Genomic DNA, 72,089 nt, shown 5'->3' with positions numbered 1-72,089 from the left:
GTCGACTTGTCGTCACTTTCGACTCTAGAGGACATGTTTCTGCCTCGATTCTTGGGCATTATGCATGCGCATTCTAGGCCATACTCGTGAGTTCAGGTCGTTGGAGTCCGTCAATTGCCTTGGCGAGATAAAATAAAGTCGGAATAACTGCCAAGGTTAGGGTTTCACCCCTAGCTCAGCAATTTCTTCCTTGTTTTAAGAAAATTTAGAGGAAAGTTTTCATCAAATTAAGGGTTTCAGCCCTGATTTGGTATAATTCTCCCCCGTTTGTTGATAGAAAATCGCACAAAATAATTGGCAAAATTTGTAATTTAGGCAGGAATTCACGGATTTCACTCCTAATCCCGTCCAAATTACGAAATTTGGCTCGGAGTTCGGATGTAATGATAGAATAGAAGGAAACAACATAAAATAAGCACATAAACTTGGTCTCTTGGTTCCTAACTATAGTCTAGGTCTCTAAGACAGCGATCCGGACTAGATCGTGTCTAACCTAATTCCCTATAGTTATGGCTCTGATACCAATCTGTCACACCCCAACCGATGGCGGAATCATCGGGGTGCGGCACTGAGCGAAACAGATTGTTCAGAAGTTTCCACAACAACTATCATACAATTCAGTTATATAACACGTCCCATACCGTGTCCCAAACAATAACAAGTTATCATAGAAATCAACTAAACAATATGGGAACTGTTCCGACAACTCAGATTCTTAATTATTACAGACCGAATTTAAATATTGTTTTAAGACTTCTAAACAGCTAACGGTAGACCTTACTGACTACAGGTGCCAGTACAAGATCTACAGATAATTATGGCCCTGGAACAGGTATGTGGACACTGTCCTAAGGTCACAGGCTCCTAGAAGCTTATTATTGCCTCGCTTCCCTAGCACGCTAGTAGCTTAAACACCTGTCACATACGTTAAAATAAAGTCAATACATATAATGTAAAGGTGAGTACACAAGTTTGATATAGCATATAAGGTTCGAAAAGTTTACGCATAACCAAGCACGTACACAAGGGCAAACGATGCATGTAAATTATCAACATGGGACCATCGATACCAACGACTTCGGGTTGACTGTCCGAGACAGTTCGCAATACATGATTACCACTGTAATCCATGCAGGTAATTGTCCTTAGCAACCCCCGTGTGAACGGGTGCTGAGTCCAAACTATAGTACTACGTTGCTAAAGCAGGCAGATAGCACTCCACGTGTAAACATAATAAACAGCAATCATTTAGACAAGTAATACATGCAAGTAGGTTAGCGTTCAAATAGTTTGTGTTGTTTGTGAATTTGATAGATTACGTATGTAACACCCAAAAGTGCTGAAAGCAAAAAGGGATCGAGTATACTCACAGTGGTTGGTTGTGGATTGAGAGGAGCACTGAGAATAGGTTAGCCTGAATAGTTCGATAACACAGCGATGAGTAACGCGGAAAAAGTGAACAGTGGAAACTGGATCGGATAGACCAATCGATCGGACAGCTGTTCGATCGAGTGGGCTGTTCGATTGGTTTGAAAGTCCGTTCGAACATCCATTCGATCGGCCGGCTGGCTCGATCGGCTGGTTCCTTCAAGTGGATTGTTTCTTCCTTTGATGAGAAGGATGTGTTTGTGTATGATGGTTTGTACTACCTTTCAAGTTGGCCGATCGAACAGCTGTTCGATCGGTTAGCCCAACCGATCGGCTAGCACTTCATTGTTTTCAAATATGTCACTCGATCGGTTGGCATGCTCGATCGGGTGACATTCCAATGTTTCGAAAAGTCTAAGTGTTTTGAAATGTAGTATCTCATGATTCGAGTAGTAATGATTACAATCGAGTGGCGTAGTCGATCGAACAGCACCTCGTCAATACCACACTTTTATGAGTTGGTGGGTCTAAGTGCTAGTCGATCGGTTAGCCTAGTCGATCGGCTGGCATAGTCGTTCGGTTGGGCTGTTCGATCGAACAGCCTAGCCGTTCGGCCAGCTTCTCGATTCGGTTAACCTATCACTTAACACTTGGTTATTCCCGTTAATTGTTGATGTTTTAGAGATATTTTGACTACGAGTTGAACCACAAAGCTGAAGTCCCTACTTAGTCTACTGACTCGAGCAGGAATCACCCAAGCTCGGCCAGAGGCGGTTTGGAACTTAAGTTTAACGTTTAACCCGAGATCGGTAAATCTCTTGGTAAAACCCGAATCTTGAACCATGTGTTCGTTTAGAATGGTTTGTAAATCGGTTCAAGTCTCGTTTTCACCTTTTTGAGTGTAAAAGAGTCGAAAGATGGATGAAAACCCATCTTCCAATCCTTTTCCACCGTGAAATGTTAAGATCTTTGGTAGATTTTAGGTTATTTATGTGGAAATCGGTTAGATCTAAGTTATTCATGGTGGAATGATGCCAAAACTTAGTGTTCTTGAAGAACACACGATGACATCACCCAAGAACACCTAGATCTTGGTGATTTCATGGATGAAATCCAAGTTTTGAAAGATAGAAAGATGGAGAATCGATTAATGAACAAAAACGTACAAGGATTAGAGCGAAATACTTACCGGTTTGAGAGAAATCTGAGATTTAGTGAGAAGAAGAGGCTGGTCGGTCAGAGCTTTTCCAAAAGTGGAAAGTTTGACAAGGACAGCCCTATTTATAGGCTTCCAAAAGAGGAAAGGGTCAGCTGATCGAACAGCATCCCTGATCGAGCAGCTGTCCGATCGAACAGCCTGTTCGATCGGCTAACCTGTTCGATCAGGTTGCCCTGTTCGATCGGCTAGCCTGTTCGATCAGGTTGCCCTGTTCGATCGGCTTGCCTGGTTTTGAGTGTTTCGCGACGATTTTTGATATTTCGGCTTCGATGAACGATGATTTGAGAATGATAGAATTCCTAATCAAATTACTTTTAGTCCCAACTACTATATCTAACATACAAGCATTCTTACAACCTATTTTCAAAGTCGGTTTCGATTGAGTTTGATTCACCTTTGAGTCTTGATTGATTTGATTGATTCACCACACACTTTAACACAAAAGTAAACATGCACAAGTAACACATAAGGCACACACACACGTATAAAAAGTACTAAAATCCCCACACTTGAGTTTGATGATTGATTCGATTCACCTTGGTTATTGATTGATTAGCTTTATTGCGTTGTTACTTCCTATCATTCACAGTCGGTCGTTGATTCACAGTTCGAGTATCGGCCGATTAGTTTGATTATACAACACTTACTCCAAATAATATGAAAATCAAAATGAAACTAAAATGAAATTAATCTTTATTAATCTTTAATTCCAATAACAGTCAACCCTTGACTTTGACTTTGACTTTTGGAAAACACGGGGTGTTACAGATTTTCCTCTGCGCATTCGTGCCGCGCAGAAAGAAGCTCTCAAGGAGAGAAACCTTGAAGAAGAGTATCTCCGTGGGATGGAGAAGTTATTGGTACCAAACAAGGAAGGAACGTTGTGTTTTGAGAAAAGGATTTGGGTTCCTCTGTTTGGTGATCTAAGGAAGGTTATTTTCGATGAAGCTCACAAGTTGCGGTACTCTATCCACCCTGGAGCGGATAAGATGTACCAGGATCTTAACGATTATTATTGGTGGCCTAGGATGAAAGGCGATGTTGCTGTTTATGTGAGCAAATGTTTAACTTGCGCTAAGGTTAAAGCGGAATACCAGAAGCCTTCAGGACTTCTGCAGCAACCCGAGATTCCCAAGTGGAAGTGGGAACAAATCTCCATGGATTTTATTACGAAATTGCCAGGAACGCCAAGAGGCCATGACACTATCTGGGTGATAGTGGATCGATTAACGAAGTCAGCACACTTCCTGCCTATCCGAGAAAAGGATAATACGAGCAAATTGGCTGAAATTTACATGAGAGAAATTGTTACACGCCATGGAGTACCCCTCTCAATTATCTCCGATAGAGACGAAAGGTTCGTGTCAAGGATATGGCAATCCTTCCAAGAAGCTTTTGGCTCGAAGTTGAATATGAGCACCGCGTTTCACCCGCAGACCGACGGTCAAAGCGAGCGGACGATTCAGACGTTGGAGGACATGCTAAGAGTGTGTGATATGGATTTGGGCGGTAGCTGGGATAAGCATTTGCCTCTGGTTGAGTTTTCATACAACAACAGCTACCACACCAGTATTGGTGCCGCGCCATTCGAAGCTTTATATGGGCGCAAGTGCAGATCACCGCTTTGTTGGTCTGACGCCGGTGATAGACAGTTGGTTGGCCCTGATGTAGTCCAGGAAACCACTGATAAGATTGCACAGATACGAGATCGCATCTGTGCGGCTCGTGACCGGCAGAAAGCCTACGCGGATCGAAGCAGGAAACCTCTAGAGTTTGAGGTTGGTGATATGGTTTTGTTGAAAGTATCACCCTGGAAGGGTGTGGCACGCTTTGAGAAACGTGGAAAGTTGAATCCGAGGTATATTGGTCCGTTCAGGATTTTGGAAAGAATTGGGACCGTAGCATACAAGCTGGACTTACCTGCTGAACTCCATTTAGTTCACGATACATTTCATGTATCCAATCTGAAGAGAAGTCCAACGCAAGATACCGTTGCCATTCCTACCGACGAAATTCATGATTGACGATACGCTCCACTTCGTTGAAGAACCCGTTGAGGTCACGGATTGGAAAGTGAACAAGACCCGCCGGAGCAGTGTCAAGCTCGTCAAAGTTCGTTGGAATGCCCGCCATGGTCCTGAATACACCTGGGAGCGTGAGGACCGAATGAAAGAGAAATACCCCCATCTATTTCCCAAGAACCCTGCTTCTACAAGCAGAACTTAAATTTCAGGACGAAATTTTTCTAACGGGGGGAGAATGTGACAACCCTCACTAAACCAGGTATCCGTACGATTTAATTAATAATTAATTACTGCTTAATTACTGTGCTTAACTGAAATTGCTGATGAACTGCTACTTGATTTCTAATACTTGTATATTCCTGCATCATACTTTGATTTCCGTCACTACATTATTTACATACTGAACTCTAGTGACAAACATGATGCACAAAAGCACAGTAGCATTTGAACGGATAACCTATTGAACATGCTGATAAAGCCAGGATCAGGCAGACACTGCCTCTAAGGCCTGTATGAGCCAGAAATATTTTACTACACCCATAGTGAGTGTAGGGATACAAGGGTTGTAGAACTGCGTCTCTAGGAATAAGATATAATGACTGGATGTGCCTAAAACGTACTCTAAGCACAAAACACAGCACTTTAATTAACATATCAGCTTCTGGCTAACTAGTAAAGTGCCAAACATGAGGAAAATATTCCTGACACTTCGGAGAATAAGTTGTGTCACTAAAAATGTTATTTACGACACTTAAAAGCTTTGTTAAGCACTTTAACGGATTACTATCCAACCGAACGACCGGACTTTACCCGGGACATAAAAATATTAACATTAACAATATTGGTCTTTTTCTGAGCCAGTTAGGGTCCCTGAATACCCTAACACCCGCATTATAGCACAACACACCACTAACTGAGATAGTCCCTAAATCTAACTTGGTTTAACCTAACTAATACTTAACTAACTAGTTGAAATCGAACTAGTACCCCCCCCATTGGAAATCGGCCCAAACCAAGAGGACAAGACTTGATTTCTTTTGAATATTAAAATCTTAGTTGTCTAATATCTAGACAACACATTAACCATTAGATTAAAACTTCCTAATTATCTATAAGTAGTAGACTTGGCACAAGAGTTCATCACATTCCATTTTTCAACTTCAAACACTCCTCTCTCTCTCTCTCAAAGGCTTCGGCCAAACCCCCTTGGGTCACCACAACCATTTTAGAGTTTGATCTTGCAAGCTTCAATCATCTACAAGTGTTAAGGGTCGCATATAAGGAGTCTTGGTGCACTCGGAGTTCGAAGGACCACTCTCTCTTGCTTTTATCCACCCCTTTTTCGCATAGAATCTTCCCTAGCCTCGAGCTAGAGGTATAATGCTTAAAACACTCTCTCGAACTATTCTAAGGTGGTTAAAATGTGTTGTAACGGTTAAAAGTCGGAAACTTACAATTTGAAGCACAAAAGTCTACTAAAAATGCAAGTATTGTTGGTTAAAAGATCATAAGTTGTGTAAATGATGTGGTAATTGAAATTTGTGGTTATCTAGGCCCGATCTATGTTGTGGTAGCTCGGATCACCATTTAACCCGGTTTGGTTAAGATCATGGATCTTGACATAAGCTTGTTTTGAATGGTACAAGGGTTAAAAGGTGAAACTCTACTACACGAGAAACATGAACTTGTGTAAAAGTGTTTTTACTTGTAAAATAGTGTTTAAAACGGGCGGATCTACGTATGTACAAATGGTATTTTCATAGAACCAAGCGTCAAGAAAACCATGTTTTCTAAAAGACGGATATCACACTAACAAGTATGATTTTTATAAACCACAAGTGTATAAAACACTTGTGAAATGAAAAGTTTCGACAAAATAACAATCTTTGTGAAAGATGACGGGAAGTTGTAAAGATGGGTTTACTCTAAAAACGAGGTTTTTACGAGATTAAGCTACTTTATATAAAAATCCACAAAATATAATGGGATTTACACTATAGTTTCGGAAAAACTACAAGTTCATGCGATTTATGCGATTTACATACTTATCGATTAGTTGATGTGTCGGAAATTGTTGATTGAATAAAGAAGTTGGTGAAACGATTTTGTAAAAGAAAATGATACGCTTGAAAGCGTGGCCACCTCCAGTTACATGGGAAACTCTGGCGAAATTTTTCTAAAACCTAACACTTAGAATTATTTACAAGTGTTAGAATTATTTTTGACATGTTTTCAAAATATATTTCGCCACGACTTTATTTACAAATATTCGGAGGTGGGATTTTCACAAAACTAAACGTGATAAATATATATTTAGTAAATATATTTTCACAGCACTGTTTATGATTATTTTGTGAAAATACACAAATATTATTTTTAGAGTAAAAATAATATTTACGAACGTTGACGAATCCAAAATATTATGAACGCTTCCACGATAAACATATAAGTTACAACGGTAATTATTATTACCACACGGTCGCTAAAACGTAACTTACGCATTATGCGGAAATAATTGTGAATGTATATTTATCAACGTATTATTTTTGGGGAATATTATGTGAAGTGAAAATATAATATTTTTGAGGAAAATACTTATATTTTGGAATTGGAAATAAATATATTAAGTGAGACTTAATGGTGTAATTCGAACGCCCATGTATTAAATCCCCCATCCTTGGGAAGGAGATTAACTACCAAGTATATACGAAAAGTAAATACGGAATAGTTGTCTAACTATTTCCCAAAAACTTAAACTATAAAGCTAAGGCACGGCCGTCCGTCTAATAGAATTAGCACATGTAGGTCGTTGCACAGCTGCCCGATTTGGAGTACTTGGTAGAGACGCACCGACTGTGAGTTCATGTCCCCCTTTTCTCTTAACTGTTTTCAGTTTTCTAAACTGCGGGGGTGAAATACATGTTACTATGATTACGAATATTTCCTACATGGTATGGTCAGCTACGGAAGGAACTGTTAGGTTATGTGATTGGGTAGGCGAAATCTTAAGAACATTAGTCCTCGTAGTACGATCGAGGGATAGAAGTGATAGGCCTATTTGAGCATAACAAACCCCACCCATGCGCCCTAAGGTTGGACCATGTGGTGACTTTGTCTTAACACCACCCATGCGCCCGCAGGTTGGACCATGTGGTGACCTTGTCGTAACACCACCCATGCGCCCGCAGGTTGGACCATGTGGTGACCTTGTCGTAACACCACCCATGCGCCCGCAGGTTGGACCATGTGGTGACCTTGTCGTAACACCACCCATGCGCCCGCAGGTTGGACCATGTGGTGACCTTGTCCTATCCCCCCCCCATGCGCCCGCAGGTTGGACCATGTGGTTACACATTAACTGATATGTTTCCTTATTTGCTTTCATACCAGAGTTTACAAAATATTCACACTTACAATGGTTATAAAGGTTTATTCGCGCGCGCATACTAAACACATGAACTCGCTCAACATTATTGTTGATTTCTCAACTTACATGTATTTAAGGGAATTAAAGGATCTGGCACGGTATGGCACGTTTTCCCGCTGCACTAGTTTCCGAGGTCATCCGGGGTTTAGGGAATGTGACTCTTTCCTGGACAAGTCACAGTCCTTAAACTGTGTTTATGTTTTGTTTGTTTGTTGAACAAGATTATGGTTGTTAGGGTGTATTCCCGGTAGGCTCAATCGGTTGGACTGTTCGAGTGGATCGTTTCTTCCTTTGAGTAGGATGTGTTTATGTATGATGGCTTGTTCTTTTGAAGTTTTCATTGTAGTATTTGAGAACATTGAAGTGTTCTTACCTTTCAGTGTCACACCCCCAAAATCCACACGCGGAGTACCACCGCTTGGAGGCGTGACATGACCAGGATCAAGCCACTAATCATATAGAACAACGTAAATAGTAAAAGTAAATGTAATTTAACCAAACCAATCCATATGAAAGGTGTTCAAAACATAAGTATAAATTCAACGTTTAGCGGAAGCATATGAGTAAAAGCCCAACATAAGTAAAGTATGAAATGTCAAAAGTTTAATCAAAGCATTCACGATCCTTGTCCACAACGACCGCGCTTCCCAGTGCAAGCTCCATGTATACCTAACGACCTGCAAGGCATGTAACAGAGAGTCAACAACTAGTTGAGCGAGTTCACAGTAAGTAAGTTCGTAATAGTACGTCCGTTGTATCACCATGCGTTAGTAACTAAGTCATGTGTATGTTCGTATAGTGGGGGCTTCCCATGTGTGTGTGTGTGTGTACTAGACTAGTGGTAACCATAAGTGTTCTTCTTTACCCGAGAACAGTAGTACGTATGAGGATTACGTAGGTTTTACGTAAGTGTCCTTCTTAACCCTAGGACAGTGGTACGCGGGGGTTTACATAGGTTTTACGTAAGTGTCCCTCGAACCCTGAGGACAGTAGTAAGCACAAGTGTTACGTAGGTTTTACGTAAGGGTCCTTCACAACCGAGGACGATGGTAGATAGTCTAGTAACAGTGTAAATCTAATTAATTCACCAATCCTTTTCCTTCAATCCCATTCCCTACCCACCGGGAATCCCATGCCTTGGTAAGAGTGTGAACTCACCTTGGTTTGCTCGGTATGCTAACTATGTGCTCGAAAGTAATCAATCAATCAATCAAGGCCTAAGGTAATGCATTTACACACAGTCAGTTCATGTTGGTCAAATTTCACATGCAAACTATGTCACAAAGTGCTTGGCAGTTAACCTCATGTACCGCATAAGCAGTTAATCAATTTCATGCCATTCATGTACCACATCGTTGTCTATTGTAGTTTATTCCAATATAATCATCCAATAACACACTTAACAGAGTTAGCATCTAACAGAACTAATAAGCTAACTGAATAAATAGAGTTAACAGAGTTAATTGATTAACAGAATTAATCAACTTAACTTAACAGAGTTGACATGCTTAACTGAATTAACGGAAACTCGGATCATGTATCATTACTAAATTTCGGACTATATGTATCATTACTGAATTAACAACAAATACTCGGACCATATTTCACTTGTGAAGTTCGGACCATACATCGACTATGAAGCTCGGACAAGGCATCAAGCCTAAAACTCGGAAAAGCATCAAGCATAAAACTCGGACAACATAACTCTTTATAAAATCGGACCAAGTGTCTTATTCATAAAAGTCGGACCATATGTTCAATCCAAAAACTCAGACTATGCATAAACATAAAACTCAGACCATACAATAGCATAAAACTCGGACCCAAGTAGTCCTTCACAAATTCGGACCAACATTACCCCCCTTAAACTCGGACCAAACATCCCCCTGATAAATTCGGACCAAGCATCAAGTGTAACATCTAATCAAAATTCGGACCTTATGAGCAATTACAAAACTCAGACCTTTCATCACTTGTAAAGTTCGGACCTATCATCCTCACAAAGTTCGGACCTTTCAACCTTAACAAGAATTCGGATCAACAATCAATCATGCGAATATTCAAGTCTAATTCACAGTTTTCAATGGAACAGTTACATTTGCAGACTACGATCAAAACCCTAATCCCAGGAACATTGCCATTGTTGTAATCAAATCAACAATCAAACAATTCTAACATATCATGCATCTCATTGTCAAGCATTTGATTAAGCAACTATTCACAAACCATTTCACAATAATCAGGAAGATCAATAAACACAGAGCCATTATATGTAGAACTAGGGTTTTGCATGAATCACATAATCAAGGATTAACAACAAAAAAAATCATTAAACGTTTACCTTAGATTGATTCTAGATGAAGAGAGATCAAAAGTGATGAAGATCTTGTGCCACCAAGAATGATGAAGAAGATGATTGTAGGAGAGGATTGTAGAGGGATATTGAAGGTACGTATGATGATTGTGAGATGATTGTGAGGGAGGTTAGGGTTAAGAGTTATTAAGATTCACTAACTACTCTACTCACCCCTAAGTATCATCTTTTACAAAAAACACACCCATCACAATATAATTTACAGTTTCATCACCAAGTTCATGTATTTGTCAGATCATTCGTAAAATAACACATAACCATGCAATAACACAATACACTTTATCAAATCACAATGTATACAGTTACAAAGCAAACCAATTGTGTAAGTAAGCAACTAAACAAACAGTGAACGTGCAATAAATGCGAAAGTGGAATCTCGGAAATTTGAGTTGTCACATTCAGGTCGATCGATCGAACGGGCCGTTCGATCGGCCGGCTTAACCGATCGGTTAGACACTTCGGTAGTAACGTAAGTCCTCAGCAGGATGTCACTTGATCGGACAGCATGTTCGATCGGGTGGCACTCTAATACGTCGAATGAATTGAAAATCGATTAAGTGTTGAAGCATAGTATCTCATGATCCGAAGAGTAATTCAACCCAAACCGTAGTTCGATCGAACAGCAGTTCGTTCCATGTGCTAGCCGATCGGCTGGCCTGGTCGATCGGCTGGCCTGGTCGATCGGCTAACATGTCCGATCGGTTGGGCTGTTCGTTCGAACAGCCTGTTCGATCGGTCAGCATTCTGACCTGGTCGGCCTGTTCGTCTAACACTTGGCTGTTCTGTTTGTTTGACATTATATTGAGGTATTTTGACAACGAGCTGAACCATGGAACCTTCGTTCTTACTTGTTTCCCCCGCTCGGACAGGAATCACCTACGTCCGGCCGGTGAACTGTTCGGAATGGTAGTTTGATGTTTAACCCGAAGTCGGTGAACCTCGTAGGTAGAATCCCGAATCTCGAACCGCTCAGCCACTAGAGTGATTAGCGAGTGGATTCAAGCTCCGTTTCTACCAGTTTGAAGGCATTGAGTGTAAAAGAGTTGAAAGAAAGTTGGAAAATCCATCTTTCACTCCTTTCCACCGAGAATATGTTAAGATCTGTGATAGATCTGTGTTTGTTTATGTGGAAATCGGTTAGATCCAAGCTATTCGTGGTGGATTGAGGTCAAAACATGAAGTTCTTCAAGAACACCATGATGACATCATCCTAGAATGCTTGAATCTTGATGATTTCACGGTTAAAAGTTAAGATTTGAAAAATAGAAAGGTGTAGGAGTGTGTATTGATCAAGAAAGTACAAGATTTAGGATGAAAACTTACCGAAATCGGAAGAAATCTGAGAAAAGAAGGGGAGCACGAGCTGGTCGGTCAAAGGGTTTCCAAAAGTGGAAAGAATGACAATGACAGGGCTATTTATAGGCTTCCCAAAGAGGAAAGGGCTGGCCGATCGGCCAGGCACCCTGATCGGACAGCCTGTTCGATCGGACAGTCCGTCCGATCGGCTGGGCTGTTCGATCGGCTAGGGCCTGATCGATCAACAGCCTGTCTCGGACGTTCTGTGCGACGATTTTTGATATTTCGATTTCGATTGAAGATGATACGAATACGATAGAGTTTCTATTCAAATTACTTTTAGTCCCAATCACTATATCTAACATACAATTATCTACGTCTCGCATAATCTCTTCTCCACCAATTATCATAACTTGATTTCGATTGAGTTCGATTTGAGTTTCGAGTTTCGATTCGATTAATCACCACACATAACATAAAGTAACATGCACAAGTAACACATAAGGCACACACGCGTATAATAACAACCATGGTTCGCGTAATTCGAGATTCGAGTTCGATGATGATTAGATTAGCTTGATTATTGATTAGTTGACTTTATCGCATTGTTACTTCCTACTATTCAATGTCGTAGACCGGTTCGCGTCAATAAACGTTCGATTTACTTCGATTCCTTTGATTAACAACACTTACTCCAGATAAATAAAACATAAAATAGACTAATTACAGTCAAAAAAGTCAAACTTGACTTGGACTTTGACTTTGACTTTGACATTCGAAAACACGGGGTGTTACACCTCAGTACGGGTATGATGGGCGTTTATTAGCGCTTGCAGCCGGCCTTCCATCTGCTGTAACGCAAGGGCCACAGCTGGTGGGAGCTGGTCATACAGAACGTGCTTGGCGTACTCAGGGGGTTATATCGTTTAGCCATTCAATACCCATCGTATAGGCCTATACGATGTGTATTAACCCCCTGTTTTTTTTTGAAAATTCACGGGGGTAATACGCATCGTGAAGGCCTATACGATGCGTATTACCTCCTGAATTTTCAAATGACCCCCTGCTTTTTTGAGAAATCATGGGGTAATACGCATCGTTTAGACCTATACGATGCGTATTAATCTGCAATACGACAAAGTTTAGGCCTATACGATCGTATTGGCCATAATACCAAACTTTGTTTTTATCATGTTTTCCTTGGTTTGACGCGTATACGTTTCGTATTTTGACGAATTTTACGTATTTTGTCATTTTATGAAGTATACATTCAATATGCGTCATTTCGGTGACGTTCGATTGCATGTGATTATCGTATTCTATGATTACATACAATTTTCTTTGGAATCCACTTGTATTGTAAAGTGCCGTGTTATATGTATACGCGTCTTAGAATATCATTACTTGCGTATTTTGATGTATTTTAGCGTATTTTGACGTATTTAGCGTATTTTGATGTATTTTAGCGTATTTTGACGTATTTTAGCGTATTTTAACGTATTTTAGCGTATTTTAACGTATTTTAGCGTATTTGTTCCAGTCTCTGCATGGGATTCGTTTTTTTATCGAACTTTGTGGCCCTAATATTTTGGCGAGCGTTGTGTATGTCCTTTGGAACACATTTGTTTTCAGGGTTCTGTTCGGTTACGACTTTCCAGATTATATGGGGATGTATGTCTTGATCTGTAATTTCTTGCACCAGTCTAGACTCATTAGGAGTAAGTCTCCTGGCATACACGTAACCCTCTAGATGTTCAGCAGGGTCGTGGTTATGCTTCTCGTTAAAATTTTTGTGTAGATAATCTATCTGCCAAGCTCGACGACTTTGGTCGAGATCACCTATCACCATAAAAGGGCATGCACATTTTTTGCTGTCGGTTTTCCTAACCACGGCCTTACTCTTATGCTCGCCACTACGACAACATTGGAGCCATGTCCAGTGATCCTTGGACCGTCTAGTAACAATAATGTATCCGTTGGCTAAACCCCTTCTTTTTACCCAACCTTCGAACTCATTGCGGGATATAAAATCCTAAGTGAAAAATATATATAACATTTTTAATAATTTTTTAACAAAAAAATATAACATTTATAATACATTTTAAAAAATATATAACATTTATAATAACTTTTAACAGAAAAATATAACATTTATAATACATTTTTTTAAAATATATAACATTTATAGTAATAATTTTAACAAAATATATATCATTCGTACCTGATTAGTTTTGTACGAAACTTCAGGGTAAGCAAGTTGCTCGTCACCCAATCACTCTTGCGCGTAAGAAGGCTCACCAACGTCTTGTTGTACGCCTGAGGCATCACTAACGAAAAAGTTATTGCTATATTCTTCTTGTCCGTATGAGGCACCGTAACCGGCTTCATAATCCGGACACCCATAACCATGATCATCGCTAGGCACAATAACCTGATAAAAACCAACAGTTAAATGATAACGACACATCTAAAAGCCTTCTTAATAATAAGTAAATATATTTTTACCTCGTTCAGATTTGACAACAACAGTTGGCGGGGCTCAACGAACTAAAAAAACCAACGAGTAAAATTTAATGGTAAATTTATTGCCGAATAGAAAAAAGTAAATAAATAGTTACCTCTTTGAGGTCTGGCAACAACGATTCATTATGATGGGAACGAAAGCCGGACACGACCTCCTCCACATGATCATCATTCCCTCTCCCATCGTAAGAATCAGGGACAACAGGCCTCTCCTAATACAAACGTTGTGCTAAGTATTTCATAAATAAAAAAAAAACGAAACAAGTTAAAAAATGTTATACCACACTGCTTTCCGGAATAAACGTGCTCGTGTTTGTGTCGTACGACTCGCCGAAAATGTAATTAAGGTTGAACAAATACATGGTGGAATCGAATATAAAGAAAAAACGAAGAGAATGTGAATCGTCTTCATTTTCCTCGTTTATAAAGGCCAAGCAGAATGCAAATTCACAGATCAACACGGGTCGTATAGGCCTATACGACCTGTATAGGGCTGATGCAATGTTACTTTCAATCACTTTATGTCACTGTTGACCGACAGAAAGTAACCTCGTACTTGATACAGATCATATAGGCCTATACGATCCATATAGGGTTTGCATGTGAACCCTATCTGTCAGAGTTGATAGACAACCTTTTACCAGTACGCATCGTACAGGCCTATACGATCCATATTAGGGTAAATTCAATTTCCAAGGTGGTTAAAGGCTCACATTGTCTTTACTTGGTGTGGATTGTGTTTGAATATGGATAAGATAAAGTAACAAAACCATTAAAGATGGGCTGGGCCTATTTTCTAAAGTCCACACGGAACAAAACCCAGCGGTGCCTCATCTATAGTTTCTCCTCCAGAATCAATCCGATTAAAGAAAGGGTTTTTTGTTCTCCAAGTTTCTCCAGAATCCATCTTGCTCGGTAACATTTTTTCCCCTAATTCATTTTATTCTGATTCTTCATAATCTAGATGTGAATTGTGTGAACAGTAGCTGTAATTCGATTGATATTAAGAAATCGATCACCTTTTATGGTTAACGAAGCATAATTTTGTGTTGCTCTGATCGCAGATTCTGTTCTTCAGAAATTCGCCTGCTTGTTTCTTCAATCAGACGAGTAAACATGGTATCTTTCTTCTTTATCTATCATATATGTTGGTTCTGATTCTGATTAGTATTATTATCATTATTGTTGTTGTGTTATGTAATTCCAAACATTGGAATTGGGGGGGGGGGGGGGGGATATTTTCGATTTTGATGGTAATTCGATATGACTTGTTTAATACTTGGTTGGTGGTATTGACATTCTGATTAGTCGCATACTTGTCTGCCATACAATATGAAATAGCTCCGCTTTGATTTTGAAGGCTTCTAACTCGTACAAGTACTAAAGATAGATAGATAGAATAAAATAACTATTTTCTTATGGGACGAGCGAGGTTTGTATTAAAAAGTACAATAGTTCCCTCTCCTTGCTTCTCCACCCAGGTTCAAGTAGCTTTATAAGCATCTCAGTTTTTAATGTTACAAACAAGTGTGGATCTTTTTTTGATTTAATACAAGTTTTCGGTTTGGACGCCAATAGGTGTTATGTGTGTGTATACAGGATCGTTCAATACATAAATGAATTTTAAGTAGAGAACTGCAACAAAACCATAAACATCCGGATCTATTGCTATAACTATGATGATAAGGCGGTTATGTAACTGCAGGCAACACTACATACGAGTGCTTATGCGGTCTTGTACTTTGTGTGTGTGTCATTGCTTGGGTTTTACTTTTACAAATGTAGATAAGTGTTTTCTTGCTAATAAGTTGTGTAGTATCATTTTCTTATTTCTTATCATCTTGTTGGATTAAATTAGTGTTTTCTTTGTGATTGCAGTATTTTGATGGTTATGGCTATCATGGAACATCCTTTGAGCAAACATATCGATGCTACCCTGCATCTTTTATTGATAAGGTTGGGAACTTTATTTTTGCTATTTATCTCTTATTCATTTGCAAAGATGATCTGTACCACTGTAGGGTGGGAAGCGCTATTTAGAAAGTTTGATCCCATCCTCCAAAATGTTAGGAGTTCAAATGGTCGATTGGTAAAAGTGAGATCCCGATTATTTACGAAAGTAATGGTTTAAATCAGATAGCTGGACAGTTGTTTAGGAATGAAGAGAATATGCATATCTCTTTTCATTATACAAAATTTGCTTATTTTCCTGATTCTGTTTGCAATAATATGGTTATATTTTATATTTTTTCTTTAAGCCATGTATGGCTTAATATATTATTATTCTAATTCTAAGTTTTGTTTTGTTTTGTTTCCTTTGTCGCAGCCCCAGTTAGAGAATGGTGATAAAAGTGAGTAGCATCCTACTATTATTTTTGTGTTTGCTCTATTTATTAAGTTAGTTACTGACAGATGTTTTTTTCTACAGTTATAATGCCACCTTCAGCCCTTGATCGCCTTGGTTAGTTTATAATTCTTTCTAAAAGCATACTTTAATATAATTATAACCTTTATATATATGATATGATGGTGACAACTAAACTTGTTTACAATAAATAGCTTCTCTTCAAATTGATTACCCAATGTTGTTTGAGCTACGGAATTCTGCTACCGAGCGAGTTTCACATTGTGGGGTTTTGGAGTTCATTGCAGAAGAAGGCATGATTTATATGCCTTATTGGGTACGCGTGCTTGCTTTTCTTTTCTGTTCTTTTTTTTTTTTTTTGTTAAAAGCTTGATCATTATTACTAAACAAATTCATCTAAATTTCCATATAGATGATGGAAAATTTGCTTTTGCAAGAAGGTGACATTGTGCGAGTGAAAAATGTGACACTCCCAAAGGGTACTTATGTTAAGTTACAGCCACACACAAAGGACTTTTTGGATATCTCCAACCCAAAAGCAATGTGAGTTTGGTCCATTCAATTGAGATAATAATATAAAATAAGTTGTGTAATTAATTATATAATAATGTGGGCATGGCATGCAGCCTAGAGACAACGTTGAGGAACTTCTCTTGCTTGACTACTGGAGATAGCATAATGGTGGCATATAACAAGAAGAAATATTACATAGATATAATTGAATCCAAACCTTCACACGCAATAAGTATAATTGAAACTGACTGTGAGGTGGACTTTGCTCCTCCTCTAGATTATAAGGAGCCTGAGAGAGTTGTCCCTTCAAGCAAGGCACCAGCGCAAGGTACGTTTGTTGTTACTCTATTGTATTATATCATGCCATACCAATATAGGATGACATTTGTTATGATAGGTGAGGAGGCTGCCCCAGTCGAGGAGCCAAAGTTCAACCCATTCACGGGATCAGGGAGAAGATTGGATGGTAAGCCTTTGAAGTACGAGCCACCACCTAAAGAAAAGAAACCTGCTGCTGCTGCTGCTGCTGGTGAGTCATCATCATCTACTTCACAAACAACATCTCGTCAATTACAAGGAAAGCTTGTGTTCGGTTCTGGTTCAAACCCCCAAAAGCAAAAGGTACAACTCCTCCTCTACAGCTTATATAAGTTTGATTTTGTTGTTTGAGTTTGTGAATTTAAAACAGGCCATATGCCATGGGCAAAGATTACTGAAATTTTACAAGGACTTGACATAATTAAAACTATGACCATCAACTTGGATGTGTTTGTTCATGACAAGTATGATTCTGTGAGATCTGCTTGGATGATCCGTCATACATTTCATTCTTCAGCTTAGAAAACTCCCATCTCTCCTGTCAAATGTTAGGTAAAGCAGTTTGGCTCATTTTTCTCGATATCGTACGGAAACACCATGTTTCTTTTTCAGTGTGTGAGATTTCCACCATGTTTCGTTTTCCTTTAGCTTTTGGGCTCATACATGGCATATCTCTATCCGACTTGAGTTGGAGCCTCATAAACGATCCAAGGAATAGAATGACTGCCCATTATCAAGATATACACAAAGAAAGATTAGTGTAATGAATATTTAACTTACCAACCCATGTATGTGTACATGACGTCCTTAGGCCTTGGGAGTATCATCAATAAAAGACAATTTATTTAAAACATCCATCCAACAGTAATAATACGTTAGGGTGCAAAAGGTGAGCTAGAGCGATATTTACTAGACAACAAATGATGTGTTAGTTATAGCATCTAAAAATGTCTACCCATTTGACAATACTCATAGTTCAAGGTAGGCGCATTAATTAAGAACGTTCGAAAGATTAAGAGTTACACATCACATGCCTCCTATGAAACATGGTATTGTACAATGGGTCAAAAATCATAATGGGATAGCCATACAACACAAGCAAATTTAGCAAGTGAGACTGCTCTTGACCCCAACCAAACCAAACCATATTAACATGTTTTTTATAGGTGCCCCTTTGGGCCGCATAACCGAGTCCAAACAGAAACCTTTTGATGTTTAGTTTTTACTATAAACATGGCCTAAGTTGATACATATTTTGCAGGAAGCTGCAGCTGGAAAAGAGAAGAAACAAGAGGAGGCCCCGAAGAAAGAAGAGAGCAAGTTCCAAGCCTTCACAGGGAAGAAATACTCGCTCAAGGGTTGAACTTTCTACTTGTTTTTATGTCTTTTGTACCTTTACTTTTCTAAAACTTTAAGAGTTGGCTGCTTTCTTATTTATTATGCAACTATTTAGTCTTTTTATATGTAAACTTGTGTTTATACATGTCTTATTATTATACTTTTGACGTTTTCTAGGAGTTCAACCATGAGTTGACCTCATGTGCACGCTTAAGTTTTTTATTGTAAAACTATCAAAATCTATTTATATTTATTTAATAAACATTATTTGTTGATATGATTTGTACATGTATGATCGTATGAAGTAGAAAAAATTATGCTAAGTTGTACGGCATCGCTATTTTTTAAGTTGCTTTCATCCAACGGTTTTATGTATTGTTTATACTTTATATGTCTCTTTAAATTTCTTAACCATGAATCGATCACTTGCAGTTATTGATTGCAAATAGGATAATCATGATTTCAAACCACCCTTGATTTCGAACATTCCATCGATCTTGCTCGATGGCATTGACCACTCTTGAACCATGTAGTTACAAGATATATCACTTTGCATTTCTCTTATCTCTTATCTTAACAGAAGGTATTGCAATGAGTTATTTAAGGTACATCTTAGCAATCAATGAGGCTGGTGATGGCTACATTATAATCCTAATACAATTTAAGGCTTTTGAAGGGTATAGTTCAAAATGACGCCCATCACCATGCGCGTACAAGATCAAACCAGAGCTTCCTGTATGGAGAAGTGAGTGTTTGTGGGTGATTTTGATGGAGAAGATGATGTAGAAGTGACTGGTGATAATGGTTTGAGGAGAAATACTTACGTAATAGCCTTGAATCGTGAGCAAAAGTGACTGAGAGTGACTTAAGTGCGTGTGGTCGGATGGAGATGTCAAATCAGTGAAAGGAGGTGTACGGGTACTATTTATAGGGTGAGAGGGGAGTTAAGTCGGTGCGCGAGTTGGCAGTGGTCGGATGGCCATCCGGTCGGATGTTCATCCGAGCGGATGTCCATTCGATCAGTTGTCCATTCGATCAGCCGAGTTGTGCGATTTAGTTTTTCAACTTTCTTTTCGTGTGTTAAGCGTTGCGTTGCATTTAATCGAGTTGCGAGTGTGCGTTGAGCGTATAAGCGTTGCGTTGAGATAACCACATAACATTAAACAAGTAATCACATAATTAACACACATAATAACTAAGATACATAAAAGTAAATCCGCGTTTCGAGTTTGCGTTGAGATTGCGTTGAGTTTGCGTTGCGATAGCGTTTAGTCTAAACAAGTAATCTAATATGCGATAAAATGCGTTTAAGTAGTAAGCGTTGTAAAGAGCGTTAAATGCGATAACTGCGTTTGGAATAGGCGTTGTAATAAGCGTTTGAAAACATAGTTTAAAATAGTTAACCCATAGCTATAATTGAGATCTCGGGAGTACAAGCGATACAAATGAAATGACGGTGACAAGTAGTGACCCGAAAAGTCTGGTTGTTACATTGGAGTACCCCCAAATAGGTAATTTTTTTGTATAATTTTTTTTTGTTTTATTTTTTATTAATTATTTGTTTATTTTTTTTAGCAAACAACCAAAGTAAAATCATCTTTTGGAACCGAATCCGAGAACTTTTTTCGGGCTCATGGGTAGGGGAGACGAATACCGGCCGACGAATTCAATATCGGGCAAGTGGACCGATATTAATAAGAAGTGTACATATTTTCAATCCGTTTACCAACGGGTAAAAGCCGGATGGAAAAGTGGCCACAAGGATGAGGACATTACACAAGCGGCCTTAACCAAGTATCAAGCTAGTCAAGGTAATTTCCCGTACTTAAAGTGTTGGCAAATTATTTGGAATAGCCCCAAATGGGCTGACGTCCCTACGAATACCGGGCGGTCGGCAAATAAAAGGTCGTCAAAGAGATCCAAAACCAACAAGTCGGGTGAACCCGAAACGCCAACCTCCGACGCTCGAAACACCGACGTAAACGATGATATTCTGGAGGAAGAGCTACCACGACCCGCCGGAAGAAGAAACAGTGCAAGATCGAAAAGGCCCGAGTCATCGTCGATGGGATCCAAAATGACTCAAGCATTTTCGGAGATAAACCGACGCCTTCAAGACATACACAAACTAGAGACTAAACGTATGAAAGAGAACCGGGAAGTGACCGAGATTATACGGGAAAGACAATGGGCTCATGACTTTGAATTCTACTCGAAAACGCACGACCACCTAACCGGAAAAGCGTTGAATATGACTTTGGCAAAAAGGAGCGAATCGTAAAAAATATAATCTTTGAGTTTTTTATTTTATTTTAATGTTTTTTTTATTTTATTGTAATATTTTTTTTATTTTAGTGTAATGTTTTTTAATTTAATGAAATGGTTTTTAGATTTATAAAGTTGGAAATTAATTATAAAAAATTGAAAATTAATAATTGAGTAATGATGAGGTAAAGGCTTTATGACTAAACACTCTAGTGATATAACGCCTCATAAAGCCCCTTTATGACGTGTGTTTAGGTTTTAGGTTCTTGGACACTTGTCAGTTGTCACTCTATAAAGTCTTCTTACACTTTTTACAATTAGAAACATTTGTAAAATAACTTAACATAAGGGTGAGCAAAAGGAAAAACCCGGCCATTACCCGACCCGAGAACCGATCAAACATAAAATACAGAACCGATTCACTACCCTAAATATAGGGTCGGTTCCGGTCCATAGGTCTAAGTCGGGTTTCACCATGAAAAGAACCGAGAACTGACTCGACCCGACCCTATTTTATATGAAAAATTGAAACCGATCTAAATATTTAGGTACTTGTGTTCAGGTCGGGTTGGGTATATTTTAAATTCGGTTCTCGATTATTTTTTATCCAGATCTAAACTTGCTCCCCCTAACTTAACCCACATATGACTTTAGGGGGTGTTTGGGATTGCTTCTAAAAAATGAGCTGTTAACTTATATAAAAGTAATAAGGGGGTGTTTGGCCTAGCTTTTATTTTTTGGTTTATGCTTATATTTTAAAGTAGCTTATAGCTTATTTTCTATCATTTGATAAGTTCTTTTTAAGTGTTTGGATTAGCTTATAGCTTATTTTCTATCATTCTTCAAATAAGCTTAAAAACCATATTCAAATAAGCTTATTCAAATTAGCTTATATAAGCTAATAAGCATAAGTTTAAAAAGCTAAAACAAACACCAAATGAAGCTTATTTTGTAAAAAAAAAAAAGCTAAAAAAGCTATAAGCTTTGTTAAAAAAACTAGGCCAAACACCCCCTAAATAAGTAATAAGTTATGAATCAGGGAGGACATTATTCTAGGGTTTAAGCGGCGGCGATGGCAATGTTGATGCAGCGATGGGGGACGACGGCGAAACGACTGCTGGTCCTGACGGCTGAGCAGCGGTGTGGTTTCTCATCATCATCGGCGCCTGTGTTGTGCGGTAGGGGGGATAAGAAGACGAAGAGGGGGAAGATTTTCAAAGGAAGCTACGGAAACTCCAGGCCCAAAAAGGAGAAGAAGATTCAACGAATCAAGGACAAGCTCGAGCTCCCCAGGTCTACTCCATGGCCTCTTCCTTTTAAACTTATTTGATCTCTTCCTCTTTTCTTTCTTGCTTCTTTCTTTCTTTGTCAAAAAAAAAAAAAAAATACTAATTAACTAATGTGCTTGCTTGCTACTGAATAATCCTTTCTTTATCCAGCTGTGCTTTCGATTTCTCTTTTATATTCAATCAGTCTCTTATAATTATTGTTGTTATGAACATAATTTACTTTGATTGACATCTAAAATTCAATCAGAAAATGCCAAACATTTTGGTTATTATCGGACCTAGTCGTTAGCTCAATTATTTTATATGTTCAACCGAAAATTGCTTAGGCATTTCAATAGCCAAAACATTCTATTTGGTTTTAAAAAGCAAGAAGCGAGGTCTAAAACCGCTTTGCAAAGTGCAAAGCACAAAAGCGTATGAATTTTTTTACTTATCTTATAGGTTTTTAGCATCCTTTACCCGAAGTATAACTATAAATAAGGTTTTTATCTACATGTGTAATCCAAAAACCCTATCGTACAACAGTTTGATGCATAAAAACACCCAAATTACAAGAGGCAAGTGCCCCAGCCTCAAAATTTCCCAAAAAAGGTGGTTTTTTCTTGCGCTACGCGTGCCTCGGCCTACACAAGGTTTGGTTGTGAGGTAGAACTGGACTGCACAACCCTATCATGCTGTTTGTTTATGTTGTATGGTTTGAATATAGAGGAAGAACCAAGAAATATGTTGAGATTTGCAAATTGTGACAAGTGCATAACATTAAAAAGGAAGGGCAAGTAAATATATAAAAAATATGGTGGTGGTTATCTATTTTGAGAGATATTTTGTGGAGTTATGTTGATGTGTCTTCTTGTAGAAAAGGCAAGGGAAATATGGGTAGAACTTAAGTCATTTTTGTTCGAAACCTAACTGGTAGGACCGTTTACATCTTTGTTTGGATATAGGACAATAGTAGGATCTAAGAGCAGTTGACTGAGAATGCTTGTAGGCGTTTTCATTTTCATTTTTCAAAACCGTGGTTGCAAGTCTGCAACTTAAACCGGTGGATATTTTGGGTGAATTCAATTGTGAAGAAGAGATTGTACTTGTGCTTTTGTACATTCCAAGGTTTATATTCCCTCCCACACATATGAATTTGTTGTTTAGTTTGTTAAGAATTTGCACTTTTACGTTGTTGTTTATTTATATATCTTTTATTCTAATTGGAAGATTAATGTTTATGTTTCACAACATAACCTAGAGGTGTACAACCGAACCGGATCTAGATTCGAAACCAATCAGAAACTGGTTTGGGTAAAACCAAACCGAACTGAGCCAAAACCAACGGAATAATTTTATTTCCAAAAACTGGTTTCTAATTCGAACCGGTTGTGACCTCTATTTTTTTTAAAAGTCAATCTGATTTGGCCCAAAAATCGGTTTTGTGCACCAACAGAAGAACAAAACGTAAGGATGAGAAGTGAACATTATTATTCATAAACTCAACAGGTGGAAGGGCCGAGTAGCTAATTGTACACAAGGCATGTAGAGCCAAATAAGGGTGAGATTGCTCGTTTGACATCATCTTGTCATTTGATGTAACATTACATCCTATGACTTATTATTAGACCGAACAAACACAGATGTTGTTACGACATTGTTGCCATAATCACCTTCTTGTATAGTAGTAAAGAATAAGGGTCCTCATTCTGAACATTTTAGTGGAATAATTTAACTTATAGCATGTGAAACTTTATTCACAAAAGATTTACCAGGTTATGAGTTACAAGTTTATACACACACACATGGAATAGAAGAAGCCACACCACCACCCTTGGTGCACAAGACTCATGTCCTGCTGCACGTCTTTTTCATTGTGTTCCTAGTTTTCTTGTTGGATAGTTTTCCTTGTGGCTATAAAATTGTTTTGATTATGAATGAAATGTTGAATTAAGTCTCTAAATTCTCTTTTCTTTTGGCCAACGATCATCAAAATCACAAACAGTACAAGCTTGGTTTAGTTTCACATACATAACTAGCAATGCTAAGTGAACCCGTATAGCTTACCCCTAAAGAGAAACGAAAAAACATTTCAAAATCAATTTTTAATGTTATAGACGAACTAACATAGGATCACCGTAAGACTACAATGCCTTGTTAAGAGAAACATTGTAGGACATGCAAAAACTAACCCAAGTGTCATAGCCCTACGAGATACCAACCTTCTAATTTCATTGTAACAATATAGTCAAGCGATATGAAATGTTTAAAAATTTGTATTGTAAGAAACTTGAAGACACACTTTACCAAAAGACAAAAACCATAAGTTTATCTTTTAAGTTCACCAAAAGTTAAGTAAACCATTATATATCTTTGTGTTCATGTGGCAATCTCTCTTTCATTAAACTCCTTGCTTATGTTCTATCATCTCACAACTTCTTAAAAACCAATATTTTGTTAACAAACCATTTTTTTCTTTTTTGAAAATAGTGATCAACAAATTAAAAATAACTTATCCACCCACTCGAAAAATAAAATAATCTTCTCTAAAGTCAGCATGTTATCCATGTACGCCAACCTTTGTGAATATTCTTTTCTTCCAAATGAGGGTTTCCCTGGTTATTTGATATTCATATTTATCCATTAAAAATATCAACATCAAGTATTCTATGTTTAGAGAGATTTTTAAAAAAAATAATATAATTACACTTTTAATCTAAAATTATTTTAGTTTTTTATTTTTAACCCCAAAGCTTTTTATCTATGTCAATTTAACCTAAAAACTTTTTTACTTTCGACTTTGGTATCCTATACTTTTCATATTTCGCAAAAAATTGTTTTACGTTTTGTTCTAAATTTTGCTAGTTAACACGACATAACGTTCATGTGTGGTTCAACATTTTTACGTTTTGTTTTACGCTTTGTCTAAATTTTGCGAGTTAGCATTACGCAACGTGCGTGTGTGGTTCAACGTCTTTATGGTAGTCTATTTTTTCCCGTTTGATTGGTTTATCGTGACGCACAGGTCCTAAATCGACTTAGTTATTATTTTCTATGTTTTATGTTTCGGTCTAATTTCTCCGCATTAACATGTCGCAACTTCAGTGTTGGTGGTCGCTAGCGGTGTTGTGGCCTTGGTGCTATTTGTCATTACTCCCACATCGCAACGCTGGGTGCTTAATACTAGTTATTATTAATTTAGGTTTAGGTTTTGTTTATGCTTGGCAAAACGTCCAAACTAACTTAAAACACTTAACGTTGGGTTATTATGGGTGTTTACACAAACATTTTGGTCATTCTGGATCATGAGTAATTTTTAAGGGTCAACCTACATAGAACTGGAAACAAGTAACTTGAGAACTGTCAGAATTATTAAGAGTTTATGTGAAAAATTGCTTTCTTCAATATGCCTCCTGATGCTTCTCATCTAACATCATCATAGGAACATCATCTCACCTTGCATATTAACGCCATCATCCTTAAGCCACATTAACACCACATTAACGCCACGTCTCCCTTTTTCCACCTCATTTTTTTCATCTCCAAACCAACCCTCACCATTTCAAATCATTTTTTTCCAAACCTTTTTTAAATAATATATAAAATAAATAATAAGAGAAGAGAGAAAGAGAGAGAAAGAGAGAGAAAGAGAAAGAGTGGGGATGATCATGAATGTCATCTTCATTCTAGATGGATTTCCCTATGCGCAGCACTGTCACCTCATCATCTCATCCCTATTGAATGCATACCGCCTATGGCCTAACGGGCCACTGGAAGCAGTAGCGGATCTAGAAGAGAATTTCAGGGGCATCCTATTTTTTTTTTACTTACAGCCGACCCTGTGTTGTTATCATAAAAATATTTTTAACAAAAAGAATTAACAACTTATTAATAATATAAAGTACATCTAATACTTAACAAAATATAAATAAACGTCAAATTGATCAACTTTATAAAGACCTACCTATTCAAACCCGAACCAAATTGACCAACTCTATAAAGACCTATTTGGACCGTACCAATTTTTGTAAAACATGTTCTGAACCAAACTAGAGTTAATAGCAAAAATAGTCTCTGAGGTTTGCTCACTTTTGCCACTTTAGTCCAAAATCCAAATTTTTTAAATCTGGGTCCCTGAGGTTTGCATTTTGTTGTCATTTTAGTCCAAATTTCAAAAAAGTCTAATTTTGACAGATTTCTTACTGAATTTTGTCTTCTTCCTCATTTCTCATAAGGGCAAAATTGTCATTATATATTATTATAAACTGATTTATATTAATAAAAATAAAAAAAGCCCCAAACAACTATAAAAACCCTAATCAATTTTGTCTTTCACTCTCACCTTTCCCCATCATCTTTCATCAGACCACCATTTTCAACCGATGGCAGCATCAAATCGCCACTTCGTCACACCACAATACCGCTTCATCTCCGGCGAACTAAACAATTCCGTCACATCTGATCCAATGTTCGAATTCGAACTTAACGAATCAGACGTCTGGAACAACGTCTCCATCTCACTGGAGTTACGTAAACCGGTGCCGTCTCCACGGATCTCAAAGAGATCTTCGTCTGTTGCTGTAAACCGGAAACCGGTCGGAGGAACTCCGACGTCGGTGCCGGTGAGTGTGCCGGACTGGTCAAAGAAACTGAAAGAGTATTATACGGAGAATCGGAGGAGAGATAGTGACGATGATGATTTGGATGATGATTATAACTCCGGTGAAGAGTGGGGGAAGGTGAGAGTGAGGAAGAAGATGATGGGGGAAGGTGAGAGTGAAAGACATAATTGATTAGGGTTTTTAAAGTTGTTTGAGGCTTTTTTTTTCATTTTTATTATTATTATTTTTTTTTATTGAGGAAGAACGCAAAATTCAGTAAGAAATCTGACAAAATTAGACTTTTTTGAAATTTGGATTAAAATGGCAACAAAATGCAAAACTCAAGGACCCAAATTTAGAAAATTTGAATTTTGGACTAAAGTGGCAAAAGTGAGCAAATCTCAGGTACCATTTTGGCTATTAACTCCCCAAACTAAAATGACCACTTCTTAAACTACCCTTTACCCAGCCGTTTTGCCAATTATAGTTTTGCTCATGGCATGTGACATATTTGCACCTTCATATTATTGTGTTCATGCATTGTGTTTATGATCATGTGGAGGTGCTGAACTGGTGATGATGGTACAGAGTATAATTGGAGATGCCCAACGGCATGCAAAATTCTAATCGTACAAAGCTGTAATCGAAAGCTTTCATGATCATAAGTATACACATCAAATGTCAAACTTAAAAAAAAAAAAAAAACAAGTTTTGAAAAGAATAAGCATGGAACCAGCACCACCACCTTGTCTAAGGAATTATTTACACATCATCACTGGTCAGGAGCAGCTACTCGCTCAGTTAATGCTTGACCTGCACATGTGTAACAACTTTTTCATGTAACCAAGGAACATAATAATAACCAAACTAAAGAAACAACAAGAATAAGATAGTGAGTGCAAATTCGAGTAATCTTAGCTTAGCCAAGAAGGAATATTGATTAGCAAGCCATTACAATATAAGGAAACTAAAGACTCAAAATACTCATCATAAGTTGATAACAAAAACCCTTGACCCTAACATAGTAGTCGAAGGAAGGCACCAGACGCAAAGGGTGAGCAGGGCGCACAATACTAACATGAATTTTAGCAGTTTTAGACTGCTTCTAGGTCCTTTTTAGATGTTTCAGGCAGGTTTTTTGGCCGGAATTTGCGCATGTGTTATGCGCCTTTGATTGCTATGGACCCTAGCATCCTATTGATATTAGAAGACTTCCTAGACCCAACATAAACCCTTTGCTTAGCCAACTGGTAATCTTGATTAGCAAACTAATCAATATTACTAAGCCCCTTACCCCCCTTGAATTTAGCGCCAGATCGTATGAAATAGGGCCCATTCTTCAAACATGGGTGTAAAAGAAAATTGCATGTGGGTCAACACAAATTAGAAAGCTTGTAGATTTGACTCAGATTATACACCAGCCCCGCCCGTTTTGCCAGGCTTACTATCAAATCAAACACCCAATAGATTGTATTAAATGTTCCAAATACCACCTGTATGATCATCAGATACAACCTAAAAGAAGTGTGATGGCAGATAAGGATGTGACAAGTCCATATGGTTTTAAGGTAAAAAAAAAAAATGATCACTAGAAACAAAGAGCAAAAAACATACACCATAGACATATATGCATTCTTTCTAAATTAATAAAGAATGAGAACTCACCAGGGGAGAGAAACAAGAAAGCTACTTCACGTAGATGATGTCATCATCGTCCTCGTCATCCCAGTCTTCATTTGGATCAGATGGATTTTCCACCGTCTCCTTGTCACTCTTAATCTTATCTAATATAGCAATCACCTAAATATACAAATCAATTAGCATGTTGGCCTCATATCACATGTTGACAGTTTCACCACTGATTTTAAACAATAAACTTGATGTCCCTCTTAGGCCTTCAAAACTAGTATGAATTAGGTTTCAATTTTTAGCCTACTATTCCGGAACAGAAAGGCATGTTCTTGAAGGATTAATAGAAAAGGGACAAACAAATGAACCAGGTTGTCCGTTGTTCTCTTTCTATTGCAATGAAGCATTAGGTCGTATTAGAGGTGGAAAAATGACAGTTGAATTGGTCATTTGGTTGTGTATTGAACGATCTTATATAACACACGCACACACACACAGAGAGATTTATGCAGTGAGTTCAAATGAGAAGCACTAAAAAGTTACTGTAAATGATTAGTAGTATAGAAATCAATGAATAATAAAATATGTTTTGGTGCATAAGTGAAATTTGTGTTGAAAATGAAAAAAGATGTTACCCTGCTTCCTCTCTCTAAAGATTCATCTTGGATAAAGCGTATCTCAGGAGTGAGGCGTAATTTCATACGCTTGCCTAGTTGGCCACGCACATATTTGGCTTTCGACTTCAGCCCAGAAAGGGCTACCTCCTTTCCTCTTTCATCACCAAAAACAGATACATATACCTTAACCACCTACAAACAAACAAATAACCATTATATTATATCTAATAATAATAATTTGGGGAAATTAACCTAACTAACCCTTGTTACCCTACCTGTAAATCGGAGGAGACTTCAACATCGCTGATGGTGGTAACAGACGAGAGATAGCGGTCAGCACCAAGGGCAGCCTCGGGCAGGATAGCGTACTGTAGAACCTGGTCGGTCAGCAGCATATCAGAAAGCTCTCTCTGTATCTGCTTCGCCACCATTTTCACCCTCCTCTCCTTCGCCATACAAATTACATTATTTCTCACACCCATACCTAATTTCCCCGCTGGGAACCCAGTCGACCTCGACCATCTTACGCTGCTTCTCGGCCAACTACAGTAGCAGTAATGATTGATAGTGGTCAGGGTCGTCGTCATTTTCTCCGGGAGAGAGAGAGAGAGAGAAAGGATAGGAGGAACCAAAGGAAAGGAGAACCAAAATCTCTTGGTTGGGCCCAAAGTTATATAATTCTTTTAACTCTTGGTTGGCGGCTCGGTTTGATTCATTACACTTTATCAACACTAGCGAAAATATAAAACTCAAAAAATCCAGTTATCATATGATCAAAACCATATCAACACATTTTATATTAGTTGAAACTTCTAATAATTATCGATGTTCCGTCGAAATCGACAATCAATGTTGCTAGACGGTATAGTGACACTCTCTCTAGCTTAAGATATATAAACCATACGCTATACTGCTACCGGATTTGTTCAAACGATATTGGTTCGTTTCGTAAAGGTAAAACAAAATCATTGTTTTAGATAGATATCGACACGTTGCAATGTAATACTTGAAATTTTATAAAGTATTGTATCTCAAGAGATATAATAGAAAAAAATATGTTTAAAATTAACTAATATAATAAAGTAATAAAAACAATAACTAGAAAAGTTATAACAGTACAAAAGTATTGGATTAGGATGAAATACAAAGGAAAAATAAATAAGAAGTGTAATCAGGATTTTGGTCCATTGATCTAAGATTTTAAGTGTTGAGATTAGTTTTAAAGAAAATAAGATAATGTAAGTGTATAAAAGGAATCCTAGATTGATTTAATTTCTCTCTCCACATGCAAAGCAAATGTCAATTCCCCCAATCAATTTAAAACGTACATAACTTTCTCATATGACATTTTTTAAAAAAAAGTTCACCATAATAACAAACGTTTTTTATCTTTAATATGAGTATGATATTGCTAAAATAAAATAAAGAATTTCATTTTTACTGGTTTTTTTTTTTTTTTTTTTTTTTTTTGCATTATGTTAAAGGTTCAGATCATTGTGTCTTTTAATTGGGTTTTGTTCATTATGTTTTTACTAGGACTTCTATACACTGTGTTATTATCAAAACTTATAACACAACGTTAATTTGGGTTCAGGCCACTACGTTTTTATCAAAACTTATAACACAGTTTATGACACAATAAAGATTGTGTTATATTTGGGTACTCTATATATTGTGTTACAGGTTCTGGTCATTGTGTTTATTCTGCTATCCATTGTGTTTTAATCTGTTGTTCATTGTGTATTAGTCTGTTGTCTATTGTGTTTTAGTTTGTTGTCCATTGTGTCTTTTATTTGATCTCACTTATTGTGTCTTTTATCTATCGTCATTAATTGTGTTTTTAGTCTACTTTCCATTGTGTTTTTAGTTTAATACCCATTGTGTTTTTGTTTGTTGTCTATTGTGTCTTTTATTTGATCTCACTTATTGTGTCTTTTATCAGTTGTCATCAATTGAGTTTTTAGTCTACTTTCCATTGTGTTTTTATTTTGATACTCATTGTGTTTTACGTTATGTCCATTGTGTGTTTTATCTGTTGTCATCGGTTGTGTTTTTGGTCTACTTTCCATTGTGTTTTTAGTTTGATACTCATTGTGTTTTATGTTATGTCCATTGTGTAATACGCAACTGGGTTTTCTCATTGTGTTTTACGTTATGTTCATTGTGTAATACGCAATGTCCATTATGTAATACGCAATTGGGTTTTCGAATTTTTTTTTCTAAATACAACAATGTGGTACACATATTAAAGATAAAAAATACTCGATTTTATGATATAATTTAAAAAAAATGACGTAAAAAAAGTTATGGACGTTTAGAAAACAAGGGGGAATAGCATGTGACTTGCATGTGCATCATCTTTTTATTCTCTTTGACAAAATTACCCTTTCCACTTGATTTCTTTGTCACTTTATAGTGGTTTCTTACACTTCTTATTTTTATACTCCTTTGTAGAATAACTCAACCCAGACAATATTAAGTTAGACATTTTAATAATTGATCATGGTTAGTAATGTTAGATGGAAATGACATAATAAGAGATTAAAAAAATGTAAAAGAAAACCCAAGATTGGTCCTTATTTTGGTGATGCATCATCTTTGTTTACCATGGTAAACATTTGGTGACAATCAGTGTTATGATGCTTTGAGCGATTTGTTTTCGTCTCACTCCGATGTTTCCGCCATCGGTTGGGGTGTGATACCTGATTATGAAGCCCCAGATAATGGAAAATGGTGTCATGATGACAGTGGTTCAGACAATGAAGATAAAAAGATGAAGGGGTTTGTGTATATAAGAAGTAAAAGGTTAATCAAGATAGAAATGAACAGGAAGGTTCACAAAAGAAAAAGAGAAAGAGAGCGAAAAAGAAGGTTTTCAAAGAAGAAGAAGAAGAAGAAGAAGAGGTGGTTGTATATATTACAACAGAGAAAGATAAGTCGGACGATGAAAAAACAAAAAGCGATGACTATGTTTTAACTATTCGTGATCCACATCCACTGAGTGGTAAGATTGCTTAGGAGAAAAAGAAACTAATTGAAGAAGAACAGGATGAAACGTACAAGCCTGAAGAAGAAGTACCCAAGAAAACCAGGAAATACATGGGCCGGAAAAAGAGTACAGTTAGTGAAAGCAGTGTAAAGAATACTGGATCTCCACAAGTAAAGAAATAGAAGAAGAAATCTGGCTTGCAGTTAAGAGATGAAGAAGATGTTACTACTGAGAATGTTGGGGTTGCTGATCTAGTAGGTTAAGGATTAGAAAAAGTGAATGAACTAGCAGTTGTTGAGCCAATGGAAGTCAAAACTGAAGATGTTCGGATAAAGAAAGGTTCTCAACCTGTTGAAGAAGAAACGGTTTATTTAGAGGCGCCAATAAATATTCACATCAAGACACCTACTTCAATGCCTACGCAAACACCATCACCATCAGAATCAAAGAAACCTGATCAAGTAGGTCCATCATCATCAAGGCAAGAATTTCCTACACCTGTTCTTGAGTCATTATGAGATGTGGATTATGATTACTTTGAAGAACCTAATAATGAAAAGATCTTGGAGTTGCAAGACAAAGTAGCCAACCTGACAGTGATTGTAGAAAGTCCGGTGACAGAGAATCTACGGAACCAGAATGACGAATAATAAGTCAAAATAAATGAACATGAAAAGCGTCATCATGTACTGTCACACCCCAACCGCGTAAAGCAACAAACCGCGGCGGAAACGTCGGGGAGTGTCATAACAGAATCATTGTTTCACAACACATAGATTGAAGTTTCGTTTTATTGAATTAAGTTTATTACATTGTCTCGAATATTGAAAACAAAACATGAACACATTGTCCTTCATTGTTATTAAGTCACTAAGGCCTCGTCCATCCCTATGTGAGCAGGCATCATAATCATCATCAAACATCATCAAACTATGGTACCTGAAACATATGTGAAAATATGTCAGCATAAAAATGCCGGCGAGTACATAGGTTTTGTGAGTGTGTCAGATTCATGGCCTTGAGTTCATATTGCAATACCTCGTCCAACTGCGAGAGTTGTCGAGCATATACCTTGAAAACAAAAGAGTTTGATATTGCAGTATGTTTCTATCAATCTTTACAAGTTGATATATGTGTAAACCCAAAACCATTGTAGCCATGAATCTTAACTAAAAACATTTGTCTTTTGTAAACCAAGTAGTAAATTGTCGTTGAAAGTAAACATTGTATGGTTTATATCTTTAAGTAAACCTTGTAGTGTAACTTCGTTTGAAAACATTTGTCCAAATGATCTAGATAACGCAATGACATGTAATGTGTTAAAAGCACTTATATATAGGAAGTACCAGCGGCGTATCCACCATGCTTTTATCATATTACACCTGCCCCGTTACCTAATCACTTACCATAACCCAATCATTCAATAGTTCAATTAGTTCCAATCATTCAAATAATTCATAATAGTTCACATAGTTCAGATAGTTCCAGTGGTTCAAGTAGTTCAAATAGTTCTCATAGATCAATAGTTCCAGTGGTTCAATAGTTCACATAGTTCAATAGTTCCAGTGGTTCATGTTTAAATAGTGAAAACTAACTTTTGGTCGTTTTATTGAATACATTCAAACCTGTGTGACTCGTCGTAATCGTTCAACTCGTATTAACAAACCACCAAAGGGTAAGTTAACAATTATCAGGTTCTGTCGTTGCCCACATTACCCCCATAACCATGGTGAAAGTCCGATAACGGGATTTGTCTTATCCTATGGTATCATAATATCCTATGGTACCATAACGTACTACTGGTCGGCTTAAAAATAGTTAATGAATGTCATTCAATGTCTTTCGACCAACGCCCCAACAAGTTCATTGATATTATAGAAATCATTACGTTTAATATAAACCATAGCATTTGTTTCGAAAGCTCGAAAATCGTTTAGCACATATGAATCACCCCAAAACATTCGAAAACGGTAAAAGAGGGGAACTATGTACTCACATTGAATGCAAAGTATCCTCGATTAAATGAACTTAACAAAGCTCGGGAAAACCAAGGAAATCAAGTGGTACCTAGTATTCGGATCGCTAAGTTAATAAATCGACACCTAAATCGGGAGATCGGGTAGAATGAGGTCTCGTAAACCAAATGAGTATTGGAACTCATATGATATGGTTTAACAAAGCCTACATTCTAAATCGGAACCTATCCTAAGTGCTTACGACCCGTTACGACCCGTTAAGGTAGTCTATGCTACTTTAACGCGTCGTTCGCGCGAAAGCGCGTTCGAGACGCCTAACTAGTCCTATGACATGTATTATATGCCCTAACATGTTTAAATATGTTGCATAATCAGTTTAAGTGGCAAAGATTAAGTTACATATGCTTAAAATCAAATTATGCATGAAAAAGGCATTTTGGTCATTTACCTAAGGCATATAAACTACCTATCATACAACTAATTAAACTAACAGACCATAAGGTATAACCTCGGAAATTTATTCCCTATACAACTATGGTCACAAAATATGCTTGGTCGGATCCTAACGATCGACCAAACGGGTCGGGTTCGAAAGTCTAAGCGGTTGTCAAGACCGCTTGACTTACGACCCTATGCAAGCACTAGACTAAAAGTGACGAGTTAAACATGTTAAAACATGTTTAACTAAGTTAGAAAACAGGTTTTGTCACACCCCCAAAATCCACCTGCGGAGAACCACCGTTTGGAGGCGTGACATGACCAGGATCAAGCCACCAATAATATTGAACATATAAGTAATTAGTAAACGTAAATGTATGTCAACCCTCAATATGAAAGGTGTTCAAATAACATAGTTTAAGTAGCGGAAGCATAGCATAAAATCCAATGTAATGATTAAGTTTTCAACTGTCATAAGTGTTTATCAAAGCATCCACGATCCATGTCCACAACGACTGTGCCTCCCGTGCAAGCTCCATGAGTACCTAAGGTGCTGCAAGGCATGTAACAGAGAGTCAACAACTAGTTGAGCGAGTTCACAGTGGTTATTCAGTGTTCGTGATAGTATAGTAAGTCGTATTTTCGTTTAGTAATCCATGTATCGTATGCATTTGTATCACAGCCCTCTAGGCATGTGCGAAGATTAGTGGGAGTTTCCCAAGTATTCTAGACTAGGTATATTTGTATCGCAGCCCACCCGGCATGTGTGCGAAGTTTAGTGTATGGTTCGCAGCCATTCTAGGCATGTGTGCGAAGATTAGTTCTATTATCGCAGCCATTCCCGGCGTGTGTGCGAAGAGACGTATTTGTATCACTAGTCTAGCAGTATTTATCAATAACCTTCCTCTCCCGAGGCCTAAAGTACGTAATTCCGATAATGTCTTAAGTACAAGAAATCTTCCAACCCATTCCCGACCCTGGGAATCCCATGCCTTGGTAAGAGTGTGAACTCACCTTGGTTTTGCTCGGCAGATACACAGAAAAGTTCAATTAAGCTATATGGTGGTCAACCACGTCCTACCATGGTTACCATACAAGTTAGGTTCGTATCCAAGTAGTGCACGTATGTTCTACACGTATTGTACACAGTAACGATCATAGCATACACGTATAATCATGGCAGTTCAACAACAACACAGTCACGTAAACAAAGTCCAAGTATGCGGCCCAAATGGTTGGACTCGTAACAGTGTATAAGTCCAACAGTGTGCATGTGTTCGTGGCCTCGAGTCGAGACTAGAGATCTCGAGTCGAGACAGTGCGGTCTCGAGTTGCAGTCCTGGAGTTCTCGAGTCGCAACAAAGGAGGTCTCGAGTCATGCATGTACTAGCCGAGACTAGACGGTCTCGAGTCGCAACCGGACCCGCAACCGTGGTCTCGAGTTGTGCTGATTGTGTCGGTGTTGTGGTCTCGAGTCGAGACAGTGAGTTCTCGACTCGCAATCTGTGTCGAGACTAGGTGATGTAACAGACTTCCTGATTTGCAGCTCATGATTTCCGTAACAATTGCTAACAGTTTTGGCAGTTTCACAATTCAGATCAAATCACAATTATTCAGTAATCATGCACATTCATATTACCATTATCATCATCAATTCCAGAACAACAATTCAATATCCTATGGAACATATAATCGGATCATGTGATTAACGAATTCAAGGACTATCATGTAACCCTAAGTCATGTGTACAACAAACCAATCAATACCACAAATCATAACAACACATCACAGCCGGTTATCATGCATCCACCTGAACCGATTAGCCTATTACTACATCCGATCTAATCGTACAACCTTAGCATCATGCAACGAATAATTGACAATGATTTTACTAATAGAATCCCTAACCGAATTAGATCCTCATATGACAGTACACAATCATTGATCAACAATCATGTACCATTTACAATTTATCACATGAGACATGTATAATCACATAACATAACATCAACTAATAACAAACACTAACCGGTTGAGAGTGTATCACGAGGATGATCCGAACACAAGGATCTTCGATGGAAAGGATGTGTTTGCCTTCAAGTTCTAGAGAGAAAGAAGAGAGCTCCTAGGGTTTGTGTGTGTTTGTGGTTTGCAAGTTATGAGGATCATAACCCCATAATGGGTATGTTTTACGCACACAAGGGGAGTGGGCCGAACCCTTTAATGGGTTGCCCTCATGGTCTCGAGTACAAGGATGTGTGGGCCGAATGAGTTCGTGTAATCGGATTTAGGTTCAAACATTCACAAAAACATAGCATTCACTTAATCAACAAAATTCACGTAATCACATAGAGTTCATACAGGTTAACACGTAATACAAGAGACGGTTCTAAAATACGAGTTGTCACATTATCCCCAACTTGAAAGAAATTTCGTCCCGAAATTTGTTACGTACTCACTGAGGAAGCTAGGTAAGTCGTATCGTTTACTGGTTTTCCTGGGTGTCACATCCTCCCCCCGTTGATCTGGAATTTCGTCCCGAAATTCCGTGGTAGCTTCAACCTCAGTAGTGGTTGTACTGTTCTCGAATAACTGAGGATACTTTTGTTTCATCTGATCTTCGCGTTCCCAGGTGAACTCTGGGCCACAACGGGAGTTCCAACGAACTCGTACAAGAGGGATTCTCGTGTTCTTGAGGACCTTGACATCCTGGTCTGTGATTTCAACTGGTTCCTCGACGAAATGTAACTGTTCGTCGATAGTGAGTTCCTTCAGAGGAACTATGAGGGTCTCATCTGACAGACACTTCTTCAGATTCTACACGTGGAAAACGTTGTGAACTGCACCGAGTTCTGCTGGTAGGTTCAGTTTGTAGGCCACCTTGCCTATTCTTTCTATGATTTCGAATGGTCCGACATACCGCGGATTGAGTTTGCCCTGTTTACCAAAACGAACCACACCCTTCCAGGGTGAGACTTTGAGTAGCACTCGATCCCCAACTTGGAACTCGAGTGGTTTCCTGCGCTTATCAGCGTAACTTTTCTGACGGTCACGAGCCGCCGCCATGCGTTGCCGTATCTGTGCAATCCGTTCAGTAGCATCAACTACCATTTCTGGTCCTGTGATCTGACTATCCCCCACCTCTGCCCAACAGAGAGGTGACCGGCATTTACGTCCGTACAATGCCTCGAATGGAGCGGCTGGGATGCTGGTATGGTAACTGTTATTGTATGAAAACTCCACTAAAGGGAGATGTTTTTCCCAGCTGTTGCCGAAATCAATAACACATGCCCGAAGCATGTCTTCTAGGGTTTGAATCATGCGCTCAGACTGTCCATCCGTCTGAGGGTGATATGCTGTGCTCATGTCTAATCGAGAGCCAAAAGATTTGTGCCTTGCTTGCCACAGTTCTGAAGTAAATCGTGCATCGCGATCCGAAATAATAGAGGTTGGCACCCCGTGCCTTGAGACAACTTCCTTGAGATATACGCCTGCTAAAGTGGAGAACTTGTCCGTTTCCTTAATAGCTAGGAAGTGTGCAGACTTTGTGAGTCGATCCACGATCACCCAAATCGTATCGTTCCCACGCTGGGATCTAGGCAGGCCAGTAACAAAATCCATGGAAATTTCTTTCCATTTCCATTGTGGTATCTTGGGTTGCTGAAGTAGACCTGACGGTTTCTGATATTCCGCCTTGACTCTCGCACAGGTCAAACATTTGCCGACATACGTTGCAATGTGGGCCTTCATACTAGGCCACCAATACGTTGTTCTGATATCGTGGTACATCTTATCCGAACCTGGATGCACCGAGTATCGAGACTTATGAGCTTCGTCCATTACCAGCTCCCGTAAGTTTCCATAATGTGGGACCTAAATACGCCCCGTTACATAATAGGCACCGTCTTCCTTCTGTTCTAATCGTTGCCTTAAGCCGCGTAAGGCTTCAGCCCTTACGTTTTCTGGTTTCAATGCTTCTACCTGAGCATCTCGTATCTGTGCAGAAAGGCCAGACTGAATAGTAAGCTGTAGTGCTCGCACGCGTCTAGGTAGAGTGTCTTTTCGACTGAGAGCGTCAGCCACAACGTTGGCTTTGCCTGGATGGTACTTGATGGCGCATTCGTAATCATTCAGTAGTTCAACCCATCGACCTTGACGCATGTTCAATTCCTTCTGCTTGAAGATATGCTCGAGACTCCTGTGATCGGTGTAGATAGTGCACTTGGTACCGTACAGGTAGTGTCGCCATATCTTGAGCGCGAAAACAACAGCTCCCAGCTCTAAATCGTGCGTCGTGTAGTTCCGTTCGTGAACCTTGAGTTGGCGCGAAGCGTAAGCAATAACTTTATCCCGTTGCATCAATATACAACCAAGCCCCTGTATTGATGCGTCACAATAGACCACAAAATCGTCCGTGCCCTCTGGCAATGAGAGGATAGGTGCACTGCAAAGTCTATCCTTCAAGTGCTGAAAAGTGGTTTCCTGAGTATTACCCCAACGGTAGGTGACACCCTTCTGTGTCAGTAGCGTAAGCGGCTGAGCAATCTTTGAGAAATCTTTAATGAATCGTCTGTAATAACCCGCCAAACCCAAGAATTGGCGTATTTCCGTTGGTGTACGTGGTGCAGGCCAGTTCCTGATCGAATCTACCTTGGATGGATCGACATGGATCCCATCCTTGTTTACCACATGGCCTAGAAAGTGGACTTCACGAAGCCAGAAGTCGCATTTTGAAAACTTGGCGTACAGTTGTTCCTTTCGAAGAAGTTCCAAAATAAGTCGTAGATGCTGCTCGTGTTCCTCCTGACTCTTGGAGTAGATCAGGATGTCATCAATGAAAACAATCACAAACTTATCCAGGTAGGGTTTGCACACCCTGTTCATAAGATCCATAAAGACTGCCGGTGCGTTTGTCAACCCGAATGGCATGAAAAGAAACTCGTAGTGGCCGTAGCGAGTTCTGAATGCGGTTTTGGAGACGTCCTCATCCCGGACTCTCAGCTGATGGTAACCTGACCTTCGGTCTATCTTGGAGTAGTAGCTCGACCCTTGCAACTGGTCGAATAAGTCGTCAATACGTGGAAGGGGGTAGCGGTTCTTCACTGTCACCTTGTTCAGTTCACGATAGTCGATGCACATGCGGAAGGTACCGTCCTTCTTTTTCACAAACAATACTGGAGCTCCCCAGGGCGAAGAGCTAGGTCGGATAAATCCCCTATCCAAGAGTTCCTGTAGTTGTGTAGAGAGTTCTTCCAACTCTGATGGAGCTAAGCGATACGGTGCATGTGCTATCGGTGCTGCTCCTGGTGCTAGCTCGATTTGAAACTCGACCTGGCGATGAGGCGGTAGACCAGGTAAATCTTCAGGGAACACCTGAGGAAAGTCGCGTACAACAGGAATATCTTCCAATTTCTTTTCCTTTGCTGATGCATCGGTAACAAGTGCCAGAATGGCAGTGTGGCCCTTACGCAAACACTTCTGAGCCTTTAGAAAGGAGATGATGCCAACCACTGCACCACTCTTGTCGCCTTGAACTTCTAGGGGTTCTTTACCAGAACGGGGAATACGAACTATCTTCTCCTTACATAGGATCTCTGCGTGCTGTTGGGATAACCAGTCCATTCCAATGACGATGTCGAAACTACCCAAAACTATGGGAATGAGATCGATAGAGAAAGTCTGACCAGCGAGGATAATATTACAACCCTGTACTATGTGTGTGGCCTCTAGACTTTTACCGTTAGCTAACTCTACGACATGTTTGGTGTTCAGAAGTGTGGGTGTACGTTTTAACATTTGGTTAACTTTTAGGGACATATAACTTGTATCCGCACCCGAATCAAACAATACAGTAACATAAAAGTCGTCGAGGAGAAACTTACCCATAACTACGTTGGGATCATTCCTTGCTTCTCCCTACCCCAGCACAAATGCACGCCCCCTAGCTTCATTGCCATTGTTGTTTCCACCGTTGTTGTTCCCATTGCCCTGATTGTTATTGTTGTTGCGATTCTGGTTCAACTGGGGGCAATCCCGCTTGAAGTGGCCTTCAGCACCACACTGAAAGCATCCCCTGTTGCCTCGCTGTTGCTGCTGCTGTTGGTTTTGAGGCGCTGGTGGTTGTTGTTGGTTCTGATTCGCAGGTCGTGAGCTCCTGCAATCTTTAGCTTCATGCCCTATCTTGAGACATCTGTGACAGCGGCCCTTGCGACACTGACCACTGTGGTGTCTGTTGCATCTGTTACATAGTGGGTGAATTCCCCGATATCCACCTTGCCCCTGACCACCATAAGATTGCTGACTCGGGCTCTGATAATCATTATTCTTGCGCTGCTGCTGTGCTTGAGACTGAACGGTAGCGGAACCCTTACTGGAATCCCCATCCCATTTCCGCTTATTGTCACTAGGAGTAGCAGGAGTAGCTGAAGTGGTAGCGGTAGTAGTTGCACTGATGCGCTTTGGCAGTTTGTTCTGTTCCACCGCCTGATCCGTGAGGCGATGAGCAAGACGCTGAATGTCTTGGATATTGTCGAGGTTAGCCGATGTCACATGGCTCTGAATCTCTGATGCTAGACCCTTGAGGTACAACTCGATGCGCTTTATTGGAGGATCCACCATGGTTGGACACAAGATGGCCAGTTCGTTCGACCGTTTCGTATAAGCTTCGATTTCCGACCCCGTAATTTTCAGATGATAAAGCTCCACTTCCAACTTGTGGATATCATCACGCGTGCAGTATTCTCGGTTGATCAATTCCTTAAAATCGTTCCAAGGGGTGGCGTTAGCAGCTGCCAGCCCTAGAATCTGAACTTGCGCGTTCCACCAAGTCAGTGCAATTCCTTCCAAGGTACCAGTGGCGTATTTCACCCTGCGAGCCTCAGGGCATTCACACATTTCAAACACCGACTCGAGCTTCTTGAACCAATGGAGGAGTCCCACTGCTCCTTCAGTGCCACTAAACGTGCTTGGACGACAGTCCATGAAGTTCTTGAAAGTGCAAACAGGTTGCGGTGCGTGTTGACCTATTGTGTACGAATAGGACAAAGTTAAACACAAGAGTTGGTCTAAAAGTGTAGGATCTAATGACCCTAGTGTGAGTTACAACTGCAGGGTATACCTCCTGCTTGGGCGGCTGCAAGTGCCACAGCAACTTGTTCGTTAATGAGAGTCGTCAATTGGGCTTGAGTCATGTTAATACGTCCAGACATGATCTTCATAGCAAAGGTAACATAAGTAAGAGAGAGGTTCGCGAAAAGTGCGATGACAGAAGAGAGTAAGGACACAAGTGTTCTCAAGCAATAGTGGTTATGTGTATCTAAGCATACCCTGAGCAAAGTTCTATGTCTATCAAGTAGGCAATAAAACGTAAACCATATTACCTAGGATGTTGAGTCTTGCACGTGGAGCGAAGCGTCGTTGTGGATCGTTGAGAGCACTGTTCTGGTTATAGTCTGGTTTTAATAAAAACGTTTTTCCCTTATTAAAACCAAGTTCTCTATAACCAATGGCTCTGATACCAATCTGTCACACCCCCAAAATCCACCCGCGGAGAACCACCGCTTGGAGGCGTGACATGACCAGGATCAAGCCACCAATCATATTGAACATATAAGTAATTAGTAAACGTAAATGTATGTCAACCCTCAATATGAAAGGTGTTCAAATAACATAGTTTAAGTAGCGGAAGCATAGCATAAAATCCAATGTAATTATTAAGTTTTCAACTGTCATAAGTGTTTATCAAAACATCCACGATCCATGTCCACAACGACTGTGCCTCCCGTGCAAGCTCCATGAGTACCTAAGGTCCTGCAAGGCATGTAACAGAGAGTCAACAACTAGTTGAGCGAGTTCACAGTGGTTATTCAGTGTTCGTGATAGTATAGTATGTCGTATGTTCGTTTAGTAATCCATGTATTGTATGCATTTGTATCGCAGCCCTCTAGGCATTTGTGCGAAGATTAGTGGGAGTTTCCCAAGTATTCTAGACTAGGTATATTTGTATCGCAGCCCACCCGGCATGTGTGCGAAGTTTAGTGTATGGTTCGCGGCCATTCTAGGCATGTGTGCGAAGATTAGTTCTATTATCGCAGCCATTCCCGGCGTGTGTGCAAAGAGAAGTATTTGTATCACTAGTCTAGCAGTATTTATCAATAACCTTCCTCTCCCGAGGCCTAAAGTACGTAATTCTGATAATGTCTTAAGTACAAGAAATCTTCCAACCCATTCCCGACCCTGGGAATCCCATGCCTTGGTAAGAGTGTGAACTCACCTTGGTTTTGCTCGGCAGATACACAGAAAAGTTCAATTAAGCTATATGGTGGTCAACCACGTCCTACCATGGTTACCATACAAGTTAGGTTCGTATCCAAGTAGTGCACGTATGTTCTACACGTATTGTACACAGTAACGATCATAGCATACACGTATAATCATGGCAGTTCAACAACAGCACAGTCACGTAAACAAAGTCCAAGTATGCGGCCCAAATGGTTGGACTCGTAACAGTGTATAAGTCCAACAGTGTGCATGTGTTCGTGGCCTCGAGTCGAGACTAGAGATCTCGAGTCGAGACAGTGCGGTCTCGAGTTGCAGTCCTGGAGTTCTCGAGTCGCAACAAAGGAGGTCTCGAGTCATGCATGTACTAGCCGAGACTAGACGGTCTCGAGTCGCAACCGGACCCGCAACCGTGGTCTCGAGTTGTGCTGATTGTGTCGGTGTTGTGGTCTCGAGTCGAGACAGTGAGTTCTCGACTCGCAATCTGTGTCGAGACTAGGTGATGTAACAGACTTCCTGATTTGCAGCTCATGATTTCCGTAACAATTGCTAACAGTTTTGGCAGTTTCACAATTCAGATCAAATCACAATTATTCAGTAATCATGCACATTCATATTACCATTATCATCATCAATTCCAGAACAACAATTCAATATCCTATGGAACATATAATCGGATCATGTGATTAACGAATTCAAGGACTATCATGTAACCCTAAGTCATGTGTACAACAAACCAATCAATACCACAAATCATAACAACACATCACAGCCGGTTATCATGCATCCACCTGAACCGATTAGCCTATTACTACATCCGATCAAATCGTACAACCTTAGCATCATGCAACGAATAATTGACAATGATTTTACTAATAGAATCCCTAACCGAATTAGATCATCATATGACAGTACACAATCATTGATCAACAATCATGTACCATTTACAATTTATCACATGAGACATGTATAATCACATAACATAACATCAACTAATAACAAACACTAACCGGTTGAGAGTGTATCACGAGGATGATCCGAACACAAGGATCTTCGATGGAAAGGATGTGTTTGCCGTCAAGTTCTAGAGAGAAAGAAGAGAGCTCCTAGGGTTTGTGTGTGTTTGTGGTTTGCAAGTTATGAGGATCATAACCCCATAATGGGTATGTTTTACGCACACAAGGGGAGTAGGCCGAACCCTTTAATGGGTTGCCCTCATGGTCTCGAGTACAAGGATGTGTGGGCCGAATGAGTTCGTGTAATCGGATTTAGGTTCAAACATTCACAAAAACATAGCATTCACTTAATCAACAAAATTCACGTAATCACATAGAGTTCTGATGTGTGTAAAATGCAACATATAAAACACATCAATTAAGGCATAAAACTAACCCTTTTTAAGTACTAATGTTGGAAAAAGAGTGTTTTTGTCTTCCTTTTGTATTTTCAGGATGAAATGAGCTCAAAATCACAAAAGAAGCAAAAAGACCACTAATTCTACCATAAATACAAGAAAAGGAACAAAAGTAGACTGCCCGGACCCTCAACGGCACCTCCCAAAGCAAAAAGGAAGAAACAGAGTCTGAACACGCCCCGCGTCCAGCGAACACGGGGGCGTGCCCAGGAAGCAGCAGAAAAGACAAACCAGTAGAAGCTTCCATTGCCCACCACGGGGCCGTGTCCAGCGAGCACGGGGGCGTGGTGAAAGTACAGCAGGCGCATTAATTGTAATTCGCAATTACAATTAATGAGGAGAGAGAGTGTCAGACGGGCACGGGGCCGTGTCCAGCCTTCTGTTCAGCCTATAAATAGAGGAGCTTGGCTTCATTCTCTCTCATCCCTTGGCACACCACCTCTCTCACACTTCATCCACCACCCACCACCACCATAACACCATCATCCACCACCATCATCCATTGTCCATCATAGAGTGTGTGAGTCGTCTCGGGATCCAAGATTGATCGTAAGAGTTCTTGACAATCAAGGCCATGTTTGCCTAAGTCTCTTACATCACTTGGTGAAGACAAGTGTTTAGTATAATACTTTTTATTTTTAATCTTTTGCACTTTTTATTTGGTTTTGTATTAATGACTTTAATAACTAGTTACTTATGTTGAATGTGATCTTTCCTTATCGTTTGTTCGTGGTGTCTTGGCGTTATTTTACTGTCTATATAAAATAAAAGATTTTCACCATTCATATCTCCACGGTCTATATGGAGGTATGTTGGCTACCTGGTCGGGGGTTAAGGGAACGGTTTGGTAAGGGTCTTGCCCTTGTTCAGCGTTTAGAGGTCCTGCTTGGGACCTGGGTCAAATTTAGTAGGATCTCCTTCAATGCCCATAGGTATTGGATGGCGGGGATCCAAACTCTTTGACCCCCTCATAAGTTAACTACTATTAATACTATAACCCGGCTATTTAGGACTGTATCCCTGCTGACTCAGACTACTTAGCCGAGGGTAACGTCACCGCCAAAAGCGGGGCCTACCATAATTTGCATTAATAACTTAATTCATTATCTTTCAATAATCCGACCCTTTAGGATTGTATCCTTGCTGACTCAAACTACTGGGTTGAGGGTAACGTCGCCTTCAAGAGAGGGGCCTACTACAATAACTAAGATAATCTCTTAAACAAGTGCAAAAGTGCGAAAATAATCAAAGGTTATACTAATACACGTGTCGGATCCAAGTGATTCATCTTGTCTATCTGTTTTTTATTTTATTTTTATTTTTAGCATTTAGTTAGTTTTTATTTTTCTTAGTTTAAAACATTTTTCTAACTTTTTGATTTGATTAGACGTTGAGGATAAACCGGTATTAAAAGCTCTTGTGTCCTTGGACGACCTCGGTATCTTACCAACACTATACTACGTCCACGATGGGTGCACTTGCCCATATGTGTGTTTAGTGTTAGTAAATATCGTGTTTTATAAATTTAAAACTTGGCTAAAAGTGTAAAAAGGGCTTAAATATACATCAAAAATATATACACACTAACACGCATCAAGTTTTTGCCGCCGCTGCCGGGGACACAAGGATTTTAAGAAAGTTAGGAATCAACGGCCTAATCATATTTTTATTTTTCTTTAATTTTTTAGGACTTTTTCTTAGATTTTTAGCTTCTGCAGAACTCAACACGGGGCCGTGCCTGCTGAACACGCCCTGTGCTCAATCATTGGAACTGGCAATCCTGTTTTAAGTCAGACAGTAGGCTGAACACGGGGCCATGTCCACTCAACACGCCCCCGTGCCCAAGATTCAGTTGCTGAAAACAGAACCGTTAGATCCCGGCGGTTGGTAATTTCTGACACAAACATGAGTGATAGTAATTCTTTTTACTTTCGGCACTCTTATGGTTTGTGGTGTCGAATATGTGGAGGCGAACATGAGGAATTAAAATGTTTTTTCCTCACTTATAGACCCCACTATATAGACCCATCGATTCCTTGTAACCTTAAGAGGGGCGAAAGTAAAAATAAGCACTATTTCTCCCTCGAATGCGCCCAGCCAGATATTCTAGGAGAAATGCTCCTTGACGAGCTATTTCAACTAGAAGAACTACTTCTTAATTGGTCAAAAGAACTTAGGAAGGATTTTTTAGATCCATCCCAAGATGATGACCATGAGGAAATGTTGGAACCGCATTCCGACAACCTCGTTGCTCCCGAAAATACCTTCTTACCTAGAAAAGACGCGGACGATAGTCGTCCCTGTGTCGATTGTGCCGTGAAGGACTCCCCATCGACTTCGTTCGATGCATACATAGACCTGAGCGATTCGGCATACACCTTCTTTAACGAGAGCCCGGGAAAGGGTTGGACTTGTCCACCTAGAATGAAAATAGGAATTACCCTCACCGACAACCTCTTGCGTTCTCGCCTTAGTATAGGACAATTAAGGTATCTTAGGCACTATGGGGTTGTTCCAACAAGTCAAGAGCCACCCGATATAGATTAGCTCCTTAGTAAAGACAAAACTTCATAAGACAGCTTTCCGACACGGGGTCGTGCCCGGCCAACACGCCCCCGTGTCCACCAAAAGATTCCCCTCTGATCAGAACGTCAGAATACGGACAAACTGTGTCAGAATTTCATCTGCACACGGGGCCGTGTCCAGCGGACACGGGGCCGTGTCCAGCAGGCTGTCGTTTTCTATAAATGCAGCCAAAAATCCTGCACATTTGGACCAACTTGGGGACAGAGATTTGAAGGAATCTTCTCTCAAACAATCCTAGGTAAGTCTAAAAGAAGTTTCCAACAACCCATCTTGTCCTTTCCTCTTCTAGACATTTCCTTCTTCTTCATCTTTCTTCAAGAACTACCATGAAAAGCTTGAATTTTCAATCTTTGTGGTAGGGAACAATGAGTTTTGATCATAGAATCTTGGTAAAAACATGTTATGTAACACTGTTTAAAGTTATTTACTGTCAAAAAGCTTGCATAAACTCAGAAAATAACTTAAAAACCCAAGATTCCTTGCTCCAAAATTCTGCAGAAAGATGAACACGGGGCCGTGCTCAATGAGCACGGGGCCGTGTCCAGAAACTGTTTCGTCATATAAACTGCTTTTGGTTTATTTTTCGTAGAATGGCGAGTGAAAACAGCGAAACATCATCCGTTCATTCCTCAAACAGCCGAAGGGGAAGGAGGCCTTCCGTTGAAGCTACACTTATGCACTACGTGATAGCGCTAAGGGAAGCTCTCGACGAAATGACATCAGTAGAGGAGGTCCTCATTGACCGTATTAACGATCTTACAATGGGACTTGAAAGCAGCTTCCAAGAAATTAACCTTTTGCACCAAAGGTTAAACATTTTGGTAGCACCCCCTATGGAACCAGTCCTTCCACAGCAAGACTGGAACTTGGCACTCGGTATTAACAACCCTACCGGGTGGGGAGACTTTCCCGCAGAACCTCCTATGGAAAACCCACAAGAAGTTCCAGCGGAAGTTGAAACTCCTCAAACCAATGCAAGCGAGCCCTCTTTTCTCCTTCCAAGGGAGGTAGAGGAGTGGCTTGCCGACATATGAGGAGAACCGCACCCGAAAGGAGGAGTTCTACAAAGCCTTATCTAACCAAGACTAGTATCTTCTTGGAAATTTTGCTAAATTAAAATAAAACGTAGGGCTAGAACTCCATAAGTTTAATATCTATGTAGTTTTTATCTTTATGTAATGTCTCTCTATGATTTGCAATGTTATGATGGTTTTTATGATTGATGGTTATTTTGAGAATAAAACACACTCATGGTGGTAATGGATGAAAAAGGGAACGAGAAAAAAATGGAACCATGCACGAAGAACAGAGCAACCCGACAAAAATCTCCATCACAGAAGGCTCAACACGGGCCGTGCCCAACCAACACGGCCCCGTGCTGAGCCCCTGCAGAAAATCACCCAGTTCAGGTAACTGGACATGGGCCGTGTTCAGCGGACACGCCCCCGTGTCCAGGCTTCTGTTTCAATTCTGTAATTTTTGTTACTGGCACTTGACCACGGGGCCGTGCCCGGTGAACACGGGGCAGTGTCCAGGATGCCAGTAACAAAAATCTTTGCTTTTTAACATACTTTTATACATTCTAATCAACCAAAAATATTATTTTTGGACACATTGAGGACAATGTGTAATTTAAGAGTGGGGGGGATGCTAAAACCTTGAAATTTTGCAAAATCCTAAACACAAGCCTTACACAAAACTCTATTGGAACCGCTAAACACCCCAAATTTTTTCAAAAACTTTTTCATTTTTTTTATTTACTTGTCTTAGTTTAAGTTGGGAATAACAAGTTCTAAAAAGGTTATATTTTTACAAGTTTACAACCGATAGCGTCGTGATAAAAAAAGGAACCAACATAAGAAAATTATGAAACGGCATAACAAGTCTAGTTTAAAATTCGATTATATATACTTGGTCACATTAAAAACCCATTCCCACAAAAGTGAGTTTTGAGCCTTTATTGAGCATAAAAATACACATATTTAGATTAAATGCTCATTTTTCGTTTCTTGTGTGAATAGCCGCTCGGTCCTTACAAATCTAGAACTTGCCACGACGATACATTCCCGGTCCTTACCAACTTAAACCCAAGTAAGTAAATGATGGAGGCATTAGGACTAACTATTTTTCTTTCAAAACCATTATTTTTCATTTTTTTTTACCTACCCAAAATCCCCCTAGAAAACCCCTTTGAGCCTAAACCTTTCATTTCATTACCCCAAAAACCATTTTTACCCACCAAAAACCTTTTTCATTTTTTTGACCCTTTATTTTAGTAACAAGCTCGGTTTTTCGTCAACTTGCCCTTTCATGTGACATCAATATATATATATATATATATATATATGTGATGAAGTCAAAAACAAACAAAAGCTACAAAAGCTTGTTTGGAGAAATACTTCAAAAATAATAGGTCACTAAAAACAAGGTATTTTACGAAAACCGACACTTGCTACGATTTTCGCCCTTTTTACTAACCACTAACCAACCACCCACCTTTAAACCCAAGCCTTCACCCAAAAAGTCCTCTTGATATTTACAAAGGTAAAAAGTTAAAAAGGAGGAGGATTGATTGCTTGGCAAGCCTATGGAAAGACGTAAGTTCCGTGCCGCTCTCGAGTGATTCACTAAAATATACACCTTCGGCCGAGTGTTGAGTGATCTCCCGTGAGGTATGTGAACTTGTATATAAATGGAATTTTAATAAGGCATGCTATGCCCAAATAAGTAATTTATCTTATGAAAAGTTCAAAATAAATCATAACGAATAGGATTGTAAATAAATAAAAATAAAGCCTATAAAAACCTTGGATTCCCGACACTCTAGGACAAGCTAAAAACTTCTCTTCTACCTATTCCATTTGGGAGTGTAAGCCACATTTAAAGAGTTTTGCTTGAGGACAAGCAAAAGTTCAAGTGTGGGGGTATTTGATGTGTGTAAAATGCAACATATAAAACACATCAATTAAGGCATAAAACTAACCCTTTTTAAGTTTTTGTCTTCCTTTTGTATTTTCAGGATGAAATGAGCTCAAAATCACAAAAGAAGCAAAAAGACCACTAATTCTACCATAAATACAAGAAAAGGAACAAAAGTAGACTGCCCGGACCCTCAACGGCACCTCCCAAAGCAAAAAGGAAGAAACAGAGTCTGAACACGCCCCGTGTCCAGCGAACACGGGGGCGTGCCCAGGAAGCAGCAGAAAAGACAAACCAGTAGAAGCTTCCATTGCCCACCACGGGGCCGTGTCCAGCGAGCACGGGGGCGTGGTGAAAGTACAGCAGGCGCATTAATTGTAATTCGCAATTACAATTAATGAGGAGAGAGAGTGTCAGACGGGCACGGGGCCGTGTCCAGCGGACACGGGGCCGTGTCCAGCCTTCTGTTCAGCCTATAAATAGAGGAGCTTGGCTTCATTCTCTCTCATCCCTTGGCACACCACCTCTCTCACACTTCATCCACCACCCACCACCACCATAACACCATCATCCACCACCATCATCCATTGTCCATCATAGAGTGTGTGAGTCGTCTCGGGATCCAAGATTGATCGTAAGAGTTCTTGACAATCAAGGCCATGTTTGCCTAAGTCTCTTACATCACTTGGTGAAGACAAGTGTTTAGTATAATACTTTTTATTTTTAATCTTTTGCACTTTTTATTTGGTTTTGTATTAATGACTTTAATAACTAGTTACTTATGTTGAAGGTGATCTTTCCTTATCGTTTGTCCGTGGTGTCTTGGCGTTATTTTACTATCTATATAAAATAAAAGATTTTCACCATTCATATCTCCACGGTCTATATGGAGGTATGTTGGCTACCTGGTCGGGGGTTAAGGGAACGGTTTGGTAAGGGTCTTGCCCTTGTTCAGCGTTTAGAGGTCCTGCTTGGGACCTGGGTCAAATTTAGTAGGATCTCCTTCAATGCCCATAGGTATTGGATGGCGGGGATCCAAACTCTTTGACCCCCTCATAAGTTAACTACCATTAATACTATAACCCGGCTATTTAGGACTGTATCCCTGCTGACTCAGACTACTTAGCCGAGGGTAACGTCACCGCCAAAAGCGGGGCCTACCATAATTTGCATTAATAACTTAATTCATTATCTTTCAATAATCCGACCCTTTAGGATTGTATCCTTGCTGACTCAAACTACTGGGTTGAGGGTAACGTCGCCTTCAAAAGAGGGGCCTACTACAATAACTAAGATAATCTCTTAAACAAGTGCAAAAGTGCGAAAATAATCAAAGGTTATACTAATACACGTGTCGGATCCAAGTGATTCATCTTGTCTATCTGTTTTTTATTTTATTTTTATTTTTAGCATTTAGTTAGTTTTTATTTTTCTTAGTTTAAAACATTTTTCTAACTTTTTTATTTGATTAGACGTTGAGGATAAACCGGTATTAAAAGCTCTTGTGTCCTTGGACGACCTCGGTATCTTACCAACACTATACTACGTCCACGATGGGTGCACTTGCCCATATGTGTGTTTAGTGTTAGTAAATATCGTGTTTTATAAATTTAAAACTTGGCTAAAAGTGTAAAAAGGGCTTAAATATACATCAAAAATATATACACACTAACACGCATCAAGTTCATACAGGTTAACACGTAATACAAGAGACGGTTCTAAAATACGAGTTGTCACAGGTTTGATATCAAAACAAAGTGTTTTGATACCCGAAAATAGCTTCGTCGCAAAATACGCATAAATACGTATTTTGACCGAAACTTTGACTCGTCACTTTGACTAATCGACATGGTAATCAATAGGTATAGTCACAAGGGACTATAACCATCGTGATTACGCTCACGTTGCAAAGTTCGATTGAACTTTGACTTGGCCAATTCATGGTCAAAGCAGAAAGTCAAACAATGTTTGACTTTCATGCTTGAAAAGCATAAACAAGCATGAAAGAAGCTTACAAAGGGTCCAAGCTAGGAAGAATTGATCTAAATTACTCAGGTATGAAGCCTTCAACAATGTGAGAGCTCCAACTTAGAGTAAATCAGATCAAATGTGCAATGAAAGTGACAAACATGGTGGGTATTTATAGGAAACATTGAATCTTTGAGATCATTACAAGTGTTTTTGAAAGAATCAAGGCTTGATCCAAGCCATACACTTGTGGCCCATTGTTTTAAATACCTTGGGAGCTCATAAACAAGCAAATGGTAAGCTAAAACCATGGTAAAATCGCCTGAAAACAGCTGCTGTGACCAAATGCAATGAATCTGCCAGTACCATAGGTCGCGGCCTGCATAGACCAGGACCCCATCCTTCGTGCCCCGCGAGGGAAGTTTCAGAAGTTGGCAGATTTGGCCCCTGCATGCTATAAACTCAGTTTTTGATGTTTTTAACCCCCGTTAACCCCATTTCAAGGCTCTACAATGAAGTTAAAGCATAGGGAACATGAAATATGCTTGAAAACATCTCAGATGTCGGTTCATTTGGTTGTACGGTTGCATTATTCGGTTAATTACGACGAAAACTCGAACGGACGCGAAAACGATCTAATTTACGCGACGAGTGGTATGTTTGCATTCCAATCATTAAAATAAAATATTTAATGATTACAAAAATTTTTGGATGTCTGGATATGTTCAGAACGTAAGATATGCGCGTAAATGCAAACTCATGCACTTTTTGACGCTTTTAGTCCCTGTTTGATGAAATAAGCATATTTTCGCATAACGAACCCCTCAAAGCCTATTTCTAAGCTATGTGAAGGATATTTAGGGTATGTTTAGCTTATGATCAAGTTCCGGAGTGTTCGTTACTATACGAATCAGCATAGTTTCGTAGTTTGTCGCAATCAGTCCCTGTGATCGAACAAGAATTGACATGTGCAAATGATACACGTATTTATACAAATCCCAAGTATGAAACACAAGATTTCATTGGATTCGTATTTGTATGATGGTCTAAGAGGTACAAATGTCACATGTACAATCGAGCAAGATGTTAAAATATAGAGATTACTTCAGAGTGTTGGAAGAAAAGATGGGTATTAATTTTGACAATGAATTAAAAGTGATGAAAGGTCAACCAACCAAAGTAGAGATTATTCTAGAAAAAGACGTTGCTGATGTTGCTGTTGATAAAGCTCAAGGGAAGAAACCAGTTGATGGTATTCTGAAACCACAACTGAAAAACCATTTGAACCTGAGCTGACAACTCAATATAAGGAAATTACGGACGCTTTGTATGGTCCAAAGAACAAAGATGATGATGAGGAGGATAAAGAAAATAAAGAACAACTTGATTACGGTGATTCAGATGATGGTGATCAGAATAATGATGATAATCAAGGTGGAGGTGCAGGTATGTTAGTTATTGAAAATCAAAAACAAGATGCTAAAGCTGAAGTCAATCATCGAGAAACATCTCCAATAGATAAAGAAACAGAAAATGTTGAATGACAAGGGGAATCTGTAGAAGAAACTGAAGTTCAGAATGCTTTAATCATTGTAGATGTTGTGCCAGTTACATCCATTCCTGCAAGTGATATAGTTAAACAGTTTAAAGATGTTGAGTATGTGATAGAAGAAGGTGAGTTTGTCCACAACTACTCAAAAGAAGAACTTGCAAAGTTTTGTGGTATTACTAAAGTTGAGGATGATTTTGATGATGCAGTATGATATTTGTGCTTGTTATCATTGTATAAACTTTGAATAGTTCAATTATCAATAAAACAATGTGATTTGATCCCAATATTTGTTTATTTATGTTTGACATTTTGCATGTTTTGATTTTTGTTTGATTTCAAACTTTACATCGCTTTCTAGAAAGTTATACGCAAACTGATGCGTAAACGTAATCAGTTTAACACGACAAACACTCCGAAACATCAACATATGCTTAGCATACCTTAAATAACCTTTACATAACTTAGAAATAAGTTTTGAAGGGTTTGGTATGGCAAAAATAAGTTTATTCGCTTACAGGGACTATTTTTGACAAACTGCGAAACTATACCGATTCGTATAGTAACGAACATTCCGGAACTTGATCATAAGCTAAACATACCCTAAATATCTGTCACACCCCCAAAAATCCACACGCGGAGTATCACCGCTCGGGAGCGTGACTGACCAGGATCAAGCCATCAATCATATCGAACATAGCATTTAATAATAAAAATAGATAATGTAATTCAACAAGACATGACTGATGTTCAAAACCAAACATTTGTTTAAGTAGCGGAAGCATGTAAGTAAACCCAACATAAGTAATAATATAATGTCATAAGTGTTAAGAGAAACAATCACAATCCAATCCCACAACGACCAGCTCCTCCCTGTGCAAGCTCCATGTACCTAACGACCTGCAAGGCATGTAACAGAGGATCAACAACTAGTTGAGCGAGTTCACAGAAAGTAAATGCGTAAAAGTAAGTTCGTTTGTAACAGGTGGCTCTACTGGGCCGTTAGCACGTTCTATTGGTGGGGGCTTCCCATGTTGTATAACCACTAGACTATTCGTAACCATAAGTGTTCTAATTATCCCGAGAACAGTAATGCGTACAAGTTTACGTAGGTTTTACGTAAGTAATCCTTCACAACCGAGGATAGGGGTACGCGGGGGTTTACGTAGGTTTTACGTAAGTGCCTGACCCAACCGAGGCAGTAGTACGTATAGGTTCACGTAGGTTTTACGTGAGTATCCTTCACAACCGAGGATAGCGAGTAGCATAAGTATACGTAGGTTTTACGTATGTGTCCTGCACAACCGAGGACGATGGTATGGTAGTCTAGTAACAGTGTGTAGACGAATCTAGTCAATCTCATTCCTTTAATCCCATTCCCAAACCCTGGGAATCCCATGCCTTAGTAAGGGTGTGAACTCACCTTGATTTGCTCGGTATGCTAAGTAAGTGCTCACAGTTAATCAATCACGTCCTAAATACGCACGTATGCACAATCAGTTTATATCCAAGTTGTTCACGTATAGGCATAATCACAGAAGTACTAGCATGTATCCGTTATCACATAAGTCATGCACACCCCTTAACAGCAGTTAAATAACCCAGTTAATTCCAACAGTATTAAATTAAGTTTAATGTACAGATTATCCAAATTGGCGAATCACATGTTGGCGAAACACACTTTGGCGAAACATGATTTGGCGAAACACTATCTGTTTCGTCGTTTGATCCTTGTTGACGAAACAAAAACCCTGTTTCGTCAATTACCCTTGGCGAAATTAAATCCAGTTTCGTCAAAATTGTAACAGCAACAAAATAAATTTCTAAAAATTTCTTTGAACCGCCCCCTCCTACCAATTAGAATATTTGGCCGCTTATTCTACCCAATCCATCACGGTTTGCCATTTATCATGTTTTCAAGCCACATATCTCGATTTACATAAGCACATAAATCACTTAAAATAGTAAGGTTGACAAGATGCATTAGTGGGCCGATTCTATAGCCAATCCTTTTCCTTGGCCGCCCAAACCTACAAATCGGAAGTCACCAGTAGCCGTCCCCTGCTACCAATCACTAGAATTTCATGAATTATTGTTTAATAAAATCTATGCACATGAAACAACTATAACCGTCCAAAATAAATAATACATGGTGGGTGGTCTTGCAAGCATGGCCACTATTTTTTTTATCATTTTGGTTCTTTAATATTAGTGGGCCAAGCCCCACATCCAATTGAATTCGGTTAGCCACCCCATCCCTCCAATCACATTATCACATCCTAAACAACATAATGGCAGCATCACGGCACATGTATCTGACATGGAGCCTTAATTTTTAATCATTACTTCCTAATAATCCTAATATACTAGACGACACCCACATGTAATATAAGTATATCGGCTGACACACTTTCAGTAAAACACATGCACTGCGAAATTGACTTTTGCTACAATTAAAGGTGTATAGCCACTATTTTGATGATTGGACCAAATTACACACTAGCCGACATCTTATGACATAATTGATTATTACTCTTAACACGTCACAATGATTAACTATCATATTCGGACATTTAGAAACGACAAACACACAGGCTATACATGATGATCAAATAATAAACGTAGGGTAATGATTAATACTAACCACAGAGAATGAGGAATTAAGGATTACGAAGTAATCAGGTCGCCGTCGCTTAGATGATAAGCCCTAGGGTTTGAGAGTTTTCTTTTGTAACCGTTTATGTGCACCTCCTAAATTAATATAATCACGTACAAGGGTTGGGCCTATGTTGGGCTTGGCGAATCAGATGGGCCAGCGAATCTAATCTATTTCGTCAAGGTTAGGCTTGGCGAAACACACTTGTGTTTCGTCGAGTCATTATTGGCGCATCACAACCCTGATTCGTCGAGTTGGTTTGATGGTGAATAAGTCTAAGCGTTTTATATCAATCCATGTTATATATATACAACAACAACAAATCGCATAAGTGCACAATCACATCACGTTTCATTAAACATAACATGTACAGTTACAGGTCAACAAGTCAAACAGTCAAAGTCAATGGTCAAAGTCAACGTGCATTCAAAGCCGAAAGGTTGAGTTGTCACAATATCCTTTACATAGCTTAGAAATAGGCTTTGAGGGGTTCGGTATGCTAAAATAAACTTATTGGTCAATCAGGGACTAAAAGCGTCAAAAAGTGCATAAGTTTGCATTTACACGCATATCTTACGTTCTAAACATATCCGGACATCCAAAAATTTTTGTAATCATTAAAATATTTTATTTTAGTGTTTGGAATGCTATTATTACATTCATCACGTAATTTGGATCGTTTTTCGCGTCCATTCGTATTTCGTCGTAATTAGCCAAATAACGTGACCGTATGACCAAACGAATCGACATCCGAGATATTTTCAAGCATATTTCATGTCCCCTATACTTTGGCATCATTGTAGAGCCTTGAAAATGGCTTAACAAGGCTTATACATGTCAAAAATGGCCTTAAACACATGTAGGGACTGAAACTGTAACATTTCAAACTGTTGCTGAACTGATCATCGGCCGCGGGCCGCGTAAGCCAGCCCTGGCTCGTTCGCGAGGCGCGACAGACCCCCAGGTCTACAAAACTCTGTTTTTAGCAAACAGCAGGTGGTTTCTGGGTTTTGTGCATGGTTTTAACAAACCTTAAGCTGGTTTTGGACACCCCCAGTATTATAAAAGAGTAAATTACAAGTTTTGTCCTTTATGTTTGTCGCAAATTTCAGGCGCTGTCCTTTACCTTTAAAATTGACGAGTTTTGTCCTTAGCGTTTCAAAATGTTGCACGTTATGTCCTTTAGCCGTAACTCAGTTAGATTTTTTGGTTAAATCTGGTCATGTGCCTTGCACATGAGGGCATTCTTGTCATTTCACCTTCTAATGGGCTATTTTATAAAGAAGTTTTATTAAGGGGCCATTTTGTACAAAACATAGAAATAAAACAATATATAAACACACACTCTCTTCTTTCTCTCTAATCTGGAACTCTTCTCTATCTCTTCTCAGTTTTCAAACCCTAGACCTTTCTCCGGCAATGGCGATTCCGACGACTTCACTCCTCCTCATCAACGTCGTCATAATCATCTCCACGACGCCAAATCTCGTCCAATCAAGCACCGATAACAACTGCATCTTCTCCCCGTGAACTGATACCACCGTCCAGAGGTCCGACAGTTTCACTTTCGGAGTCACGTTTATTTCAAGGACTTCGTTCTTCCTTAACATCAACACCTCGGTACAGTTGTCGCGTGGATGAGATCTTGCTTCTCACGGTTAATAGCAATAGCTTCCAGCCGGTACTTTCACTAATTTGTTAATTTGATTTGTTAATGTTGCGATTGATTGATGGATTTGTGTGTGTTTTTTGATTTTGGATCTGTGTTGAGGTTATTGTACGAGTTAGGGGCGACGGTGGGTGGTGGGTTAGCTCCGCCGTGCTGTAGATTGTAACTATTTAGGTTAAGGACAATCCTTCTTGAGACTTTCAGACTGTACTGCTGAAGGATTAATGGTAATTTCTCAAAGTTAGATAATCAAGAAAAGTATAAATGCATCAGCTCCTTAATGTTTACTTTCTTTTCATCTTTAGTGCTGCCTCTTATTTTCCAAGATGAACCCAGAAATTGTTGGCGAAAAGGTGCAGCTTGAGCTGCTTACTGATGCTGTGGAATGAATTGGATTTATGGTTCGTATTGTATTGTTTAAAGAAGATGTATGAAAGTGGAGGTGGTCGGCAGCAGATGGGGGTGTGAAGTGGCGGCAGTAGTGGTGGTGGTGGCGATGATGAACCCTAATATGCAAAGGTTAAAGGATTGGGTAGATCAGGGTATTAAATAAGTGGGGAAGACAAGTGGGAGGTGTAATGACATTTCTATCCTCATGTGCACTGCACAAGACTTAATTTAACTAAAAATTATAACTGGGTTTGCTATAAAGGACATAACGTGCAACATTTTGAAACGTTAAGGACAAAACTCGTCAATTTTAAAGGTAAAGGACAGCGCCTGAAATTTGGGACAAACATAAAGGACAAAACTTGTAATTTACTCATTATAAAACAATGGGTAACACTTGGATGGTTCAGATTGAAGCTCAAAAATCGAGAAATGATCCTAACGGTTGTGGAAAATCTATAAATACCCAAGGATTTTCATTCCAAACTTGCTTAAATCTGATTTTCCTCCCATTTCTGGACAATAGGAACTATCCCTTATGGTTGAAGGCTCATTTCTTCTTGTCTTCTTATTCTATCTTCAAGCATTGGACCTCTTGTAAGCTTCTTGTTAGGATCGGAGGCTCTCATGATTGTGTTTGTTTGTAATAGATGAACAATTAACGAATATGATTCAGTGATTTATGCAGCGGAAATGAACACAAACTTTGTAAACACAATCCAAGAGGAAAATAGTTTTGATAAACACATGCTTTCCATTAGTCTAAAGATTACAAAATGAATCAAAAGATTACAATGCATGCTTACAACAAAACTCCCCCTCAGCCTGATACTCCCTGGTTGATTGAACAAGATGAAAGGATTGGATCAGAGGAGAAGAACTCACTCTTTCAATCAAATGTAACACTACAGGGTACTGTTCCATTTATAGGCAAATCAAACCACTGAAGCATCTAAGCTGACGTCACCATGAAAGTGACATCTAACAACCTAACAACCTTTAACCACTGTTACATATAACTACTGCTAGCTAAACACTGATACTATTACAATAGACAAAGTAAACAACTGTTTCTTCAATCCACTGCTTTATTTCAAGCAGGGCTTTGGTCTTTAGCAACACTTGACTTAGGGCAGTAGATTAAGGAGCAGCACTTTGTCTTCAGCAGTTGGTGTACACAAGCGGTACTTAATGGATAGGAGTTATAGTATATAAACAGTGGATGAGGGCCATCAAATGTTATAACCACTTTCAAGGGGAAAGTCTAATGCAACCAGCTGCTTATGATGAATTCACTGCTGTGAACCGGTTTTGGCTCTCATTATCTGTTCCTCTGATAGGGTTCAATCCCAACAATCTCCCCTGGAACAGATAATGCCAAAACACTTCATTATTCTGGATTTTTATTGTCTCATCAGAAGTTCCCTAACTTGTCCTTTAAATTGTAGTTCAAAATCCATGGAACTTGTATCATCCTCATCCCTACACAGTATAAGCTCAAGGAGATCTTGTAGATCTTCAACACTCAGGCCCAGTGCTTGTTCCCTTGATATGTGCTTTACTTCTCCATTGGGTCTGATCAGTGTCAATACATGGGTCTTTTGATCAGACATCCATTTTAGTATTTTTGAACCCAATGGGTTTCTTGGGAGAGTTTTATTTACTGATGAGTTGGGAGATTGTGGCCTTGTGAGAATTTGTTGATCAGTACTCTGAGCTTTTGCTAGTTCAGAGTTTTCAGCTGACATTCGTTTGAAGGCCTTTTTTATGATGTCATTTGCTGCAGCTATGTCTTTTGCAGTTTCCTTTTCAATATGCTCTTGCCTTTTTCTTTGATCTAACTCAGTGACTGAGACATCTGCTGATGTGATCAGTGGTTTAGGAGCACTGATCTGTTTTGGCTCTTTGTGTTCAGGCTTCTGTGGCAAACAAGGATTTGTCATTCTTCTTTTCTTTAACCTTTCATAAGCCTCATCTGTATATTGCCTAGTCCATTTTGCTATGGCTTTGGCAGTTCCAACCTTTGCATCCACCAGCTCTTGTTTCTTTCTTTTGTATTCTGAAGTAAGTTTATCAATGGCCTGTTTGTATTTGCTCCAGTTTGGAGCTGTTCTTTTCTTACTTGGATCATTCTTGATTCTCTTGATTCTGTTTACCTCATGCTTTAATGCAATGAGTGGCCATTCACTGAATTGTTCTTCTTTGGTTGGATAAAACTTTTCTTTCATGATGAATGCAAGATAATCCTTTCTCATTTCCTTTTGTAGGGCAGCATCAGGTGGCATATTTGACATGTCTTTGCTCAAGTCTCTTGCATAATCTTCCATTTGTTTGACCATAGTGAGTAAAAATTCCATTCTCTTAGAAATGGCTTCATCACCTTGATCTTTACATTCAATTCTAGCTCTTATATCTGCTTGCCTGGCCTTGAGTTTTAGATACTCATCCATATTTATTGGGTTCCTGAAACCCATGAGAGAAGGAAATCTTCTTTTTGAAGGATTATCCATCGTATAGAATTGTCTCATCCCATCCTTTACAGCCTCCAATTCCAGTGGATAACTTTCAGCAATGGATACAATATTTGCAGGATTTATTAGTTTGGCTAGAGTTGATGGAGTGGATGGTTGTGGCTTGATAACATTGTAGGGTGTGGAGGATAAAGGAATAGGTGCTGGTATATCATCATTATTCTTCTGAAATTTCCTTTTCCTTGTGTAAAGCTTTTTGGGTGAAGGGGGTTTTGGTTGTGATGTGACAGTGGGTTGTATGGTGGTTGTAAAAATGGTGAGAGCAGTGATAGATGGCTGGCTAACAGCTGTTGAAACAACTGGCGTTTCAACCTCTGTTGTCATTACAACTACTGATGTGTCAGTATATGTCTTCTGCTTTTCAGCAGGTGGTGATTTGATGGGTGATGATGTAGTTGAAGTGATTTTTGGTAGTGATGATAGTAGGGTAGTGGTTGTGGTGTGTGTTGAAGTGATGGTTTTTGTTTTAACAACTGCTGAAACCATTGATGTACCAACAGTTGTTGATACACCAGGAGTTACATCAGCTGTTTGGGTAGAGGTTTGATGCTTGGAGCCTTTTGGAGGTGGTTTGGAAGCATGCTTCGTAGGTCTGGATGGTGTGGATTTGGGTTGCCTCACTTGTCTAGTGGGCTTCTTCTTTTCATCCGAAGATTTTCATCATCCTTTGGCTCAGAAGTACCCTGTGCATTCAGCTCCACATAAGCTCTTTTCTTCTGTTCCCACCTGGCTTTATCCTTAGCCTCTCTATCCCTTTTAACACGTGCTTTTGCTTCTGCAAGTGCATTTGTGGTGACATCAATTTTCTTACTACAATCTGGTAAGGGAATCTTTTTAGTCATGGCATCTTTTTCTGGTTCAACATACAGACCATCATCTATTCCCTTTTTCTTCCACTCCTTGATTTTTCTCCCCCTTTTTGGCATTATCTGGGGGTAGTTGATCGATGAAGAGAGCAGTGGGAGGAGCAGTGCCAGTGGTATTCAGAATGTGGGCCTTTATAGCCTTGATGTCTGCTTGAGTGTTTCTAAACCTTGACTCCATCATGTTTCTCAGCTCTTGTACATATATTGCATGTTGCTGATCTGTCATTTGTCTTTGTTTTTGGGGCAGGGGTTGATATAAATTCCATAGCTCCTTTGTAGCAGGTGCAGGTTGTGCAGGTGCTTGAGCTGGAACAGCAGTGGGTTGCACTTTTTAAGCTTTTAACAGCTGTTGCACCATATCTTTAATTTCAGCGACTGACGTTTCAAGATTGTCAATTCTACCCGTCAATTCCTGATATTTTAAATCATCACCCAAGTTAATGGGATCATCTGAATCCCCACCAGCAGTGGTTGTATCAATGTGTGACTTAGGAAACGAATCCCAAGAATCACTCATTGATGCCCCTTGTTCTTGGTACTGGGGTCTTCTTCCTTCAACACTTGATAACCTTTTGATGTTACCGGTGGTCAAAACAACCTCACTGGTGGTTATCAGAGGTGCTATAGAAGAAATTGCCTTCAAGGGAGTCTAATTGATGAAACAACTGGCCAAATGTAGATCTGTTGATCCAACATTTGTAGTTGCTGCTCCACTTGAACTACTGTCAGGAATTACTTGTAACTCCTGCAGTGTAACCTCCTCAATTGGTGCTGGGATAGCAGAGGTACAAGTATCAAACCCAGTCACTTGTGGGAGTATACTCTCAGTGATAGGTGATTGAGAGGAACTGGTTTGTGTCTGAACTATATCAACTGCATGCAACAAGGGTAGAATGGATTGTGGTAATGATAGGGGTGAATATAAGGGTGTTGAAAGAGACGTGTCCTTGGGATCAGGTCTGAGGAAGATGGATCCAATTGGATCCAGAGCTTCATAATGTGGGGTCCCTGTATTTACAACCTGATCCTTTTGTGAGGATGCAGGAGGAGTTTGAGGCAAGGGTGGAGATCTTTCTTCCATCTGCTGTGAGGAAGTAGCAGCAGTGGTTGTTGGTGACATTTGTGTTGTCACTGGCAGTGGCTCTGGGATCTCATCTTCTAGAGTTGCCTTTGATTTGGGTTTGGGGGGCTTTTTGGATGTTTTCTTTTTGGTCTTTTTGGTAATGGCAGGTGTGGGTTTCAAAGCAGTGGTTGTGCTGCTATGATCACCTGGAGCAGTGGGCTCAGCAGCAGATACCTGAGGAGCAGTGGTAGCTGCTAAATTCTGCTCAGGCACCTCTGCTTTTGTGTTTGTGGGTGTTAACATTCTAGTGAATGTTTCAGGTGTTAAACCATTTATTTGAAAATAAACACCTTGTTTAAGCAAATTTTCATTTTCCTTTCCAAATTTTTGTTTAAAATAGTAGCTTAGAAACCTTGGAAAAAGTAAAAATGACTTGCTATCAACATTTTTTACCAAGTCATCAAAGATCTCCTGGGAATAGTTAAAATTTTCATTATGTAAAATAGCATAACCCAGACATTGGATCTTTAATGGTATTTCGTTAAAAGCAGTTGTTTTATTTGAAACACACATCAAAAGAGTATGAAATAAAAACCTAGGTGCAGAAGGGAAGAAACCTTTTTGTAAGGTATCCCTTTTTGTTTGTTCTGCATACCCCCTTTCCAGAAAATCAGTTTTTAACTCGTTTTTAGGAAAAGAAGTTTTACCTTGCTAATCATCGAGTTTAAAAACTTCCGAGATGGATTGTGGAGTAATTTGAATCGTTTTACCCTGTATGGAAGAGTTGATGGCTATGACGGTGTCACCTTGAGACTCAAGTGTGGCATTTTTCCATAACTCTCTCTGGGTTTGTTGGTAAATTGGAGCATCTGCTGTTAGCAAAGTTTTGTACTTTGATGCAGACATGATGTCGATGATGGAATCGAAGGTGTGGGTGGTAGTGGGTTTTGTGAGTAAACCCAAGTAATTGTGAGGGGATTTGTATGGGATTTCAATGGGTTCAGTGGCCATTTGAGTGACCTCTTTGGAAGATGAGGATGATTTTGATTTTGATTTTGATTTTGATTTTGATTTCGTCATTTTTGATGAAGAAGAACGAAGAATGATTTGAGATGGAAGGTTGGAAACTACTTTGAGAAGAGAATTTTGGAATTCAATTCGACAGTGTAAAACCCTGTTTGGGGTTTTGGACAGGGTTTTATTTAGGGAAAAAGTGAATGCTGATGTGGCAGCGGTTACAAAGATCTGATGGCTAGAAACTGACCACGTGCCAACCTCTGATGAGAAGATGAATAATGGAGGACAATTGTTTTGGGAACCACTGATGGAAGAAGATCAGTGGTTACAACGGTAACAATATGAAAGCAGTGGGTGATTTTTACTATCAGTGGATAGTACATCAGTGGATAAAACACTGATTTTGAACAATAGTGCTTATCAAGAATATGAGAGAACAGTTGTTGACTTTCAGCAGTGGACAATATTTAGAAAACCGATGTTTGAGCACAACAGTAGTTAGGGGTAAAGAAATGGTAAAGATTTGAACGACTATTACATCAGCAACTGTTAGTGCAACAGTGAATCAGCTTTTGACAAAAGTTTTGAGCATCTGCTTGTTCAGATGAGGGGAATGATTTTGGCCTTTGTCTTGTGTAACCACAATATCATGTCCAACATCTGTTGATGGTGATTTATGAAATATCTGCAAGAATGCTATCCTCAACAAAATACATTTTAGAAGCAAATTGTCTAGATTTGTATGTCAGCAGTTTTTACAGGAATATGTATTCAAGGTTTTGCCACATGTCTATTACAAGTTTTGAAGCTTTTATAATTTCCTGACAGTGGTTTAGTACCCCAGATGATGAAAACTTTTTTACAATGGCTACTCATTTTGAGTCATAATTTTTAATTACGACGTGAGTATCCAAGTATTTTAAGGTCTGTTAGCAATCAATCTTTGATCTGTGTTAAAACAAACTTGAGTTTGACATGACCTTGACACTTGTACCATTTCCTTTTGATCTATTTTCAAGGATAGTATCACGACAAAAAAATAAGGGTTTTACATCCTGACAGGAGATTGAAATTTTTACTACCAAAAAGAGGTAAAAATACAAAATATATCATTCTAAAGAAAAATAATGAATAATATATCCTGTTTTATTTAGAAAAAACTTTTTCAAGAAAAATAATTAAAGGTTATTCTGAAAACAACATCAAAAAGGATTTGGTATATTTTCCAATTAAACTCATAGTCACATCATTCTCAAGTTTTAAGAAAATGGTCAATGATTTGAAGTACATTATAATAACCACTGTTTGAGACCATTTCCTCGTCAATTGATTGCAAAAATGAGGAGACATGTACACATAGGTTTTGAAAGTCCTGTTATAGACTTTGTTACCATGTGATGACACTGAAAAACTTGCCTAGTCCGCTTTTAAGTTTAATCACTGGTGATACTATTGTTACCTGAACTTCCCTGAATCAATGAATGCACACAGCTGCTTGATGACCATTGTTTACCCAATTTTGAACTCATAAGTGTTTTACATCTATACTCTTTTCTTTTGACTTCAAAAGTTTTGAGATAAACACACTTTTGAGATTTTGTGATATTTCTTTTCCCTTTTTACCCTTTCCATTCATAAGTACTAAAATACTCACTGGGAGGTTTTTATTGAAGAAATATTTAGACCAGAATCATTTTACAGCAATGTTTGGAGAGACTTAGACATTTTTGCACATGCTTATGTCAAATCTCACGTTACATGTGATTTAGTCTATTATAACACATGATTTTCTTAATGTGTTCTTAACAAAGTTGATTTGATCCTTTTTAACAGGATTCTCAACCTGTTTTTCAATACATAAGATTTAATAACTAAGGTTTTAATTTCCCTCCTTTTATGTCAACAAAAACACTAATGTTTTTACGAAACTAGGTTTTTGTTGACCAGAGGTTCACACCTTAGTATTAAACATGATGGAAACAACACAAACTTCATATCAACACTTGAGATCAATTTTGTAAAGAAAATGATTATACCATAGTTATCAGACATATCACTTGTTATGATAAGTTTGTGTGTCTTATGACATCTTGGTTGTTTTACAGAGTTTTGAATAGAAACTTTGAACGTGCTCACTCGTTACTCTGTTTTTCAACAAAATACGATCAACCTTAGCATCAATGAGTTTTGAGCTGAACTGTTATGTTAAATTGATTGTTAGATCGAATTTGACTATCCAAGCTCTGATACCAATTGTTAGGATCGGAGGCTCTCATGATTGTGTTTGTTTGTAATAGATGAACAATTAACAAATATGATTCAGTGATTTATGCAGCGGAAATGAACACAAACTTTGTAAACACAATCAAAGAGGAAAATAGTTTTGATAAACACATGCTTTCCATTAGTAGAAAGATTACAAAATGAATCAAAAGATTACAATGCATGCTTACAACAAAACTCCCCCTCAGCCTGATACTCCCTGGTTGATTGCACAAGATGAAAGGATTGGATCAGAGGAGAAGAACTCACTCTTTCAATCAAATGTAACAGTACAGGGTACTGTTCCATTTATAGGCAAATCAAACCACTGAAGCATCTAAGCTGACGTCACCATGAAAGTGACATCTAACAACCTAACAACCTTTAACCACTATTACATATAACTACTGCTAGCTAAACACTGATACTATTACAATAGACAAAGTAAACAACTGTTTCTTCAATCTGCTTTATTTCAAGCAGGGCTTTGGTCTTTCGCAGCACTTGACTTAGGGCAGTAGATTAAGGAGCAGCACTTTGTCTTCAGCAGTTGTTGTATACAAGCAGTACTTAATGGACATCAGTTGTAGTATATAAACAGTGGATGAGGGCCATCAGATGTTATAACCACTTTCAAGGGGAAATTCTAATGCAACCAGCTGCTTATGATGAATCCACTGTTGTGAACCGGTTTTGGCTCTCATTATCTGTTCCTCTGATAGGGATCAATCCCAACACTTCTTTCATGCTTTTTATGCATTTTAAGCATGAAAGTCAAACAGTGTTTAACTTTCTGCTTTGACCAGTTTATGGTCAACACAAATTTCGTTTGAACTTTGCAACGTGAGCGTAATCACGATGGTTATAGTCCCTTGTGACTATACCTACGGATTACCACGTTGATTAGGCGTAGTGACGAGTCAAAGTTTCAGTCAAAATACGTGTTTACGCGTATTTTGCAACGAAGCTATTTTTGGGTATTAAAACAATTTGTTTTGATATCAAACTTGTTTTCTAACTTAGTTAAACATGTTTCAACATGTTTAACTCGTCACTTTTAGTTTAGTTAAGGCATATAATACTTGTCATAGGACTAGTTAGGCGGTCCAAACGCGTTTTACGAGAACGACGCGTTAAAGTAGCATAGACTACCTTAACGAGTCGTAATGGGTCGTAAGCACTTAGGATAGGTTCCGATTTAGAATGTTGGCTTTGATAAACCATATTACACGAGTTCCTATACTCATTTGGTTTATGAAACCCCATTTTATCCGATCCTCCGATTTAGGTCCGGTTTATTAACGTAGTTACCTATATTAGGTGCCAATTGATTCCGTGATCTTTCTAGCGTTGTTTGATTATTATCCCAAGACTTCTAAGCAATATCAAGTGAGTAAATAGTCCCTTCTTTTATTGTTTTCAAATATTTTGGGGTGATTCACATGTGCCTACTTGTTACTTTCGTGTTTTTCGTGCTTTTATAACATATGCTTGCTAAGTTCATTAGTACACATATAGTACATGATTTCATCCATGTTTATGCTATGTATGATTAATTTAACATGCTAGCACATTGATTTCATAAACACATTTGTTTCATATGTTTATTTTAGCATATGTACACATTGGTTTACATCACATTTTTGCTACGTATGTTCATTTAGCATACTTAGTACATTGTTTACACATAACATGCTTACATTTGGTATGACAATTTGGTTTGTTTAACGGGACAAAAATACGTTCATTAACATTGATCACGCCGCTCGGTAGTATGTAGTGGTACCATAGGACTTGACAAATCCCGTTCCCGGCTTCCTAGGTTTGTTTGGAAGTAGGGAATGACTGAATCCGATATACATAATTTTGATAAACCTTTAATTTGTTTAAGGGTTTGTCTCCCCAGTCGCAAGGCTTTAATGTATGCGTTTAACAATACCGCATAAGTGTTTGTATCAGTAAAGCATGGATTTTGCAAAACATAACTTTTGACTTAAACTATGATTTATATAAAATACATTGTTTTGTACATTTTACCTATGGGGTTGAGTAATTCTATTATTCACCATACATTTCATTTTGATTATACATGAACATTATACATATGGTTTGAGTAGTTACTTTTTACTTGCCATACATAACATTTGATTATACAAGACATGATTTACATTCGACATTAGACATTGCTTACACATAATCGTTTTGACATTTGATTTAAACTAGACAATTTGGTGGTTATTTGATAAGTGATTTACATAACGAGGTGACGTGTAATATGATAAAAGCATGGTGGATACGCCGCTGGTACTTCCTATATAAGTGCTTTTATGATATTACATATCGTGGCGTTGTTTAAATCATTTCCGCAAAGACACGATATATTTCATTCAAACGACATATTTTTACAAGATATTATTTTACAAACGACATCACTTATACAATTTCATTAATACTTGGTTAATTATTTAACCAAGCAGTATTCTTTTATATATCATCTGATTTTCTTATCATTATTTGTATGATTTATAAAAGAAAACATCTTCCCAAGATTCATGACTAACTTTTCGTTAAACATTTCTTTCAACTACAAGTCATGAATCCTAAATCAATAAACCTATGTATCTCACATGCATTTTTATGCTGACGTACCTATTTTCACATGTGTTTGCAGGAGCTGATGCATAGGGTTGACACACTTAGGCGGACTTGGGCCTTAGTGACAATAAAAGATGCAAGACTAGTTTAAATTATGTTATGTATTCTTTGTTTCCTTGTTTTAAGACAATGTAACCTCTTTTTAATTAAATAAAATGAAACTTTAAATACTATGGTTGTGAAACAATAATTCTGCCACTACACTCCCTGACGTTTCCGCCGCGGTTTGTTGTTTTACGCGGTCGGGTGTGACAGAAGAGTTGGAATCAGAGCCAATGGTTATAGGGAATTAGGTTATTAGTAATGCTTTGACCTAGACTATAACTTTTCTAGGACCCTAACACAAGTTGTCTTGTGTTTAGATCTTAAAACATGCACGTCACCTATCTTTAGGTGATTACCAAAACAAGAATGCAATTTTCCAAAACGATTTTGAAAATCAATCATCCATTCTTAGATGCTTTGTTATAAGGTTTTGAACCCTCTAAGTTTTCAAAATCTCGTCAAGGTTTGGGTCTAAATAATGTGAACACGTGCAATCTGGAAGGGTGGGTGCCTGTACCTCGAGTTTTCAGTCTAGGCTAGAATGTTCGTACAAATCCACATAATTGGACCAATCACTCTTACCTGGGAACTCTTGGGGTGAGTGTCCACTTATAGGCTAAAGCGTGTCTTCGCGATACATTATTATGACCCATTTACTTTGATTAGTCATTGTGTGTTGTTTGTTTACTTTGTGATACGAACGAATGACCACCATCCATGCTTTTTGTCGATATTTGTATCATCTCATTTTTCATCTAATCGTCTCACTCGTTTTCTCTCATGTTTCCTCTTTTAGAATGCCTCCTCGACGCGACAATTAGTTACCTAATGCCGAACTGGCAGCAATCATTGCACAGCAAATGACTGCTGCACTCCCAAATATCATTGCTCAAGTTAACCAAGCCAACACTAACAACAATAATGCTCCATGCAACAATAATGCTCCATGCAACTTTAAAAGTTTCAATTCGGCTAAGCCACTCAAGTTTAGTGGTTCTGAAGGAGCAACTGGGCTCCTACAGTGGTTCGAGAGTATTGAGAGTACTTTTCGTCATGTATAGTGTCCTGATAATCGCCAGGTCGACTTTGCTTCTAACGTATTCCAAAAGAAGGCTCTTACTTGGTGGAATGGGTTAATGAGAGATCGTGGTGCTAATGTCGCTTTGGGTCAGACCTGGGAAGAGCTTAAGGCTCTTATGATGAGGGAATTTTGTCCTCATCACGAACAGAGGGCGTTAGAAAGAGAGTTTGATGATCTGAAACAGGATAGTGGTGAACATCGGGCTTATACTGACAGATACGAGGAGCTGAATTTGTTATGCCCTACAATGGTTACCCCGCTCGATAAAGCTATCAAGAGGTATGTCGATGGATTACCTGACCCCGTGCAAGATATCGTCACTGGTAGCAACCCTACCCCAGTTCGTCAGGCAATCGAGTTGGCTGCGACTTTGACTGCGTCGCAAATCAGAAAGGGTAAGCTTCATAGGAAAGGTGACAAGAAACAGAACCAATCGTCCGACAAGAGTGAGAACAAGAAGGGTAAGAAAGCTGGATCTTCAAAGAGGTCTAGGAAGCGCAAGGCTTCCCAAAATTTCGCTTTTACTGCACAAGCCAATCAGGCAGCTCCTAACCAACCTGCACAACCACCAGCAAAGAAACAGTATGCGGGGAATGCACCGTTGTGCAACAGCTATGACAGCCACCATCAACCACAGGTTCAGTGTCGTTTTTGTGCCAACTGTGGGAAATCTGGTCATCTTGCCAATGTCTGTCGTTTTGCTCCCAATCAAGCCGCACAAAACCCAGCTCAGCAACCTGCACAACAGCCTGCTCAACAACAGGCTCAAGCTGCACGACCTCACTATCCTCCTGGATCTTTCTATAATTGTGGGGATCTGACCCACTACAGAAACCAGTGTCCGAGGTTGGTTAATGCAAATCAGGCGCAGGCTCGTGGTCGAGTCTTTAACATGAATGCTAATGAAGCACGTGCAGATAACGAGGTGGTCAATGGTACGTTCTTTGTTAACAATCAGCCTGCATCTGTTCTTTTTGATTCAGGTGCCGATAAGAGTTTTGTGTCATTATCTTTCGAGCCTTTGCTTTGCATGACTAAAACAAAACTAGGAAAGCCCTTGACAGTAGAGGTAGCTAGCGGTGAACCCATTGTTCTCGATTCTGTCCTTCAAAACTGCCAGTTGAACCTTAATAACCATCTTTTTCCTATCAACCTCACACCGATGCAACTTGGAAGTTTCGACATTATAGTGGGAATGGATTGGTTAGCCAAGTATCACGCAGAGGTAGTTTGTTTTGAGAAGATTGTCCGTATACCGCTTTCGACTGGTGAGATCTTAGAGGTTCGTGGTGAGAAACCTGCTAGTAGTCTTAAACTCATGTCATGCACTCAAGCTTAGAACTATCTGCGAAAGAACTATGTGGCCTTCTTGGCACATGTTGTAGAGGAGAAAGGCAAAGGTAAATCTATCCAAGATATCCCTGTTGTTCGGGATTATCCTGAAGTGTTTCTTGAAGAATTACCTGGTTTACCCCCAGCACGTCAAGTTGAGTTCCGTATTGATCTTGTACCTAGTGCAAATCCTATCGCGTTCTACTCAAGGTTTCACCTTGGAAAGGTGTGATTAGATTTGGAAAGAAAGAAAAACTTGCACCTAGATATGTTGGACCATTCAAGATCGTCGAAAGAATCGGAAAGGTAGCCTACAAACTTGAGTTACCTCCTGAACTTGGAAATGTTCATCCAACCTTCCACGCGTCCAATCTTAAAAAGTGTTTAGCTGATGAGAACCTCCACATACCACTTGATGAAATTCGTGTTGATAACACGATGCACTTTGTTGAGAAGCCTGTGGAAATAATGGATAGTGAAGTCAAATGGCTCAAACGCAAGCGCATTCCACTCGTCAAAGTTCGCTGGGAATCTAAACGTGGTCCAGAATTTACTTGGGAACGTGAAGATTAAAATGAAGGCGAAATATCCACATGTATTCTCACAAGTCTCATCTAAATAAATTTCGGGACGAAATTTCCACAAGTAGGGGAGACTGTGACATCTGTGCTTGTTATCATTGTATAAACTTTGAATAGTTCAATTATCAATAAAACAAAGTGATTTGATCATAATATTTGTTTATTTATGTTTGACATTTTGCATGTTTTGATTTTTGTTTGATTTCAAACTCTACATCGCTTTCTGGAAAGTTATACGCAAACTGATGCGTAAACATAATCAGTTTAACGCGAAAAACACTCAGGAACTTCAACATATGCTTAGAATACCTTAAATAACCTTTACATAACTTAGAAATAAGTTTTGAAGGGTTTGGTATGGCAAAAACTAGTTTATTCGCTTACAGGGACTATTTTCGACAAACTGTGAAACTATACCGATTTGTATAGTAACGAACATTCCGAAACTTGATCATAAGCTAAACATACCCTAAATATCCTTTACATAGCTTAGAAATAGGCTTTGAGGGGTTTGGTATGCGAAAATAAACTTCTTTGATCAATAAGGACTAAAAGCGTCAAAAAGTGTATAAGTTTGCATTTTCGCGCATATCTTACGTTCTGAACATATTTGGACATCCAAAAATTTTTTGTAATCATTAAAAAATTTTATTTTAGTGATTGGAATGCAAAAATACCAT

The 72,089-nt window shown here is 39.0% G+C and overlaps 4 protein-coding genes across 4 annotated transcripts; 3 read left to right on the top strand and 1 right to left on the bottom strand.

Moving 5' to 3' along the window:
• The first annotated feature begins 14,994 nt into the window (after nucleotides 1-14,994).
• LOC110885043 (ubiquitin recognition factor in ER-associated degradation protein 1) lies at nucleotides 14,995-19,040 on the top strand. The gene is made up of 10 exons (XM_022132741.2): nucleotides 14,995-15,146; nucleotides 15,296-15,350; nucleotides 16,110-16,187; nucleotides 16,558-16,582; nucleotides 16,660-16,692; nucleotides 16,791-16,912; nucleotides 17,009-17,139; nucleotides 17,223-17,437; nucleotides 17,507-17,730; nucleotides 18,689-19,040. The coding sequence occupies exons 1-10, from the start codon at nucleotides 15,010-15,012 to the stop codon at nucleotides 18,788-18,790; spliced, it is 1,122 nt and encodes a 373-aa protein (XP_021988433.1). The 5' UTR covers nucleotides 14,995-15,009; the 3' UTR covers nucleotides 18,791-19,040.
• A 3,006-nt stretch (nucleotides 19,041-22,046) lies between these two features.
• On the top strand, nucleotides 22,047-22,513 carry LOC110885044 (30S ribosomal protein S31, mitochondrial). The gene has a single exon (XM_022132742.2). The coding sequence runs from the start codon at nucleotides 22,103-22,105 to the stop codon at nucleotides 22,358-22,360; it is 258 nt and encodes an 85-aa protein (XP_021988434.1). The 5' UTR covers nucleotides 22,047-22,102; the 3' UTR covers nucleotides 22,361-22,513.
• Nucleotides 22,514-26,680: 4,167 nt separating this feature from the next.
• On the top strand, nucleotides 26,681-27,091 carry LOC110881764. Its single transcript, XM_022129927.2, has one exon. It carries the CDS (start codon nucleotides 26,681-26,683, stop codon nucleotides 27,089-27,091), a length of 411 nt encoding a protein of 136 aa, XP_021985619.1.
• Nucleotides 27,092-27,491: 400 nt separating this feature from the next.
• On the bottom strand, nucleotides 27,492-29,933 carry LOC110885045 (probable ribosome-binding factor A, chloroplastic). Its single transcript, XM_022132743.2, has 4 exons — nucleotides 29,421-29,933; nucleotides 29,164-29,337; nucleotides 28,565-28,699; nucleotides 27,492-27,712 (listed from the first exon to the last, which is right to left on the bottom strand). The coding sequence occupies exons 1-3, from the start codon at nucleotides 29,730-29,732 to the stop codon at nucleotides 28,586-28,588; spliced, it is 600 nt and encodes a 199-aa protein (XP_021988435.1). The 5' UTR covers nucleotides 29,733-29,933; the 3' UTR covers nucleotides 27,492-27,712; nucleotides 28,565-28,585.
• Between the last annotated feature and the right edge of the window lie 42,156 nt (nucleotides 29,934-72,089).

The sequence above is a fragment of the Helianthus annuus genome, chromosome 10 (genome assembly GCF_002127325.2).
Source record: "Helianthus annuus cultivar XRQ/B chromosome 10, HanXRQr2.0-SUNRISE, whole genome shotgun sequence".
Classification (NCBI taxonomy): Eukaryota; Viridiplantae; Streptophyta; class Magnoliopsida; order Asterales; family Asteraceae; genus Helianthus; species Helianthus annuus.
Note: the sequence above shows the minus strand (reverse complement) of the source record. Positions and strands in the feature narration are given on the sequence as shown.

Coding starts and splice junctions, on each gene's coding strand:
- LOC110885045 (XM_022132743.2), bottom strand. CDS start 29,732: ATGACGACGACCCTGACCACTATCAATCATTACTGCTACTGTAGTTGG. Junction 29,338..29,420: donor AAGTCTCCTCCGATTTACAG/GTAGGGTAACAA, acceptor GTTTGTTTGTAG/GTGGTTAAGGTATATGTATC. Junction 28,700..29,163: donor CTTTAGAGAGAGGAAGCAGG/GTAACATCTTTT, acceptor TTGTATATTTAG/GTGATTGCTATATTAGATAA.
- LOC110881764 (XM_022129927.2), top strand. CDS start 26,681: ATGGCAGCATCAAATCGCCACTTCGTCACACCACAATACCGCTTCATC.
- LOC110885043 (XM_022132741.2), top strand. CDS start 15,010: ATGGGCTGGGCCTATTTTCTAAAGTCCACACGGAACAAAACCCAGCGG. Junction 15,351..16,109: donor CAATCAGACGAGTAAACATG/GTATCTTTCTTC, acceptor TTGTGATTGCAG/TATTTTGATGGTTATGGCTA. Junction 16,188..16,557: donor CTGCATCTTTTATTGATAAG/GTTGGGAACTTT, acceptor CCTTTGTCGCAG/CCCCAGTTAGAGAATGGTGA.
- LOC110885044 (XM_022132742.2), top strand. CDS start 22,103: ATGGCAATGTTGATGCAGCGATGGGGGACGACGGCGAAACGACTGCTG.